The sequence below is a fragment of the Polypterus senegalus genome, chromosome 14 (assembly GCF_016835505.1).
Source record: "Polypterus senegalus isolate Bchr_013 chromosome 14, ASM1683550v1, whole genome shotgun sequence".
NCBI classification, from domain to species: domain Eukaryota; kingdom Metazoa; phylum Chordata; class Cladistia; order Polypteriformes; family Polypteridae; genus Polypterus; species Polypterus senegalus.
This window is the reverse complement of record NC_053167.1, coordinates 133,204,155-133,258,046: the sequence shown is the minus strand read 5'-3', so window position 1 is coordinate 133,258,046 and position 53,892 is coordinate 133,204,155. Positions and strand designations below refer to the sequence as shown.

Sequence of the window (53,892 nt, the reverse complement as noted above, 5' to 3'; positions counted from 1 at the left end):
CCTTAGAACAACAAAGACAACATGTGACAATCCACAGAACAACATTATTCGAAGATCAGCGGCAGCAAGTCTTGCACGAAGTACACACACAACCTTTCTGAAGAGCAGCGTCAAACTGCCAGACAACAAGAAACATTACGACGGAAAAACTTCAGGGATTCCATAACACTGAAAACTCTAAACAAGATATTCCCTTTATATCACGGCGTATGCAATTCCTCGTTTGTTTAACATATTGTATGACTATCACAAAGTCACAATGGCAAATGGTATTTAATAATGTCGGAGTTTATTTGCCAAGCCATGTTTTTACCCCTGGCCAGTTGTACACTACATTTTCCAGAGTTATATCGAAACCTGGGTTAAATGTACATACTTGCGAGGTGCATACAGAAGAATATTTTCGCTGACAATAATGTTTATATAACAATTGCATTTTCCGACAATTATTATAGACGTCGGTATACTACATTACCTGATGGCCACACTTCACACATACTGAGTTACATGTGCCCTGCATTTCCCTTCTTATCCAATATGTGCTGTGAACCTGTTCATGTGACACTTTGTATTGTAAATATTTCTGCTGTTGTGACTATAATAACATCCCATACTAATCATGTGACTATTCTAATAGTGGGTCCTCTCACAAGTCACTGCTTATTAAAATAATCTCTTTTTTTACTGTAATGTGTGATGTTCTTCTCTCCCTCATCATCATTTCATTAACGCTTGCACAAGCACCATTTGCTATTTTCTTCTGAAGCTACATGGTTTTGGGGTCCTTATTGTCGCATGTTCAGAGGGACCAGTAAAATGTTTACTTGCCTGTGCTAACTAACTCTGCTACTCTCCAGGTGCCATGATCTGTGAGTATTATTTCTTAACTTTGAAGAGTATGTCTTCCTTACCTGAACAATCTCAGAACAGTAGAAATGAAACCCCATTTTAGATGGCATGGTGAAGGCTGCTGCCCAATAACCTGAGCCCCAACTTAACACGTGATAAGTATTCTGCTGAAGAATTATTTTATTACAGAGTCAAATAGAAAAAAAAACAGGAAATGAAGTCTTGTGCCTCCTGTCAGTGATGCTCCTGCTCGAGGTCACTTTCATCTGGCAGAGCTTCATCCATTTTCCCATAGTAGAGATTGTCACCCACAAAGCTGCCCTTCACGAAGCTGATACTCTCTGTGTGACAACTGCATGTGCCTGCACATGGGGTTGAGTCGATCATGGTGATGCCTTTACAGTCCAGGCTGGAGACACGTAGAGAGTCTGTCTACTGGAGTGATGCCAGGGGGGCACTTATACCGCTACAGAAAACAGAGAGTTGTGTGAGTGGCTTGGATAACCTGTCCCTAACTCTAAGGGTGAGTGGGTGGAGCACACACATTTCTAAACCCCGAGCCGGGCCTTGACATCATTTTCCCTACCTTTATTTATTCATGTCGCCCTGTTCCTGTGAACCTCTTGCTCCAACTTTCTGGATGCAATGGCGGAGCCAGACAGCCTCCTCACACTCTGATTTTTCACATTCCTATTTCAGAAAGCAAGGAAGTCCAGCATGGAGAATTGCCAGTGTGGATTACAATAAGTGGGATGGAGGCCAGCATTCCAGGCAGAAGTGTCAAAAGACAGACAGAGACACACAGACAGGGAGCTTGTACCCAAGACAAGTGCTGATGCCCAGGATTGCTATAATGGTGGGTTGGGAGTCTGAGGCATTGATGCTGCTTGTCTCAGCTGAGCCAGCTCTGAAATGGCCCCAAATATAGACAGGCACTGTTCACAGTGTTAGTCTTCTGCCATACCCTGAATTAGCAAGTTGGGGGATCAGTAGGTGGAAGAATGGTTTCAGTTGAGTATTAATCAGCTGTGAGAATACAACACCAGGTGTTAAAGAGAATGAGGTGGGCAGCCGGGCTTTATGTAGCCCAAGCAGCATGGAGCACCATACAGAATAAGAAGAGGTAAATGAATTCTGAAACAGCCACAGCTGCCCGTACAGGGTGAAGCAAACATGAAAATTGTGTTTCAATTATAAGTGAGTCAATGAAAGATATAGAAAAACTTTACTTGCAATCCCAGTTGTCTCCATTGTTCCATTATGGAGGCTGTACAGCCAGCTGCTGATACTGATAAAGGAAGGATGTGCACCAGAGTTTGTATAATAAAACATCTCTTCATAATCTAACACAGTGCTGCAAAAGAGACTTGAAGTTAACATCTGAGAAGTGAAACTGAGACATCAAAAGACAGCAGATATTCCACTGTGGCATATGAGTGTGTCTTGATCAGTACATCCCAACTGTAGATTTCTACACCTTTGTATGCTACAGTTAAATGTATTATTATTGTGATTATTATTATTTTTTCACTCAGAACCACCTGAGGAACGTCACGAGTACAAGTGAAAAGAAGTGGACTAAAACACCTAAACAGTCAGTCAGTCAGTCATTTTCCAACCCGCTATTTCCTAACACAGGGTCACGGGGGTCTGCTGGAGCCAATCCCAGCCAACACAGGGCGCAAGGCAGGAACAAATCCTGGGCAGGGCGCCAGCCCACCACAGAAAACCAGAACAAGCCAGCTCTACACAGGCAGTCAGGAACAAGAGACCGGACAGCACAACACAAGGAATGCTGCTGTGAACTGTGTCCTGGGCTATGTCAGTCAATGTCAAAATGTCAATGTCAATTTATTTATATAGCACATTTAAAACAACATAGTAATGCTGTGGCCAAAGTGCTTTACAATAATAGAATAAAAGAAAAACACACAATTAACACGAATAACATAAATAGAAATAAAATAAATGAAACATAAATAAAATAAATAATAAACAGAAGTAATGTTACATAATCACAATGAGGAAACTATCAGTATTACTGAAGGTCACGGAATGCAAATGAACAGAAATGAGTCTTTTATCTCATTTTGAACAGTTCAGTTGTAGACGACTTCTTTATGTGATGAGGTTACAGAGTCCTACAGGTGAGGAGCAGCAGCTGTAAAAGCCCTGTATGTCCCCCTTAGTTTTACACTTGGTACGAGGGACAACAAGAGACAACTGACCAGAAGATCTAAGCACTCTGGGTGGCTGATGTAAAACACACAATTCGGAAAAATAGGCAGGAGCAAGCCCATGTAAAGATTGCAAAACTAGCAACAAGATTTTAAAATTGAAAACTGACAGGCAGCCAGTGTAAAGAAGCTAATATTGGAGAAATTAGCTCCAATAGTCAGGTAGGCGATGTCACAATACGTGACTTCAGGCTAGCTGACTGCAGATGCCAATCTTGTTGCCAAACCATATCAATTTAAACAGCTGAAAATTGTTTAGCAATTTGGTGACTGTATGCTGACCCTCTAGCACTGATGAGCTCACCCAGTTATCTGATAGCCAATAACACTTTGCCTGATGTACCTTACGCTGTATGAAGGGTTAACAGGTACGGCAAGTTCAGACACAATTTTTTTTTGTTCTATCCTGGCACTGAAAACATGAGACATTAGACAGATGGGCTTCTTTCCTCGTGTGTGATGTCCTTAATGTTTATCACCACATTCTATGCATTGTACTTCCAGAGGTTGGTTTATTGGTTGTCATCTCATGTGCAAACAGAGACGAAAAAAGGCAAAATGAAACCTGTTTGAGGGGTGCATCACGGACTAAAAAGTGGAAGTGAGTCACTGGGGAATGTTAAACTACATGACTGGAGGTCACAGGAGCACATCACCGACTGCCTCCAGCTCATAAAGATTATATAAATGAGTAGCCATCTTTTACACATTCTTTGTGAGTCGGTATGCTCATAATCTCAAACGAAAAGATAAAAATGGTGAAACCGAGACAATTAGTTGAAGCAGAATCCACAACAACCTTTAAGAAGTATCTGGAGGAGACACTGGGACCACTTAGCTCTCAACTAAATAAATGGGCGTCAAACGGACTGAATGGTATCCTCTCCTTTGTCACATTTCGTATGTTTCTAAATGAAGCAGGTATATTGATTAGTCACAGAAATAAAGTGTAGACATCAGCACAGACCAGTAAGAACTTCACTGATTTTAAAGACCCTGTCACACACGTGTGCATGGGCGGCAGCTAAAGGGCTTGAATGAGAGCAATTCCGAATCAGGCTGGGAGATGGCAGAGTGCACTGACTGTTTTCCTCGCCTTTCTGGTCATGCAGACTTCTGGCTTTTAATCCATCAATGTAGGAAACATCACGGTGCTTTGATTAGGTGGTGATGGCGCAGATCGCCACCACAGAAAAACCGGGAAAAAAAACAAAAGAGAGAGTAGAGGTCAGTACGGATTTTAGAACCACCAGGAATAGTCATTATAATGAATTGAATATACAGAGTATCAGGATTAAATGAAGGTGAAGTTATCAGAAAGCCATGTTAAAGTAATGTGTTTTCAGCAGTTTTTTAAAGTGCTCCACCGTATCAGCCTGGCAAATTCCTATTGGCAGGTTATTCCAGATTTGAGGTGCATAACAGCAGAAAGCCGCCTCACCACTTATTTTAAGTTTAGCTTTTGGAATTCTAAGCAGACACTCATTTGAGGATCTAAGGTTAGGATCTGGAATATAAAATGTCAGACATTCCGATATATAAGATGGAGCAGATTATTTAAGGCTTTGTAAACCATAAGCAGTTTTTTAAAGTCAAGTCTGAATGACACAGGTAACCAGTGTAGTGACATCAAAACTGGAGAAATGTGTTCGGATTTTCTTTTCCTAGTTAGGATTCTTGCAGCTGCATTCTGCACTCGTTACAAGTGATTGATGTCTTTTTTGGGTAGTCCTGAGAGGAGTGCGTTACAGTAATCTAGTCGACTGAAAACAAATGCATGAAATAATTTCTCAGCATCTTTCAATGATATAAGAGGTCTAACTTTTGTTATGTTTCTTAAGTGAAAAAATGCTGGTCTAGTGGTCTGATGAATATGCGATTTAAAATTCAGATTACAGTCAACAGTTACCCCTAAGTTCTTTACCACCATCTTGACTTTTAATCCTAATGCATCAAGTTTATTTCTACTAATCTCATTGTCTCCATTATTGCCAGTCACTAAAATTTCTGTTTTCTCTTTATTTATCTTGATAAAATTACTATTCATCCAATTAAAAACACAAGTAAGACATTGTGTTAGTGAATTAACAGCATTTGGGTCATCAGGTGCTATTGATAAATACAGCTGTTTGTCATCAGCATAGCTGTGGTAGCTCACGTTGTAACCTGAGATAATCTGACCTAATGGAAGTGTGCAGATTGAGAAGAGCAGCGCACCCAGGATAGAGCCTTGTGGAGCACCATATAGGATATTAGGGATCTTTGAGTTGGAACTACCACAACTAACAAAGAATTTTCTCCCTGCCAGGTAGGATTCAAACCAATTTAAGACCCTGCCAGAGAGGCCCACCCAAGTCAATTTCTAAGAATATTGTGATCAATGATATCAAATGCAGCACACATATCTAAGTGGATGAGAACAGATAAATGGCCTCTGTCTGCATTTACCCGCAAGTCATTTACTTCTTTAACGAGTGCAGTTTCTGTGCTGTGATTTGTTCTAAAACTTGACTGAAATTGATCAAGAATAGCATGTTTATTGAGGTGGTCATTTAGCTGCATAATGACTGCCTTCTCTAAAATTTTACTTAAAAAAGGCAGGATGGGTCTAAAATTTTCAAGAGCCGAGGGGTCAAGATTATGTTTCTTGAGTAGGAGTTTAACTACAGCAGTCTTAAGACAGTCTGGGAAGAACCCAGTATCTAATGACGAGTTTACAATGTCAAGAATATTATCAATTACCACGCCTGATACTTCTTTGAAAAAACTTGCTGGTATTCGGTCAAGGACGCAGGCGCAGGGTCTCAGTTGAGAAATTATTTTATGTAAATCAGGTAAATCTCTCCTGGTGAAAGAATTTAATTTGTTTATAACGGAGTACTGGGGCTCACAAAGATCTGCAGTGTTGGGGAGATATACTATATTATTTCTAATATCATTATTTTTTTGATTGAAGAATACATCAATAACCTCACAGGTTTCACTGGAGGTATTTTGGAGGAATTCCTTTGAGTTACCTGGGTTTAGCAAACGATCAATCGTAGAGAAGAAGATTCTGGGATTACTAGCATTGTTATTTATAATCTTAGAGAAATAGCAGTGGCTCTCAAGACTGACTGTGTTATTGTATTCTGTTATTTTAACCTTCAATATTTCATAGTGGATAGCTAGTTTAATTTTCCTCCATTTACACTCAGCTCTACGGCATGTTCTCTTTAAATCAGACACTTTTTGGGTCTTCCATGATATAACAATGCTAGAAGATTTTTAACTGTCTTTTTAGGTGCAACTATGTCAACATCTGCTCTTACCTTAGTATTAAATTTTTCCACCTTACTATTTACATTATCCTCGCTATAATAGTTAGCACTATAAACAGACTAATTGCTTAGAACAAGGGTGTCGAACTCCGGTCTTCGAGGGCTGCGGTGCCTGCAGGTTTTCATTCTAACCATCTTCTTAATTAGTGACCAGTTTTTGCTGCAACTTAACTTCTTTTGCCTTAGTTTTAATTAACGTGACTCAGGCCCCTTAATTGTTTCTTTTTCCTTAATTAGCAGCCAAACAATAATAAGACACAAAACAAACTAACATATGACCACCTCACCTCACACAATATCTGAAAATAAAGAAAGGTAACGGTCTCAGTAAGGCTGATCTCTCAGGTCACCAAATCATTTTGACGGTGTTCTTAGAAAAAACAGAAACTCAACAGCTTTGGAAATGTCTGCTGTGGCAGGATGAGAGCAGCAACAAACCATGGAATTAAATAACGGTTTAATTAACAGCAAGAATTGGCTTCACGTTAAGAAATTGGTTGGAGTGAAATTGGTTGGCGTTTGATGCCCCAATTTAGCTTGTCATCTGTTGGCTCGTTTCATGTCTTATTTCTGTTTAGCTATCATTTAATGAAGAAAAGAATCAATTCAGAGGACTGAATCCTTAAAAACAGGGCCATTAAAATGAAAGGAAAAGGAGTTGATTAGCAGTGAAAACTGCTCGCTGATTAGGAACAGGGTTAGAATAAAAACCTGCAGCCACTGCGGCCCTCCAGGCCTGGAGTTCGACACCCCTGGCTTAGAATGTTTGTAAGTTTTAAGGCTGCTGATGAATCAAAGAAGCATTTTTAACAATATGCTTCTCATGAATGTTTTCTATCATTATTTCTATATTAAATAATAAAAGAAAATGGCCTGATAGACCAATATCAATGACCTGCTTTACATCAACTTTTAGTCCTTTAGTAATCACTAAGTCTAACGTATGACCTGCTTTATGTGCAGGCTGATTAACGAGCTGTCTCAGATCAAAAGAGTCCATGAGGTTCATGATTTTTTTTACTTTGTGGTCACACTGATTGATATGAAAGTTAAAGTCACAAACTATTAAGAGTATGTCATAGTTTGTAATTAAAATTGACATTAAGTCTCATAATTCCTCAAAGAAAGATGCGTTATATTTGGGAGGTCTATACACAGATAATAATAGAAAGTGAGAATCTCCATGAATAATAATGGCGAGTTACTCAAAGGACTTGAATTTACCAAAACTGACATCTTTACACTTTAACCAGCACGAGTAGATGTTTGCCAAGCCACCTCCTTTTTTTCCTTGGCGATCCGCACGAGTAAAACTGTAATTCGGAGGTGCAGTTTCCATTAAAACAACCGCGCCGTCTGAGCTACGCCACGTTTCACTTAGTGCAATAAAATCAAATTTTCTATCACTAATAAGATCGTAGATAAAAAACATCTTATTAGTTAAAGATCTAACATTTAATAGTGCCATATTTAATGTTTCGGAGGGGCAGAGCTGAATTCTATGTGAGTTATTGATATTTGGAACAGAAACTAAGTTATTTTTGTTAGCGCTGCTCTGTGTGTATTTTTTATTTAATTCATAATCTGTTTTTATAGTTTTGATATGTTGTTCATCTATAGTAATTGTAATTAAATTATTAGTGTTTATGCTGCACTGCCTAGATTTTTTACGTGCATTAAGATTGGTTACTAGAGTATTACTGTTGTGCACTTTTACGGAAGACTTTGTTAAGTAATTATTATGTCCTAGCAAAGCATTAGCATTACGGAAGGGGTTTAGAGTTGAAATAGACAGTCAAGAGAGTCAGATTACATTAGCGATGTTTTCGGAGAGGACCTGTGCACCGAATCTATTCAGATGCAGGCCCTCCCGCTTGAAGAAACACGGCCTTTCCCAGAAGAGGTCCAAGTTGTCGATGAACCCGATGTCTTGATTCTCGCAGAAGCCTTTTATAGTGATCTTGAATATAGTGGCTTTCACTTGTGGACATTACGGGCCGCTGTTGCCCCGTTAAACCCAACAGACAGTTACACAGACACAGGGTAAAAAGCACAAAGAAGATCTTTACTTATTTTTTTTTCTTCAAAGTGCCCTTTAAGCACTACAGCCACCATACACAAATAAACCAATAATTATTAAATACAATATTCTCCTCCACACCTCCCAGCAAGCTCTATCACACTCCTCCCGACTCCGGCTCATTTGCTGGGTTCACAGCAGTCCTGCTTCTGTTCTTCCTCCCACGTAACTTGCCAGCACTTCCGTGTCAACTGGAGAATTTAGGTTTTAATCAGCCCGGAAGTACTTTGGGGCTTCTGTTGTCATAGTCCATTAGTACTTCCAGGCTAAGTGAGAATTTGTTCTCCTAACAACTTCCCACAGTGTCCCCTTGAGGCACCCACGGTACCCAGCAGGGTTGTGCTGCCAAACTCCAAGTCCCATAGTGCCCTGCGGGTATCCAGAGTACAGCTGCAGTCCAGGGAAGCTGCCATCTATCGTCTTGGGTGAGGCACTGTCTTTGATAAGCTGCCTTCTGCCATCCTTCCAGTAATGGGGCGTCCTGGCCAGGATAAACTGATGGCCGTCCTTACACACGTCTCTCTATAAAATGGTGCCCTTCACATCTACCTATCTGTCTAATATACATATTGCATTTCACATATATATATATATTTGCCAGAAAAACAGAAGAGTGCACTAGATATTTACGTTGGGAATGTCTCTTTCTTGTTTTACCATTTGAACAATTGCAATTCTTCCAATTTTCTTTTTATTTCAGCTGGTCCTGTTGAGTTTGATCCTTTAATTGTATCCAAATACTGGGGATTAGGGTCAAGCAGGGCAGACATGGGTGCAAACGACACTGAGCTGTAACTTTAGTATAAAATTCACTTGTATGCTAATTGGTAAGAAAAGGCTTAAATAACCAGAATCTGAAAAAGAGCAACAAGGTAAGAATGAAGTAAAAGAAAGTAAACATATAAACCTGCAAACACAACACGGTTTCACCTTTGCGAATGTCTTTTATATGTAGATATCAAGTCAGGCACTGGTTGGGGTGCATGCACTGATACAGTGTGTTGCCACATCCACCACATGATGAAACAACTTGGGATCCCAGTTGGCAATGCCCCAGGCATACACATGGTCCAGTTCCACAGATGGTTGTGTCCAAGTGGTCATTAAAAGCCTGGATCTTTTTTTTTTTTCCGGACAGAATCAGAATCAATTGGGAAAAATGCAAAGGTTCTACCTCCACTCTGCACAATAGTCACAGTACCAGTGTACAGGCCGGCCATGATATCCAGCAACTTCGGGGTGTCATACACGTGCGCTTAGGAGGCAATCAACAAGCCCTGAGGTGAGTGAAATATCACAAGGCAAGGGGTTGAAAACGCCTCTCTCTCTTTTTCGTCAGACCAAAATAAGAAAAATAACGTACCTTCCATACTTCTGGGTTCCCAAGATGGCCACCAAACGTCACTTCCTCATCCGGCACCCTCTGATGACATCACTTCCGGCTCCATCTCAATGACGTCTCATGAAGATGACGTCACTTTCACCATTACATCACTTCCAGTTCCTTCTGATGATGTCACATCTGTCTGCCAGTTACGACGTCATCTCCTGCCACATCATTTCCGCCCGCCTTTATGTTACAGTATAAAAACGCCATCTTTCTAATTCACATTTGTCAACTGCTGTTAAAAAGTATTTGATCCAAGATTTTTGCCTTTTTGCATTCTTTTGTCAATTAGACATTACACGGGGACGGTCCCCAACTCTTTTCCGTTGTGTAAGCTTTGTTATTTTATCACGGGGGAAATTCCACGAAGACACAGGATATCCCACAGGGTGACTCGATCAACTGAGTCGAACGCCTTATGAAAATCAATAAGGGTTGCAAAAAAACTCTACATTACAGAAAGCATAAATGACAAATATGAAGGAAAAATAATCAATCTCATAAGTATTCACCTCCTTTAATATGACACGTCACTGGGGCAGCAAAGTGGCTTTAGAAGTTCCATCACTAATTCAATGGAGATCACCTGTCTGGGGTTTCAATTGATTATATGTGGATGGCCAGCAAGTGGTGAGTCAGTATGGAAGTCTAACCTTCTCCATGAAGACACAAGAACACACCAAGCAACTCCATGAAAAGAACAATTCAAGTGATGGAGATAAGGAAATATCCAAGCCACTGAATATTTAGTTAAATCAGTCATGAAGAAATAGAAACTGTATGGCCAGAGCAGAACACCCATAAAAACTGAAGCAGACAAATTGGGTAGGCCATCAAGAGGCCTCTGTGAACTTTGAACAAGTCACAAGCTACAATGACAGACATTGGAGAGACTGGGCAGACAACAACTTTGCCCAGCTACTTCACCAGTCACAACGTTATGAGAGGGCGGCAAAATAGAAAATCACACAGGACCTCTCGCAAAAGGCACATGTGAGACTTAAGTCAGCTGGAAGAAGGTTCAAAATTGAGGTTTTTGGCTATCAGACAGGAACACTACACATTAGCAGCCTTGAGATGTGAGGATGCTTCACTGCAATAGGCCCTTGCAAAGGCTTGTGAGGCCTCAAATGAAGAGAGCAAAATTGTGGCAAATCCTGGAGGAAAACCTGATGGAGTCTGCAAAAAAATCTGCATTTTGGGAGAAGACAACGAGCCCAAGCAGAAAGACAAAGCTACACCGGAATGGCTTCAAAAGGACAATGGGAATGTCGTGCAGTGGTCGAGTGTGAGTCCAGTTCCTGTATTTGTCAAACATCACAGAGCAGGAAAAAGGTGCTAAGGAGCTTAAAAATCTTAAAGAAAATAATCAAGATAGAGAAAGGAACAAAACTGAGTACAGTTGCTAGATTATCAAAGATTTCTTAATATGAATGTAGGAAAGAGCTGTGGAAACAACTGAAAGACTGATAAAGTGCACAGCGTACTTTCTCCTGTCATTCTATGGTCAAGTAAAGAAGAAAAATAAAAGATCGGGGGTAGCCCAAGGCAAACCCTGTATATTGCAGTATGCAAACAGCGTACAATAAAACGTGTGGTAAAGTACAATGATGAGACTTCATTCAATCTCAGCTGGTCTGTCAAAAATGGAGTCATTTCCTCTTATGTGGAACTCTGGGAGGAATATGCGGGTCCAGGTATTCTCAATCTGGAAGTGAGATCAGAGTCTGAGAGGTGTCAGTCTTACATTCTGCAGAGGGGAAAGGAGAAGAGAAAGCGTTATTAGACAGTGCCCTCTTGCGTCTCAGCGGTAAATTACACTTACCTAAACCTTTAGGTTGCTCACCAAGCACACGTGTGACACACCTTAAGTGCAAATCAATCTAGCAGATGTTTTAAATGACACTGTTTCTTCACACTTTATAACAACCATGATAATAAGTGCAAGAAACTATTTCAACATAAATTTCAATAAAGGGAAGAACAGTCATTCATTTTCCAAACTTGCTTAAGCGAGGCAGGGTTTGTGTGGCATCTGGAGCGTATCCCAGCAGTCATCTGGGTGTTCCCTTGTCTTTATATTACCACATAGTTACCCATAGATGTGATTTTGACCAGTATATTTCTCACAATCTTGTCCATTGTCATCTGGCCATACCTCAAATGGATTGGATTTTGAGTTTTCGTGATTGTGCAGCTAATCAAACTGAATTTTCTCCTTCAAGCTGCTTCATTACTGTTGATTACTTACGCATACAGGGGGCAAGGTTTTGCAGTTGACTGTTGATGAATTATAGCTGTAAATGTCTGAAAGGAAGAGTCAGATCTCAAGAGGACAGAATTAAATGTGTCCTTCTGTTGAGTGAAGCATTGTGGGTAGCAGAAAAAACAAGAAAAACAAACTTGTTCCTGGTGTAAGGGTTTACCTTTTTAGGAATTCAAATTGTTACAGAATTTCTTACAAATAGAATGTGTCAAACAAAGCAATGTAAGTTCTGTTTATCTGTTATGGTTTGTGGCAAATTGATTCTACATATATGCGTACTATAGAGGCTGTGAGTAATTTACTTTTGAAAGTTAAGTAAGTGAAGAACAAGAAAGTAAGGTTGCTATATTTGTGTTAACTTTGTCTTTACAGTTAATGTAAGGCACTATAAACTAAGAAATTTAAATGTATTATTGTCATTAATAATATTTAAAAGTACATTAAAGGGTCGGCTCAGGTTGGACGGTTTGGAGACAAAGTCAAAGGGTTAGATTGAGTTGGTCTGGACATGTTCAAAGGAGAGATGCTGGGTATACTGAGAGAAGGGTGCTGAGGATAGAGCTGCGAGGTAAGAGGAGAAGAGGAAGGCCTAAGAGAAGGTTTATGGATGTGGTCAGAGAGGACATGCAGGTGATGGGTGTAACAGAGCAAGGTGGGAGCAGCCAAAAGAAGGAAGTATTTTTCTTTAACTCTCAATAATGCTACTCAGTAGTTCCTTCAGTAACAATAGTAGCATCTAGTGATAAACTTCAATACTGCAAGTAATATTCTTTGCATATGAATTTTCAACATGTTACATATTATTCTTAGTGAGTAACTATATTAATGTTAGTTTAACTTTTTTGTTATAGACCACAAGTATGTACACATATAAACTCATTAAAGTCTTGAACTGTATTTTACTCTTCAAGTGTTTTAATCGACAAATCGATCTGTTACTTTAGTTTTCTCTCTTACAGTGCACTCGGATCCTGCACATAGCTGAGAGTGCTATATAAAAGCAAACTGAGCTGAATGAACAAGTAAAAAATAATTCATTCATTCATTCATTCATTGTTTCATTGTTTCATTTATTAATAAATTTATTCTCCACCGCTTACCTGAAGCAGTGAGGCCCATATGTCCCTTTTTCAAGCCTCACTTGCCAACTCATACTGTGGGATCCCTAGGCTTTCCCAGGGAGATATAAGCTTTTGAGTGAGCCCTGGGTCTTCCTCGGGGTCTCCTCACAGCTGGTTGTGCTTGTATAACCTCCACAGTGAGGCATCCAGCTGAACCACCTCAATTTGCTCCTCTCAATGCTGAGGGTCAGCGACTGTATTCCAAGTCTCTCCCAGGATGTCTGTGTCTCTTATCTTATCTCTAAGGGAGAGCTCATCCACCCTGCAGGGAAAGATCATTTTGTCCGCTTGTACCCGCAATCTCATTCTTCCAGTTATTAACCAATGCGCATGACTCTAGACGAGGGTAGGGATGTACAGTAGATTAGCGTAGCAATTACATAACTGCGGCCCCATCCATCTGTTAATCTTACCATCCCTTTTTCTCTCACTCGTATTTAATTTCCTCCACTTGATGGACCTCCTTGAAGTGCTCCTTCCACCACCAGCCAACATTAGGTTAAGAGAGCAGGAAAGTTGTCTTCCTTAGAGAGACCAGCAGGGGGAGCCTTAAGCCTATTTTGCTTAATTTGAGAAGGGAGGTTCTTCTCTGAGCTGCTTTCACAAAATCCTCTTTTTGAGAAGGAAAAAATAGACTAGTCAACCATGAAAAGTCAAGACATATTTCAGGAAGCATGTTGTTATCAGGGGAATTGTCATCGCTTGAAAAGAAGGTTCAGGTGAATGGCTAAATAAAGAGAAATAGCAAAGCGTGAAGGACGAGTTGTCACTCATTATTAGACGAACACATATTTCATTAAAAATACTCGGTGACTGAACCTTCTTTAACACTGGAAACACGCTGGACTAATAATTCAGAGGTCTGTCATAGATGCTGGAAAATGATTATATCTTTCATCCAAAATTTCACAGGAAATCTGATTTGTCTGCAAGATCAAATTAACATGCCGACAAAAGTAGAGCTTACTCAGTTTGAGTTAGGTTTCCTTGAAAGATACTTTTAAAAGAAACAACTTCTTTTCAAATGTCATCTGTGTAAAGCTGTATTATGCTTCAGATATTAAAATTATCCATAAGAAATTTGTCATTAGATGATGACAGTCTGCTTTACTAAGATAGCAAATAACCATCGAATAAAAGTTTGATTATTACTCACAACAAAATGCATTTTTAACAATGAAAATAATCTCTAAATTTCCAGTGACTTACTTTCTATCAAGCCCTGCTTCCATTTTCAGCTTTTCCATTAGACAGATCAATTGATCAAACCCTATTTGGTTCAGATGGGTATTATTTTAAGTTGAGATAACAAAGTGTAATGAAGGGAAAAAGTCAAACAATTCAATTCCACTGTACATCAGTTTCCTACCCACCATTAGTGCAACTTGAGAGTTGTGGAGAATGTAAAGACAGAGACTGAATCCAGCAGCTTCAAGCGTAAGGTGAGAACAGAAACTTTGCTTGAATTGCAAGCCCACTTACACCGACATGCTGGGCCCATTTTAAGTAGCAAATTGACAGACCAAAAGAACACCTGAAATGTAGCACCAAAAAAATCATAAGACATGAAAGCCATGTGTAAGCTTTACACAGAGAGTATTTGGAGCAAAATTTGAATCTAGTCTCCTAGAAATGTATCACAGTACATTGGAACCTCGGTTCACGACCATAATTCGTTTCAAAACTCTGGTCGTAAACCGATTTGGTCGAGAATTGAAGTAATTTCCCCCATAGGATTGTATGCAAATACAATTAATCTGTTCCAGACTGTACGAACTGTATGTAAAGATCTTTAAGCACAAATATAGTTAATTATACCATAGAATGCACAGCGTAATAGTAAACTAAATGTAAAGACATTAAATAACACTGAGAAAACTAATACTGCAAGAGCTTGCGCTATAGCGCTACGCACCGCTCGCTAAAAACACTTTTTTAATGAGTTTTAAGCACAGGAAAAAATGAACATTTGAAAAATCTGTAATTTAATAAACCACCAAGAAAAGTAACATTGCAACAATGAACGCTACGAACCGATCGCTGTAAACAGAATTGGAGGTTAAAATCCAATAGATAAAAGTCTTCATTAAATACAACAAGGGTAAAACAATGCTCGGATCTGTCTCTTTAAAAACAAGCCTGATGCATTCTTTAACTGCCTTCCCAGCCTTATGCGTCCAGCCGTCTCTCTCTCTCTTGTGTGTGTGTGTGTCTCTCTCTCTCGCGGGCATGTGTGTGTGTCTGTCTCTCTCTCTCGTTCGGGTCTCTGTGTGTCTGTCTCTCTCGCGCATCTCTGTGTATATGTCCCTCTGGCATGTCTGTGTGTGTGTCTCTCTCTTGAGCGTCTCTGTGTGTGTGTGTGTGTGTATCTCTCTCTCTTTCTCACTGCACAGGGAATGCACAGGAAGAGACTGAACACGAGCAGAAATCATCAGCACGCACAAACGAAAGGGAAACTGGCTTGTTCGTATACCGAGTCTGTGGTCGTGAACAGATGCAAAAGTTTGGCGAACTTTTTAATCGTAAACCGATTTGTACGTGTCCCGAGACGTTCGTGAACTGAGGTTCCACTGTACCGGTTTTCATTACCTCAGTTTGTCATGGGAGTGTTGTGTGAATTGGACTAAAGTAGCAGGTGTTTATTTGTGATACTGAACATTTTACTGCTCGTTTGAAATACACTAAAAGGGAGAAAAAGAAAACAATTTGAATATAACTTTGTTCCAGGTATCTTCATGTTCTTTTTTCGGCTGCTCCTGTTAGGGGATGCCACAGCGGATCATCTTCTTCCATATTGTCCTGTCTTCTGCATCTTGCTCTGTTAACCTTTTGTTCCAGTTATAAACGAGAAATCTTGACTGTACGGTAGGCTATGATGTACACCTCCGGACCTGTAGCTCCCTATGGTAGGTCCTGGAGAATGGATTATCTCTCTAACAGAGCAGAGTTTGAGACTGTAGAATGTTTTCCCTGATGTGGATGTAAGCATCAGTGGAGCAGCACAAGGAACACACCGGTTTTCTTTTCTCTTTTCCCTGTACTGTTCAGATTATAAATATAACACCAAGTCATGTTTCTTGGTACAAAGTACTTGACATCAGCAAAACCAGGGAACTGTTTATTGATGTTGGTTGCACAAAAGAGACTCTCCAATAGTGATGGGTCGTTTTTGAACGAATCTTTAATGTGACTCGGGAAGAACGAGTCGTCTCGTGGGAGTGATTCGTTCAGTAGCGCATGCGCATTTGCGCAACTTCCTGTAGTTTCTGTATTGGAATAAGCTTAACCAGCTCAGTCTGAGTCGGAAACAGAATTGATTAGTTCATCTCTCGAGTCTTCAGGTTCGAGTCATTCGTTCATCACGTGACAGCCCCCCCCATAAGCTTAACTTATGCAATGGACTGAAACCCAGTCCAAATGTTGTTTCTACCTTTTGGCCAGACTGTTGGGGATAACTTCAAGCTGCCCTACCACCCTGACATGAATAAGAGGGTTAAGAAGATGGATCAATGGACAGATAACCAATTTTCTTCACTGTGCTTGCCAAGTAACAAGTATGTGCAGAGGACAGATGAGAAGTATATTGGGAGAAGGATGTTAAGGATAGAGCTGCCAGGAAAAAGGAAAAGAGGAACACCCAACATTTATGGATGTGGTGATAGAGAACATGCAGATGGTGGGTGTAACAGAGCAAGTTTCAGAGGACAAAAGTATATGAAAAAAATCAGCTGTGGCAACCCTTAACAAAAGCAGACAAAACAACAAGTCCAACCCAGACTATTATACTGCTTAGGTTCCTCAGGCTAGACTAGAAGAACCTTCTGATCAACACCTCACCAGTAGCCCAAAAAGAAGAAAAGTTTTACACATCAAAAAAGGAATAGGCACCCACATGCAAGGTGAAATCTCAGTAAAATTAAAATGCTGTTGGACCCCAAAAAATAAAATCAAACATTAAATGGAAAGGCTCCAGTCTGAACAGATAGGTGGCTCTGAAAAGAGCCGTTGGTGTTGACAAACGGATCGCCTTAGCTTACTTGCTCTTAGCTGGTTTCTCGGTCTTCTTGGGCAGAAGCACGGCCTGGATATTAGGCAGCACACCGCCCTGAGCGATTGTCACGCCACCCAGCAACTTATTAAGCTCCTCATCATTACGCACAGCCAACTGCAAGTGACGAGGAATGATTCTGGTTTTCTTGTTGTCGCGAGCAGCATTGCCAGCTAACTCGAGAATTTCAGCGGTCAGGTACTCGAGCACAGCAGCCAAGTAGACAGGAGCACCAGCGCCCACACGTTCAGCATAATTGCCTTTTCTGAGAAGCCTATGAACACGACCGACGGGAAACTGCAACCCAGCTCGAGAAGAGCGAGTCTTAGCCTTGGCGCGTACTTTACCTCCAGTCTTTCCTCTTCCAGACATTTTGTTCAATATACACAACAGTATTCTACAATATAATGAGAATGGATACTTGCGCTGCGCTCTTATAAAGGTTTCCTTGGGGCGCTGCGAGCTGAACGAACTGACTGCTGATTTGCTTGTGCTCCTACGTCACTCGGCTTGTGGCGACTCGAGGGCGTGGCCTTCGAACTCCTTTGAACAACGCTTCAAGTTTAAAAATACCGCTCCGAGCAAAATGAACAATGTGCCTTTTAATTATTTTGATTGTTCCTGTATTTGACATGTATATTTCATTGAACTGATGCATTTCAATTTTTGTATACTACACCTGTCTCTCTATTCTTTATTTCATTTCACCGATTGTTCTTACTGAGTTTCTGCAGCTTCTTTCCTTCAGCCCTGCGAATTTTAACTCTTGCGATCATGTGCAAGTTACTTTGCTGAATCTCCTTTGATGAGCTGATCACAGATATTGTTAACCTGCTCACGTAATAACTGTTCGAACGGAAACAGAAATAGTCGGTAGTGAATTAAAGAAAACCCTTGACACATACTTTTGAAGTCATAAAGCCAATGCAAAAAAACGCGCGCGCGGATTTTGTCCCCTTCATTAATTCAACGGTCGTTTGTAGCCACGCCCACCGCTGCCACGGTTTCTGTATGCTTTAAAAAGAGGAACCCGGGAAAGTGCAGTACTGTATTCAGTTGCTACAGAGTGCAGATATGCCTGAACCCAAAGCAGCACCAGCCCCCAAGAAGGGCTCTAAGAAAGCCGTTTCTAAGAGCCAAGCGAAAGGAGGAAAGAAACGCAGAAAGTCCAGGAAAGAAAGCTATTCCATTTACGTTTACAAAGTATTGAAGCAAGTACACCCCGATACGGGTATTTCTTCTAAGGCGATGGGAATCATGAACTCGTTTGTGAACGACATTTTTGAGCGCATCGCCGGGGAAGCTTCTCGTCTAGCGCATTACAATAAGCGGTCCACGATTTCTTCTCGGGAGATCCAAACTGCTGTGAGGCTTCTGCTGCCAGGAGAACTTGCTAAACATGCCGTGTCCGAGGGTACTAAGGCAGTTACCAAGTACACCAGCTCTAAGTAAACCGAACTACTTGCTTGAACCCAAAGGCTCTTTTCAGAGCCACCCATCTACTCAAAAAGAGCACCATTAACGCAAAAACCGGTGTTTGCTGGGTTTATGCAGTGTACCTTTCCCGTACGCTTAGTATGTTTAGGCCACATGCACTAGTTTCATTTGGTTTTTGGTGGATCGGAACTAGTGTCCATCATGGGCGTCTATTTAGGTCAGGGGTGTCCAGTCTGCGAGCCGTGCTCCATTTGTAATTGGCCCGCAGCAAATTTTAAAAATATTAAATATGGCCCACACGAAACTTGTTCTTAACTGTATTGTACTTCCTAGTCAGTCATCTTCCAACCTGCTATATCCTAGCACAGGGTCACGGGTTTAACACAAAGCGGAGCTACTGTCTTGATCAAGACAGCATCTTCACAAATAAGTGCAAGCAATTTGTTACGGGTGACCAAAGAAGCGCAGAAAATTTTAGACACCGTAGGAAAATGTAATATTTCTTCCTGGATGTCAAGGGCAAGTGAGCTGGCTGGGTTACTGGGCAGTGAGGGCCAGTGTTAAATCAGAATCAACATACATGTCACATACTATGCTTTACCTACTGCTTCTACACTCTCAGGTACAGTCAGCCAGCATTCACTGTGTAACCCACAGACATAGAATTACTAGACACTGCATGACTAGCAGCATCGTACATCAACGTCGCCGCCATATTGCGTGTGGCACTGCTGTGGAGCGAAGTAATTGATAAAGATGCCTCATGCATGTGCTGCTTGGGATTGTACAAACCGCTGTATGCTCCAAACCAGATCCTGGGGAATTACATTTCATAGGTAAGGTAAAATCCCGTTTTATAATCTTAACTTTAGTTAAACCAGGCTAAGGTAGCAAAGCTATGCATTTATGTGCTCAAGTGAGCCTCCAAACAACGTTTTGGCTCAACGTATTTAGTCACTAACTATGTAGTTTGTTGCTAGCTGTTAACATGTCTCAAACTTTGAAGGTTTCCCAAAGAAATCCACCTCAGGAAGCAGTGGGAGGTAGACCTTAGAAAGGATTTTGAGAAAGCTGTCCTGTGATGTATGCCATGCTAGTTTGGTAACAGATGCTGTACCGGCATCATATGGTCAAATCTACCACTCGCTCACATTAAAAAACAGAGGAGGTTTGATGATTCCTTCTGAGGGTCCAGTCAAGGTGGTCAAAGTAGTTGAGCGTGTTATTCCGACAGTTGACATTAGGGCAAGCTGTCAGTGTATCTTTGATCAGTCAGTTTGTTTGGGCTGAGATTGGTTCAGATGATGTGTTTTCTCAAGGAGCACATTGAGGAAACATAGTTTGAAATTGACAACCATCATTTTATGCTCATGTCTTTAGTTGTGTCTGTCTTCCACAAACTAAGGCTGCACCATAATGCCGGACTGAATACTCTCAAATTACAGAGTGACAATACACGGAAAAAGATATGTAAGACAGTTCTATTTCAAGGATTTTAGATCCTATCGTGTATAATATTTAATTAACTACATTGTGTGTGTGTGAGAGAGAGAGAGGTTGAGAGAGGAATGACTGAAATGTTTTCAGAAATTATTAAGCCAATTTGTATACAATAAAATTGTTTATTTTTGTCATTGAGTATATCATTTCACTGTTAAAAGAAAGACCAGACGGCCAGTTGCAGTATTACTATTTTGACTTTCAGACATTGGTCAAGTTTTGTCTCAATAATTAATAATAATAATGATACATTTTATTTAATAGGCACCTTTCTTGGCACTCAAGGTCACCTTACAATAAAATTAAACAATATTAGTAAAATTAAGACAAGAGAATGATAAATCAAAAAGCAATAATTAGATAACAAACAAAGATAACTGGCAGTAACAGTGCAAAATTGACAATTGGTATGCCAGTTTGAAAAGATAAGTTTTGAGGGTAGTGTTAAAATGTGTTATTGAATCGAGCTGACGGATATGAGAGAGAAGAGAATTCCTGAGGTGACGAGCACAAGGAGAGACGCTCGAGCTCCCAGAGCACTGAATCTGACGTGTGGTACAGAAAGTAGAGCTGCAGATGAGGATCTGAGTTAGCGAGAGGAGTGCAAGTCTGGAGGAGATCAGTGAAGTTGTGGAGAGCTTTAAATGTTCAGAGCGGTATTGTGTATTGTATTCAGTAGTGAACAGGGAGCCAGTGAAGTTGAGAGAGAATTGGTATAATATGTTTAGTGGATTTAGAACAGCAGGTTATTATCCTGGCAGCAGAATTTTGAAGAAGTTGTAAGCGATGGATACTTTTTTGTGGGATGCCAGATAGAATAGCATTACAGTAATCTATACGTGAGGTGACTCGGACATTAACCGATACTTCAGTACTGTGTTGTGTAAGAACAGGACGAAGTCTAGAAATGTTTCGGAGATGGAAGAAGGCAGTCCGAGAAATGTTACTTATATGGGAGGAATTATTTAATAATAATAATTATTATTATTTAATAATTGCCATTATTAGTGTATAAATGGATATAAATAATTGCATTTAAATGATTCGCCAGAATCTGTTGTATGTAAACAATACTGTTTTAAATGTTATTGTTTTTTAATCAGAAAACCCGGTTTCCACATCTACCTGTATTAGTTTAAATGGCACTTTTGCCACTCGCAATATGGTGGACACGCTGACATATCGTGTCGACTGGGCAACACAGTGAATGAGGCGTTTATCTAGATATATCTATGGTGTATCCTGCGTTAACGTGTGACATGTGACCACAACCAGCCAATCACACAGAGGCTGGTGTGTAAGGCTGATTGTCTGTTACCCAGAGCCTTATAGTAAAGAGGATCTGCAGTTACCAAGCTACATTCCCAAGAGTAGATGGATGGTAAAAAAGCAAAGGTGGTGCCGAAAAGGCGAGAATATAAAAACGGAAGGCACTTGAAAATGATGTGGCCAAATGCACCAAACTGAGTGGCTTTTTAATTAAAAACCCTCGGTTTGAAAGCAAAAGTCTAAGTGGAGACTGTGAAAAAAGTAAGTAAGCTATGAATTTGCAAAGCATTTGTTCATATCACATAGACTACGTTATATGCCATAACGCCATATAATTCATTTACATGATTCAAACACTTAAACAGTAATTTGCAGGCAGTGCTGTATTTTGTTTAGAGCACTGCTTGTTGTGACACTGATGCAACCTAAATGAGACACATTTGTGGTCCTCTAGCCCCTCAGCAGCAGCCTCCATCCCAATTTGCTGCTGGTGATACTGAAGAGCCAGAACCAAGCAGCAGCCATAAAGCCTTCATTTCAAAGGGAGCAGGTAGGATTACTCTATGAGTGAACATTGTGATAAAGTTTATTATGCATTATATGCTGTAATATTTGCCTATATAAAAAGTGCCCAGAGATTATGAATGATTTGGCATCACAAATAAATAACCTTTGACCTGATCAGAAAACTTTCTAATTAAGGTCGATTTAGGCTAAAAATGTTTGCAGTTTTTATGTGCCATCAGAAGCTGAGCCAGGAGGGTGTAGGCCTAGTGTGTCCACATAAAGTGCTGCTGTCACTGTGAAGGGTTTAGGTGAGCTCATTATAGGATGGATTAGTTCAGTTTCACTATAACCACCTTTTATGCCTCATATTACTGCAGACTGATTATACTTTTTCTACATGTTAAGTTTGTAAATACACAAAATCCACTACTGAAAGTGAATAGAAGAAAAATAAGATTGTATTTTTCAGTGAGAAAAATCTTCATTGTTTTGTTAAAAGCATGTTCCATGTCAATCTTGCTAAAGCCTTACAGAATGTTGTTTTTTATTGTAATGCAGGTGCAGATGAGTCTCATAGGGATAGGAATACTGAGGGAAGTGTGAATAAAAGAAAAAAGTCTACTCAGGGGCAGATTAAATAGGCCACAGCAACTTAGCAGCAGAAATTTGAAGATGAGACTGTTGATCATAATAACTTTGATTAATTTGCTCATCCTCAGTTGCAGGACATAAATGCATTTTTTTCATTTCATCCACAACAATCTCCAAGTTGTCCTATACCAGCGGTTCTCAGACTTTCGTATTTCGCGCCCGCCCCTCCTTTCTACCTGGAATAATTCTGCGCCCCCTGCATAATATAAGATAGATGAGAATAACCCCTGATACAACTAAGGTCTGATACTCGTGTGGTGTCGCCATATCCTATCATTTTTACTTCCATAAGATTTGCATGTGTTCGGCTAACTTCAATGAAATATTTGCAATTTATTTTTTTAAACTGTTAAAATGCCTTGTGTGGTTTTTGGTAGTAATTCTAATCCCAAAAACAAAGAATAAATGATTTATTCTTATTTAATTATTTTTTTATGTAAATAAACAATTAAATATGTTTTAATTTTTAAAAATCTGGTAAACGAGGACACCGATGAAGTCAATCTGCGCATCTATTTTCGTCTGACAAATATTATACTGCTGTTAGTTGTATCATGAAAATAACCCAATACGCAGTATATTATTTAACTCAATTTGGCAATATTGGCTACGCATTAGATCTATTCCTTCGAAATGTTTTATTTCAATTTGAGTTATAATGCAATCGCTGTAATTATATTCTTGCAAATTTAAATTTAAAATAAAAATGTAAAAAATTAATTTTGATGTCTTGTTCATTTATTCGATGCCCCCCCTTGTACAGCTTCAGTGCCCCCCCCAGGGGGGCGCGCCTCACAGTTTGAGAACCTCTGTCCTATACCAAACATTTACAACAGAAAAGATGGAACCAACTGGAAATGGTTGACTTTCTGTGAAAAAAATCAGTCTCTCTACTTACTGTATGTCTGGCATTTGCTCAATTTTCTAGTGATAGCCCATTCATAAAGCGAGGCATGAAAACATGGAAACATGTTCACCAAAGAATAGAGGAGCATGAAAAAAGTAAGTTGCACAAAGATAGTCCAGATGTCTACTTTCTGAAAGCACAAATGGCAGATGTCAGAAGCCTATTGATCAGCAATCAAATGTCATCACATGTTGAACAAGTTAAAAAGAAACGTCAGGTGGAATATGTAGTTGATATTGTAAAAGTTATTGGCAAATGTGGCCTTAGCTTTAGAGGTGATAAAGAAGACATTGCTGTTAACCATGGAAATGTTCTCGAATTGATTTTGCTATTAAGCAAATATGACATTTGCCTTCAGCAGCATGTAAATGCTTGCATAGAAAGTAGCAAAAAGCAGCATGAAGCTGGCGCGATAGGCAGAGGCTCTTTAGTTACCCTGCTGTCTAAGGACATGTTTAGCAAAGTTATGGATGTAATCAATCAACTCATAAACATAACAATAGCAGAGAAAGTTAGACAGGCTGGCATGTTTTCTGTTCAGATAGACACAACGCAGGATATCAACTCTAAAGACCAGTGCTCTATCATATTTAGATATCTAACGGATGTCATCCATGAAAGACTGATTGCCATAGTGGACTGTGAGTCATTTACAGGGCAGCATTTTGCAGAGATCCTGAAAAAAGTGCTAGAGAAGCTCAATATTGACATCAGCACATGTGTGGACAACTCAACAGATGATGCAGCTAATATGCAGGGTCAGTAGTATCAGGGGTTTTTCTGCACTTCTCTCTGAGCAGTCTCCACCTCAGATTCATGTATGGTGTTATGCACATCTTTGAAATCTTGTTCTTGCAGACACAACAGGTAGTGTTGTGGAAAGTGCCTCCCCTTCTCACTGCTTAATGAAATAACAGTTTTCTTTAGAGAGTCATACAAGCATATGCAGAAGTGGGAACAGATGAGTCAGGACACACACCACAGAAGACTTTGCCCAATAGGGCACACAAGGTGGTGGGCTAGGGATCAGGCACTAAGCAAATTATTTGGGTGTTTTGGGAATCCTCAGGGAGCCTTGTTGCTTTTGACTTTACACACCATTGTAGAGGACAGTACACAAAAGCCAGCTGTGAGGGCCAAGGCAAAGGGATTAATAGACGGCTGGTTGAAGGGACAGAGGACAGTCTCAGGAAGTGTGCTAAGGACTTTAAAGAAGTTAAGTGTGCAGCTAATAAGTTTGTGCAGTGGGCTAACAGAAAGCTGCAGGAGGAAGAAGAGTGTGAGCTGGTGGTGCAAACTGCCCTTTATGAGCGAAGGGTCAGAAAAAAGAATAAAATGCCAGGGGAGCTTGCAGAAGATGAGCCATTAGCATCAGCTATCACTTACTTCACTGTTAATGTACACAATGTCATTTTAGACACAGTAACTGACAATATCTACAAAAGGTTTTCTGCTAATGCAAAACTTTGTTCAGATTTTGCACATCTGGATCCTAGAAACTTTGTTCATGTGAGAGAAAATGGGCTTCCGAGTTCAGCTCTGGAAGAAATAAGCAATTGTCTGCTTAATGTTTTACTTGTGTTTCTGAATGGATGAGTAGTAATTTTCTCAAGCTAAATAAAGAGAAAACTGAAATTTTAGTGATTGGCATTAATGGATATAATGATGTTATTAGAAATAAACTTGATGCATTAGGATTAAAAGTCAAGACGGAGGTAAGGAATTTAGAGGTAACTATTGACTCTGACCTGAATTTTAAATCACATATTAAACAGATCACTAGGACAGCATTTTTTCACTTAAGAAATATGGCAAAAGCTAGACCTCTTATAGCATTGCAAGATGCTGAGAAATTAGTTCAAGCTTTTGTTTTTAGTCGACTAGATTATTGTAACACACTCCTCTCAGGACCACCCAAAAAAGACATCAATCGATTGCAACGAGTGCAGAATGCAGCTGCCAGAATCCTAACTAGGAAAAGAAAATCCAAGAACATCTCTCCAGTTTTGATGTCACTACTTTGGTTACCTGTGTCATTCAGAATTGACTTTAAAATCCTGCTCATGGTTTACAAAACATTCCAATTTGTAACCTTAGATCTTCAAATGAGTGTCTCCTTAGAATTCCAAGAGCTAAACTTAAAAGAAGTGGTGAAGCAGCCTTCTGCTGTTATGCACATTAAATATGGAATAGCCTGCCAATAGGAATTTGCCAGACTAATACAGTGGAGCACTTTAAAAAATGCTAAAAACTCATTACTTTAACATGGCCTTCTCATAACTTCATTTTAGTTTAATCCCGATGCTCTGTATATACAATTAATTATCATTACTATTCCTAGTGGCTCCAAAATCCATACTAACCCCTACTCTCTTTTGCTCTTTTTCCGGTTTTCTGTGATACTAATCTGCACCACCACCTGATCAAAGCACCGTGATGTTTCTACTTTAATGGATTAAAGTCCAGAAGTCCACGTGACCGTCATCAAGTCCTTCAAAGAGAACCCAGAATACAATGAGGACTGATTGAAGTCATTGATGTTAGGTAGAATGCCGAGAGGGGGCTGGGTGGTCTCATGGCCTGGAACCCCTGCAAATTTTATTTTTTCTCCAGCCACCTGGAGTTTTTTTTTTGTTTGTTTGTATTTTCTGTCCTCCCTGGCCATCAGACCTTACTTTTATTCTATGTCAATTAGTATTCTCTTATTTTAATTCTTACTTTGTCTTTTTTTCTCTTTCTTCGTCATGTAAAGCACTTTGAGCTCCATTATTTGTATGAAAATGTGCTCTAGAAATAAGTGTTGTTGTTGTTAAGTTTGACAGTAGAGCTACAGTTGACACATTATGTGGTGAACTGTGCAGCCTTGCATTCCAGTGGGAGAAGTTAAAGATGTCCCCCATGCAGTGTTACATTGTCAGGACAGCCAGTGAAATGTCACAAGGAAGTCAGGAGGATCTTTCCACAGTACTGCAAGATGCTGAATTAGAGAGCAAAACTTGTTCCTCCTGCAAAAACTGTGCCATTTTTTGTGCCATTAACTGATGCATACCATGTGATTGGACTGGCCTACAAGTTGTTATTAACACTGTCCATCACACAAGTAGTCTGTAAGAGAAGCGTCTCAACAGTAAAAAAACAGGCGCAGAAGCACTGTAGCCCAAAAGAACCTGGAAGCATACATGCTCATATGCACTGAGAAAGAAATCCTCATGTCTTTGGACAACGATGTGATTAGAAACAAGGTTACAGAAACCAGTTCGCTACTCAAGCATACATTAATCCTTTAAAGTTAGCCTTGTGTTCATGAAAATACAGAGGAAAAACATTTTACAAGAAAGTTACATTGTATAAGAAACAAGCAAAGAACAGTGCAAATATTTTTCTTTTATTTGATCTATTTGAGGTTAAGGGTTGAATATTTAGAAATTGAAAGCTCAGAAGGAAGAAATTTATGTGGTCATAAACGACATTGTTTTTGACAATGTGTCATTGCATCATTGTGTGACTCATTTGCTTACTTGTGAAAATAAATCAGAATTTATAAAGCATTATTTCCTTTAATCAGTAAATGATATTTAAGAAAAACATTTCTGGAGAGGATACTATAGTGTATATACACTCACCTAAAGGATTATTAGGAACACCAAACTAATAGGGTGTTTGACCCCCTTTCGCCTTCAGAACTGCCTTAATTCTACGTGGCATTGATTCAACAAGGTGCTGAAAGCATTCTTTAGAAATGTTGGCCCATATTGATAGGATAGCATCTTGCAGTTGATGTAGATTTGTGGGATGCACATCCAGGGCACGAAGCTCCCGTTCCACCACATCCCAAAGATGCTCTATTGGGTTGAGATCTGGTGACTGTGGGGGCCATTTTAGTACAGTGAACTCATTGTCACGTTCAAGAAACCAATTTGAAATGATTCGAGCTTTGTGACATGGTGCATTATCCTGCTGGACGTAGCCATCAGAGGATGGGTACATGGTGGTCATGAAGGGATGGACATGGTCAGAAACAATGCTCAGGTAGCCCGTGGCATTTAAACGATTCCCAATTGGCACTAAGGGGCCTAAAGTGTGCCAAGAAAACATCCCCCACACCATTACACCACCACCACCAGCCTGCACAGTGGTAACAAGGCATGATGGATCCATGTTCTCATTCTGTTTACACCAAATTCTGACTCTACCATTTGAATGTCTTAACAGAAATCGAGACTCATCAGACCAGGCAACATTTTTTCAGTCTTCAACTGTCCAATTTTGGTGAGCTTGTGCAAATTGTAGCCTCTTTTTCCTATTTGTAGTGGAGATGAGTGGTACCCGGTGGGGTCTTCTGCTGTTGTAGCCCATCCGCCTCAAGGTTGTGCGTGTTGTGGCTTCACAAATGCTTTGCTGCATACCTCGGTTGTAACGAGTGGTTATTTCAGTCAAAGTTGCTCTTCTATCAGCTTGAATCAGTCGGCCCATTCTCCTCTGACCTCTAGCATCAACAAGGCATTTTCGCCCACAGGACTGCTGCATACTGGATGTTTTTCCCTTTTCACACCATTCTTTGTAAACTCTAGAAATGGTTGTGCGTGAAAAATCCCAGTAACTGAGCAGATTGTGAAATACTCAGGCCGGCCCGTCTGGCACCAACAACCATGCGACGCTCAAAATTGCTTAAATCACCTTTCTTTGCCATTCTGACATTCAGTTTGGAGTTCAGGAGATTGTCTTGACCAGGACCACAGCCCTAAATGCACTGAAGCTACTGCCATGTGATTAGTTGATTAGATAATTGCATTAATGAGAAATTGAACAGGTGTTCCTAATAATCCTTTAGGTGACTGTATACAGGAACAACCTCAGAGAAGGGAACAGTCCTAGGAACAGCTAAGATACTGCCAAGAACCCTCAAGCTGCAAGACCTCTGGTAGAGGACCTGTGTTTGAAGTGAATATGCAACCACCCATGTGAAAGAGACGGTCAGCTGAGTTTTAAAAATAACGTGGGTGTATACTGTATATAGTGGGCTGGTCTGAGGTATGAAATTCCCTGGCTGAAAAGGAGTCCTACTCTGACCCAGAGTGAGTCTATTTGATTTGCAATGCAACTATTGCAGTGATGAAAGAGTATGTGTGTCGGCACTACGAAACCTACACTCGTGCCGAGCAAGAACAGACATTTAAGCAAATGGCTGATAGCACATTAGCCAGTTACGAGGTAGCGCAACTCACTGCCAGTCACGGGAAACCTTTCTCAGATGGTGACTTCATTGCAGTGCATCACTTAAGTCGCAGGAATAATATGCCCGGAGAAAATGCAGGAATTCAACAACGTTCGCTTGTCCAGAAACGCAGCTGGGCGGCGAATTGAAGATTTGTCAGCTAACTTAAAATCATCAAGTGTCAGATAAAGCTTGGGCTGTTGATTTTTACTCGATTGCATGTGATGAGAGCACTTTGAAATACAATATGAAAACCCATTAATGGAGAGCTGTGATGCTGTTTTTTTCATTAACCATATTCAATTATGAGGCATAATTTACCTATATTTGATTGATTTTGCTAGCGTAATACACAAGAGGTAAGGCAATATATATCTCACCTCTAGTGGGTGGCCCAGCCCTTCGTATATTTCTCTGCATGTAGCCCCCTAGTGAAAAAAGTTTGGACACCCCTGGTTTAGGTTATTTTCGTATCCCAGCTGGCCCTTTGTTTATAGCGGGCGAGTACAAAAAAAAGCAGGAGTCTCTGTAGCAAAAATATAGGAATGGACAGAATTGGTATGGGGAAATTTTCATTAGATCTGTGGCACTGCACGATATCGAAATGGACAAGATTGCTAAAAGCTACAGCTCCGGTCGCACTTGAAAACCTAAAGAAAAATAAGCTTGTCAGAAGCGGATGGCTACTGGCAATTTAATGCAGCTTAACAGAGGGTTACCGCAGACCAATCACTGGGTCGCAGGGCTGCTCAAGAACAGTCGTTTTTTTTTTCGGACAACAGAGCGCTTCTCGGTCTTTCCTATCGTTTAGAAAGCCAGATCAAAGCGCAGCAGAAGCATTCGTTCTAATCAGTTTGTCAAATAAGTACATCCTATATTGTAGATAATAAAAGCTCTCCAAACAGAAAACGTGGGTGGCTCTGAAAAGAGCCTTTGGATAATTCACTTCAAAATATCTTGATTTGACGATTAACCTCCGAAGCCATACAGAGTACGACCCTGTCTCTTCAAAGCGTATACCACGTCCATGGCGGTCACGGTCTTCCGCTTAGCATGTTCAGTGTAAGTGACAGCGTCTCGGATAACATTCTCCAAAAACACTTTGAGCACTCCACGAGTCTCTTCGTATATTAAGCCAGAAATTCGCTTTACTCCACCTCGACGAGCCAGACGACGAATAGCTGGTTTTGTAATACCTTGAATGTTATCCCGCAACACTTTACGGTGACGCTTTGCGCCACCCTTACCAAGTCCCTTTCCGCCTTTACCACGGCCAGACATTATCAGACTTACTTCAGCACTTCGAGTGACTGTTAAGCGCAGGACTAAATTTCTCGCATGATATCAATGGAACGACGACCTGCTCGAACACAGCAAAGGAAATGTCTGAGCGGGCTTTCAGGAAGTCGTGTTTTGAATTCTTTCTCCAATTTCCCAGCGACAGTCCCACGAACAAAGAAGCTAATCCGCCACGTGGAATCGAATAGGATTTAGAGTTATGGAAACTAATAAATGAGTGAGACTCTTACGCTTTCTTAAAAAAAAAGTGAGACTCGTAAGACTTTCTTTTTTTTTGGGGGGGGGTTTGTTACTTGGTGTGAATTTTAACTCGCAACCATTCAGCAGTTTAAGAGAACAGTGCGTTTGGGTGGATTTAAATTGTGGGCAATGATTTCTATTTGTCCTTTATGTTTTTGATGAGTAAATGTCAAAAACACCCGAAAGCATTTTTGGGCAGGTAGATCATTCTGGGGACTGTTGTTTGCTACAATTATTCTCAAAGGACTATCTTGAGTATTTAGCATCACTGAATTAGCTTCCAATACGGTTAACTGTGATGGGTGATTCAGAATGTTATATTCCTTTTTTTAACACGAATGGCTGTGCCACCTCCTTTCCCTTTAACTCTGTAAGATTTGTAGACAAAGTGACATCTCATTCTGGATACAGAAATGACTAGTAACTGAGTCTCACTGATTAGCATTACTGTATAACAATTTAATGTAATGTTTTTTTTTGTTCTGTACACTATTAGCATTCCATATTGCTAAACTTAAATTATGTGGTGCGTTTTAACAATTTTGGAGTGATAAGAGAAAATATTCACAACAGCAGGAATTCAGGACAGGAATGTCTATTGTGAAGAAATTTTAGAAATCTTCTGGTTTTGATGCTGGAAAAAGGGTTTATTAAAGATAAGAGAGCAGGAAAGCTATCTTCCTTAGAGAGACCATCAGGGGGAGCTTCAGGCCAATTCTGATTAATCTGAGAAGGGAGGTTCTTCTCTGAGAGCACACCGAGTATAATCTGCTCCTCACTCTGCCTGCCTGTTTTCTTTACCTATGAATGATGCATTCAATTAGAGGTACTAGGTGACGAGTTAGCGAGCTCTGCTAGTCTTTGAGTTTTGAGCAGAAAGACTGATGTCCTCTATCACAGCAGCTGTGTACCTGACTTCCAGGGAGACTATACTGAGGACTGAAGGGCTGGATAGTATTGAGGTGGGATGTGGCCGCTTCGTAAGAGTTGCACATACAGGTGCTGGTCATAAAATTAGAATATCATGACAAAGTTGATTTATTTCAGTAATTCCATTCAAAAAGTTAAACTTGTATATTAGATTCATTCATTACACACAGACTGATGTATTTCAAATGTTTATTTCTTTTAATTTTGATGATTATAACTGACAACTAATGAAAGTCCCAAATTCAGTATCTCGGAAAATTAGAATATTGTGAAAAGGTTCAATATTGAAGACACCTGGTGCTACACTCTAATCAGCTAATTAACTCAAAACACCTGCAAAAGCCTTTAAATGGTCTCTCGGTCTAGTTCTGTAGGCTACACAATCATGGGGGAGACTACTGATTTGACAGTTGTCCAAAAGACAACCACTGACCCCTTGCACAAGGAGGGCAAGACACAAAAGGTCATTGCTAAAGAGGCTGGCTGTTCACAGAGCTCTGTGTCCAAGCACATTAATAGAGAGGCGAAGGGAAGGACAAGATGTGGTAGAAAAAAGTGTACAAGCAATAGGGATAACCACACCCTGGAGAGGATTGTGAAAGCAAAACCAATTCAAAACTGTGGGGGAGATTCACAAAGAGTGGCCTGCAGCTGGAGTCAGTGCTTTAAAAACCACCACACACAAACGTATGCAAGGAATGGCTTTCAGCGGTCACATTCCTTGTGTCAAGCCACTCTTGAACAAGAGACAGCGTCAGAAGCGTCTCGCCTGGGCTAAAGAAAGAAAGGACTGGACTGCTGCTGAGTGGTCCAAAGTTATGTTCTCTGCTGAAAGTAAATTTTGCATTTCCTTTGGAAATCAAAGTCCCAGAGTCTGGAGGAAGAGAGGAGAGGCACAGAATCCACGTTGCCTGAGGTCCAGTGTAAAGTTTCCACAGTCAGTGATGGTTTTACCAGGAAGTTTTAGAGCACTTCATGCTTCCTGCTGCTGACGAACTTTATGGAGATGCAGTTTTCATTTTCCAACAGGACCTGGCACCTGCACACAGTGCCAAAGCTACCAGTACCTGGTTTAAGGACCATGGTATCCCTGTTCTTGATGGGCCAGCAAACTCGCCTGACCTTAACTCCATAGAAAATCTATGGGGTATTGTGAAGAAGAAGATGCAATACGCCAGACCCAACAATTCAGAAGAGCTGAAGCTATCAGAGCAACATGGGCTCTCATAACACCTGAGCAGTGCCACAGACTGATCGACTCCATGCCACGCCACATTGCTGCAGTAATCCAAGCCAAAGGAGCCCCAACTAAATATTGAGTGCTGTACATGCTCATACTTTTCATGTTCATACCTTTCAGTTGGCAAACATTTCTAAAAATCCTTTTTTTGCATTGGTCTTAATTGATACTCAAATTTTCCGAGATACTGAATTTGGGACTTTTATTAATTGTCAGTTATCATCAAAATTAAAAGAAATAAACATTTGAAATACATCAGTCTGTGTGTAATGAATGAATCTAATATACAAGTTTCACTTTTTGAGTGGAATTACTGAAATAAATAAACTTTCTCATGATATTCTAGTTTTATGACCAGCACCTGTACATCCCCTGTAATTTGTAGGATGGGCCTGTTGCCATTCCCTGGTTTATTGTGGCACAGCACACATATCTGGGTGTATTAAAACACATATTATTGGCATGGGAAAATACCCAGCATTGTTGGCACTGACTTATCTTAAGATTGTTAAGTAAATGTTCTACTTTAACATGTAGGAAAATTAAGTCAGTAATTTGAAAAATGTGCTTTCCTTTATCATTTCCAACTACATGTACAAACAGCAGGGGTCAAAAAAGACGGTGAGGGCCTGCCTTCATTCTGTACACTTTTTGATGGGAAAGTCTCTTTCATTAGAAGCTGTTCTGATGTGTTCTTCTTTTATAGATTTGGACATGCCAATTATAACTACTGTACTTTCAATGTTTTTTTCCAATTCCAATATCCAAGAATGGAATTCCATGTTAGAATCTTGTAGAAAGTGAAACAGCACTCTCTTGTCATCAGTGGATTTCGATTGGAGACAAATTCCATCTTTAGTTGTGATGGCTTTGAAGAGTGCAATATTTTGTCTTTTCAGTTCTTTGTCAAATTGTTGCCGGTTTTCTGAAGAACAGAAGAAAATAATGGGTGGAATGGCACACAATTAGGCCTTGCATGGGTAAAAATGAGAGCTGGTCTCGGTACAACAGGCTGGTGTAAGAAATGTGGGTGAGATAAAGTCCAAACGACTGTAGACACGATCAGATGTCTGGTCACAGGAGGTGCCGCTATTAACTCCACGGTGGTACAACTTTATTTGTAAACTCCCCTTTCCAATATCGAGGTAAACATCAATTTCAAGCACAATCTGAACTCTGAAAGTACTTTAATTCCTGTTGCTGTGGTCTGTAAACAAAATTAAATACATACACTAAGTTACAACGTTACGTTCAAGTACACATTTTAAACACTCTGAATGTGTAAGTTTAACAAACATTTGAACCTCTTTATATCAAATGATCTATGATAAACTTACTTTTCCGCAAGGACGCACAGCATTAATGGCTCAAGTGATAAGAGAAAATGACAAACTATTCTCACAACGTGCAGCAAGTAAACAAAGGAACGAAAGTGCGAAGCCTGAACTTTCAACCGGAAATATGTAGGAAAAGTTCTACAAGTGATTTTTAATATTCTGCCATTAGAGGTCGCAATTCAACCTGACGTGGGACTTTGTGGAGTGCTGGGTACCCAGCCCGTGGTATTGTACCACCAGGGCTCCAGACTGCAACTAAAATTATCATTTCTACATAGTTTGCCAGTTCCGAATGAAATCATTGAAACTTTAAACTAATTGTATTGTACCAGATGCAAAATGCAGATAAAACAATTTTTTTATTGTTAAGGGAAGTGCATTAACATACGTGTTGATACAGGCTCCCCCGTGCATATCCCTGAGCATCTTAAATGCTGGTTTAAATAATGAGCTGTGCACAAGGGGAGTCGGGCGAAAATATCAGACTTGAAGATGCATGCAGGAAAATATTTCTAAGTACACGGCGCTGCTGATGGAGGACCATGTATTCAATATGGTGAATTTCAAAGAGAGGCTGGTTATGATTGTGCCAGAACAATGAATGAAATGCTGAATATGACTCAACCAGTCATCAAATCAAGCTGTTCCTTGTGTTCACGTATCTTTGCACAACTTTTTTCTTGATTTAACTCGTACTCCATGCAAGAAAGAACACTGTAATGGAAAATGCTCTAGTCTGAATGGGTAGGTGGCTCTGAAAAGAGCCGTTGGGGTTGACAAATTTACTGTATACCCCCACTTTACTTGCTTTTAGCTGGTTTCTCGGTCTTCTTGGGCAGAAGCACGGCCTGAATGTTTGGCAGCACACCACCCTGAGCGATGGTCACACCACCCAACAGCTTATTGAGCTCTTCGTCGTTACGCACAGCCAACTGCAAGTGCCGAGGAATGATTCTGGTTTTCTTGTTGTCACGGGCAGCATTACCGGCTAATTCGAGAATTTCAGCAGTCAGGTACTCGAGCACAGCAGCCAAGTAGACGGGAGCACCAGCGCCTACACGCTCGGCATAGTTGCCCTTCCTTAAAAGCCTGTGAACACGACCGACAGGAAACTGCAACCCAGCTCGTGAAGAGCGAGTCTTAGCCTTGGCACGTGCCTTACCGCCAGTCTTTCCCCTTCCAGACATTGTACTACGAACACAACAATTTTCTGCAATAAAATGCTCGAGGCTGCCTGTGTTGCGTGTTTATAAAGACTTCCTTCGCAGGACTGACTGAACGCTAATTTGCATGTACTTTACGTCACTCGGCTTTTGGGAACTTCTGGGCGTGGCCTTGGAACCTGTTTGAACAGTGCTTCAAGTTGAAAAATACAGCTCCGAACAAAAATGACAATGTGCCTTTTTATTTTTTGTTCGTTTCTGTGTTTCGCTAGTATATATACACATTTATTTTTACACAGTACGTCTCCCGGTATTTCACTGAACTGATGTATTTTTGTATATTACACCTCTGTACCTTTATGCATTATTTTACCGAGTAGTCTGACATTTGAACTCTGTTTTGGCAAACGCATTTCCTCATCAGAGGCCTTTGATGTTAAAGGTGCAATAAAGAGAAAATAATTATTTCAGTACAAAGGGCGATATTCACAGAATCGCCTCCGCTTACAGATCTTCTGCAGTCTTGCGAATATTTTCTCTTGCGATGATTACTTTAACGCTCCTTTAATGAGCTGATCACAAATATTGTATCCGGCACGCGCAACTCTTCTATATAAGTTAGGAATACTGGGTAGTGAAAAAATAAGACCCTTGAAATGTACTTTTGAAAACAGAAAGCCTAATGCAAAAGCGCGCGCGAATTTTGCCCCCATTGATTAATTCAACGGTTGTTGGCGTCGCCACGCCCAACTCTGCAGCGTTTGTCGTGTACATGATTGCCTTTAAAAACGTGAATCCGCGAAGTTGCTGCATTCAGTTTTCTGTACCTACAGACTACAACAATGCCTGAGCCGAAAGCCGCCCCTGCACCCAAGAAGGGCTCTAAGAAAGCCGTTTCCAAGAGCCAGGCGAAAGGAGGAAAAAAACGCAGAAAGGCCAGGAAAGAAAGCTATTCCATCTACGTGTACAAAGTGCTGAAACAAGTTCACCCCGACACTGGAATTTCTTCTAAGGCGATGGGGATCATGAATTCGTTTGTGAACGATATCTTCGAGCGCATCGCCGGTGAGGCTTCTCGTCTTGCGCATTACAATAAGCGATCGACCATTTCGTCCCGGGAGATTCAAACTGCTGTGAGACTCCTGCTCCCAGGAGAGCTTGCCAAGCACGCCGTGTCCGAAGGTACCAAGGCAGTTACCAAGTACACCAGCACCAAGTAAATAGAACTACTTGCTCGAAACCAACGGCTCTTTTCAGAGCCACTCCCCTACTCTCAATAAAGAGCTTAATCGACCTGGGAAGCAGTACTTCTAGTTTTTCGGCTATGGAACAATATTCTTCATGGGCACAAATGCGTTTCGGCTATTTTCTTATCCCAGATGAACTTTAATACTAATGGGGGCAACGGAGCAGGAATGGGTGCACAAAAGTAAACAAAAAACCTCGGCACGTCGCAAGAGCGCTTCGTCCTGATGAAGTGTAAACGTCACTTTTAAACTTAACTCCACAGCCTAATTAAGCCTGGGGAAAACGCTGAGTATCCAGTCAGCTGTAATACTGCTTTAAGCCAAAAAGTTGCTGCAGACTCCTCAATTTCGCGAAGCTGTACGAGAACGTACGCTGTAAAAAAGAAAAAAAAGGTCAATTATAAAATGCTTTGTCAAGTTTAGACCAGCTATATTCGATCGTGCAGTACAGAACACAACTTAAGGAAAGCTCTCCAAGTAGAGGACGTGAGTGGCCCTGAAAAGGGCCTTTGAACTTGTTTTAGAAAAATTAATTTAACCTCCAAAGGCATACAGAGTACGACCCTGCCTCTTTAAGGCATATACAACATCCATAGCAGTCACGGTTTTTCGCTTGGCATGCTCGGTAACATGCTAAGTAACAGCATCACGGATAACATTCTCCAAAAACACCTTGAGCACTCCCCGCGTTTCCTTATAGATCAAGCCAGAAATACGTTTTACTCCACCTCGACGCGCCAAGTGGCGGATAGCAGGCTTTTGTAATGTCTTGAATGTTATCCCTCAGAACTTAACGATGGCGCTTTGCGCCACCTTTGCCAAGTCCCTTTCCTCCTTTACAGCGTCCAGACATTTTCTTTCTTTTTCACTTTTCTTTTTTTAACTACAGACTGGAATCTTTCTTCTCTCATGGAGTACCGAGGCAATGCTTCTCACACTCCTTCATCTCTGTGTTTTTTTATCTGTGAGATTCATGTTAACTTGTCTCATAGCAATCCGTTTTGGTTAGGGGTTGTGCGAGTTCCTGTTGCTGAATTTTAGGATGGTTTAGGTGTTTAGTCATTCAGTATTGCTTTTGGTCTTTTGTGTTTCTTGTATTGACATTTATCATATTGGAGAATCCCTTGAAGAGTTTTGTTTGGGTGAGTTTCTAGTTGGGTAAATAGTTTGATAGAATTCTTCTGAATGGACGGTTGAATCGACAGGGATTTGGTGTCTTGATGAATCAAGTCTTTGGTTACATACCATGGTGCGTTGAGTGCCATTCTTAGAGCTTTGTTTTGGAGGCAATGAATCTGACGGATGAGTACATTGTAAGCGTATCCCCATACTGGTGCTGCGTACAGTAACTGAGCTCTGATGATGCTTCTGTACAGAAGAATTTTGTTTGTAGTGTTCAGGTTACTTTTTCTATTCATCAGTGGGTACAGTTGGCCGAGTGATCTTCTAGCTTTTGATATACTTTCAGTGATGTGGTTTCTCCAAGTTAGGCGGTTGTCTAATATAACTCCCAGGTATTTTGCTGTATTTTGCCATGAAATGGGACGGCCAAACATTGTTATTGTACCAGGTGGTGGTTTGTGCCTTCTGCTAAAAAGGATTGCAGTGCTTTTTTCCTGGTTAATGCTGATTCTCCATGATTGAAACCATTGCTCCAGGGTTGCAACTGCCTCTTGTAGTCTTTTTGTGACAACCCAAGTTTGGGTGGATTTGTAAAGTACTGCAGTATCATCTGCATATTGAGCCAGTGTTGTGCTACTTGTCTTTGGCATATCACTTACAAAGATGTTGAAGAGGATTGGTGAAAGTAGTGAGCCTTGAGGGACACCGGCAGTTATTTTCTCGAGTGATGATCTGATGCCATTTAACTTTATCTGGAATTTTCTTCCTTTAAGAAAAGAGGCTGTGAGGTGAATTAGGTAATTTGGAATACCCGCCTTAATCATTTTGTAGAGAAGGCCTTTGTGCCACACTTTATCAAATGCTTTGGATACATCAAGGAAGATCGCCCCGGTGGATCTATTAGTGTTGAAGCCTTCAGTGATGTATTCCACTACTCTCAGGAGTTGATGAGTGGTGCTGTGTCCAGTTCTGAAGCCATGTTGTTCTTCATTGATTATTTGTAGCTGTTCTTTATATTTTTGAAGTCTTTTCAGTATTGCTTTCTCAATGGTTTTAGCAAGAGTACTAAGTAAACTGATTGGTCTCTAGTTCTGTGGGAAAGATCTGTTTGTTCCTGGCTTAGGTTGTTGTACCGTGTTAGCCATTATGAATGTAGAGAAAAGCCAAGCAAAATGACACCTTTTATTGGCTGACTAAAAAGATTACAATATGCAAGCTTTCGAGGCAACTCAGGCCACATCTTGCCTGAAGAAGGGGCCTGATTGGCCTCGAAAGCTTGCATATTGTAATCTTTTTAGTTAGCCAATAAAAGGTGTCATTCTTTCTCTACATTCTAACTTACAAAACTATGACATCAGCAGTTTTCCAGCATTCAGGGAAATGTCCTAGTCTCATTACCGCGTTGGTAATGGTTATTGCGACGATTGTTTTGTGAGGTAGTGCTCTGAGAGCTGCATTTGGAATGCCATCTGACCCTGGAGCCTTCTTAGTATTAAGATGATCAGTGATTTTTCTGATTTCTGCTGGAGTAGCAAAATCAATGACTTCTGGTGGGTTTGTTGATAAAAACTGGTTAGTTTCTTTATGTACTCTTTAAATGTGTTGGATATTTGCATTTTCAAAGTTTGATGAGCACTGGAGTTCCAAGCTGTTGGCAATAACTTCTGCTTTGTCTTGGGTGGTATATACAAATCCGTTTGGACCATGGAGGTAGGGTATAGGAGATTGTTTGTTGTGGAGCGCACGGGCGATTTTCCATTTGGTACCTGCTTGATGTTCCATTTCAGATAAGTTTGTGACCATTTTTGATTCCTGATATCATTTAGTGCTTCTCTGATTTCATTTGAGAGTGTATTCATTTTTTGGTGGTCTTCTGGGTTACAATGTTTTTTGCCACTTTCTTTGAATTCTTTTCTTTTCTTTGATTTTCTCAAGTAGCCAGTTGGGAATGGAGGACAGATTATTTTTGTTTGTATTATGGGCTTTGTATGAAGCATTTACCATTGCTTGCTTGATGCAATGAGTAAGGGCTTTTGCTGCATGTTCTAGCTGTTTTGGAGTGTTGATTGTTGGTAAGGGGCCCAAGGATGATTCAAGTTTTCTTGTGAAAGCAGGCCAGGATATTCTTTCTTTTGTTATGTCATTGTGGTTTTTGGTGAAACTGTTTGATCCATGTAACTCCAGAAGTACAGGGTTGTGGTCAGAGCTCAGTTCTGCAATGGAGCTGATGAGTGGAGAGTGTGTTACATTTTGGAGGATCGCAATATCTATTACATCAGGTCTGTAACCATTGGGGTGGAACAGCGTTGGTTCTTCTGGTCCTATCACTATTAGGTGGTTTCTGTCAGTAAAATTGATGAGAGACCTCCCTCATTTATTAGTAGTTTTGCTGTTCCAGGCTGGATGTTTTTCATTTAAGTCACCTGCTAAGATCGTTGGAGTATTTGATTGGAAAAGTAAATCCAGTTCTTGGACAGGTAGGTCGTTCTTGGGACTGTTGTACGCTGCAATTATTCTCAAAGGGCCATCTTTAGTATTTAGCATCACCGAGTTTGCTTCCAATGTGTTTAATTGTGGTGTGGGTGATTCAGAATGATCTATTCCTTTTTTGACAAGAAAGGCTGTGCCTCCTCCTTTTCCTTTAATTCTGTCGCATCTGTATACAAAGTGACTTCTTGTTCTGAATTCTGAACTTGGACGTAAATGGGTTTCACTTATTAGCATTACATCAATTAAATGCCAATCCAAAAATTCTTGAAGTTCTTCTTTTTTGTTTTGTACTCCATTGGCGTTCCAGATGGTTAATCTTAAATTATTTGGTGTGTGTAGTAATTTAGGGGCCATCAGAGAAAATCTTTACAACAGAAGGAATTGAGGACAGGATTATATTTAGAATACCTGTTCCAGTTCTTGCTGCACATAATTTATCAATGAGGGACTTTGCAAAATTTAGTTATCTTCTGGCTTTGAGACTGGAAAAAAGGTTTGTTAGGTTTAAGAGAGCAGTAACGTCATCTTCCTCAGAGGGACCGGCAGGGGTAGCCCCAGGCCTGTTTATCTGAGAAGCGAAGTTCCTTTCTAAGAGCGTAGTGGATGCAATTCGCTCGGCCTTCTGCCCGTCTGTTTTGTTTACTTTATTGTGACGCGATCCGTTTGAAGTAGGAGGTGATGGATTTGCGGGCTCTATTAGGCAGGTGTCTTTTCTTACAGCGTCAGCGTAGCTGATTCCTACGGAGACTGCTCTGGAAGGTAGTGATGTGGGTTGTGGCTGCTTCTTAAGAGGATTGTACACACATCCCCTGTAGTTTGCTGGGTGATCCTGACGGCAGTTTGCGCAGGTTGCCTTTTCTTCTCTTGGTTTGTTGCAGTCACGTGACCAGTGGCTGTCGGCACAATGCACACATCTGGGTCTATTATAACACATATTGGCAGCATGGCCAAATCTTTGGCAACGGTGGCATTGACCAATCTTGGGTTTATTAATTAAATTTTCCACTTTAATACGTAAGAAAATTAAATCAGTAATTTGAAATATGCGCTTACCTTGTTCGTTTCTTGTTAAGTGTACGAGCATCAGCGGGTAGGGATGATGCTGAGGGCCTGCCTTCATTCTGCACACTTTAATAACAGGGAAGCCTCTTTCTTTAAAAGCCGTTTCTATGTCATCTTCACTTACAGATGTGGGTATACCACGTATGACTACTTTCAGTGGTTTTTCCGATTCCAACATCCAGGAGTTGAATTCAACGTTACCGTCTTTTAGGAAGTGAGAGAGCGCTTTGTAGTCATCAGTGGATTGTGGTTGAAGACGAATGCCGTCTTTAGTAGTAACTGCTTTAGAGACTGTAATGTTTCATCTTTTTAGTTCGTTGTTGAATTGCAACCAGTTTTCCGAGAAATGGAGAATAATCGGTGGGACTTTGTTCAGGCGGCGCTCAGTGCGGTCTTGTTCTGGCCTTTGCGAATTGTCGGCATGTGAGAGTGGGTTTGAATCTTCATACGAAGCTTCCATTTCCAATGTTAAATTGGTCAGTGCGCTGAAACGATTTCTGAGCGGAATATCTTGCTGAGGGGAATTTAGTAATGTCAGTTTTAGCTTCTTCCTATCGAGAGAGTGTTTGGAAGGAGAGATCTTGTGTTTTCCTTTCAAGGATGTTACAGGCAAGAAGGGACTTTCGGTCTCACTGCTGTTACCGTCTAAGTTGGCATTATCGTCCATTTCTGATTCACCTTCAGAGCTGAGATCAGACAGGGTTTCGGGTCGACCGGAGTACACCTTTGGAAGGTGTGCCCTAGAAGTCATTGTTTGGTACGTGTTAAGACGTTGAGACATTTTGTCTTCTCCGGGTGAAGAGTCAACGGCGTATGTGTCGTGAATCTTGGCGACACATTCGCAGATTTCTTCCTCGAAGTCTCCCATTCACCTGGGAACTGAGACTTTTGAAAAGGTAATAAGCACCAGGGTCGAAAGCAACCTTGAAAATTCAGCAGAATCTTCAGCTTTCAAGCGTCAATTTTCGAATCGAATGACTTAGAATCAATTTGAATCCTGAATCGCTTACTCAGTCCAATTGTCTTGTTCTAGTCTTGAATAGTCTACAGAATGAGAATAACTACAGAAACAGCATCCTCCCTTTATATTAGACAGAAGACGACCTGTTAGAACACAACACAGGAAATATGTGTGCGGGGGTTAGGAAATAGGGCTTTGAATTTGCTTTTCGGCATCTGAACATAAGGCCCATGAGCAAAGCAGTTAATACACCACGTAGGACCTAATATCAATGGATGAGCTGAAAGGTATTAAATGAATGATACTGTCGTGTTAGCCATTATGAATGTAGAGAAAAGCCAAGCAAAATGACACCTATTATTGGCTAACTAAAAAGATTGCAATATGCAAGCTTTCGAGGCAACTCAGGCCCCTTCTTCAGGCAAGATGTAATCAAAGCACATACAAAAAAATCTCTTCCTACATAGCTTTAAAGTAGCAATGAAGGATACCGTCCGCTTCAGCAAATACCTCAACTGACAGCTATCTGATATATTGAGAGAAGAACTCAAACAGCCAGATAATTTTTGAAAAAGGCAGGAGAAGAATCATTAAACAAGCTTTCCAAACAACCCCCAGCATGGCTAACAACACCATCAATATTAGTGATATGGGTCATTAAAGGAGGGGAAACAACTGAAGAGCAGGCCAATGTACTGTTCTGTGTTAGAGGCTAGGAGATGAAAGACACTTCAGATGATAGTATATTTTGTCCATAATAAAAGAAATTCAGATTGCTAATTTTTCCATTAATTTTAAAAATCTGTTAATCCTGGTTAGGGTCATGGGGAAAGATACTAGCCTGGATACAATGGTCACAATGGACCAACCCTGGAAGGAGGTGTGAGTTCATTCTGTTTGTAGCCGTTCATGAACTTAACACACACTTTTTGATGGGGTACAGCCGTGCAATGGGTGAAAGGTTTTTTTTTACAGTGGCACCTGGAGAAAAACATTTAACTCCATTCAGAGTTGTTACTGAACCCACCAACAAACCAGAAGCTGTAAGTCAGCAAGAATTAGCCACTCTGCTCCCTAACAACAAGAAACAATGTTTTATTCCCCCTGGGGCAGCACAATGGTGGCACTGTTGACTTGTAATAAAGAGACTGAGACTCGGGATTGACTCACAGGTGCTCCCTGCTTGGAGGTTTATATATTCTCTCCATGTGTAGGTTTCCCTTGGGTGTGCCAGTTACAGTGCATCCGGAAAGTATTCACAGCGCATCACTTTTTCCACATTTTGTTATGTTACAGCCTTATTCCAAAATGGATTAAATTCATTTTTTTCCTCAGAATGCTACACACAACACCCCATAATGACAACATGAAAAAAGTTTACTTGAGGTTTTTGCAAATTTATTAAAAATAAAAAATCTGAGAAATCACATGTACATAAGTATTCACAGCATTTGCTCAATACTTTGTTGATGCATATGATGCCACAAGCTTGGCACACCTATCCTTGGGCAGTTTCGCCCATTCCTCTTTGCAACACCTCGCAAGCTCCATCAGGTTGGATGGGAAGCGTCGGTGCACAGCCATTGTAAGATCTCTGCAGAGATGTTCAATCGGATTCAAGTCTAGGCTCTGGCTGTGCCACTCATGGACATTCACAGAGTTGTCCTGAAGCCACTCCTTTGATATCTTGGCTGTGTGCTTAGGGTCGTTGTCCTGCTGAAAGATGAACCGTCGCCCCAGTCTGAGGTCAAGAGCGCTCTGGAACAGGTTTTCATCCAGGATGTCTCTGTACATTGCTGCAGTCATCTTTCCCTTTATCCTGATTAGTCTCCCAGTTCCTGCCACTGAAAAACATCCCCACAGCATGATGCTGCCACCACCATGCTTCACTGTAGGGATGGTATTGGCCTGGTGATAAGCGGTGCCTGGTTTCCTCCAAATGGGACGCCTGGCATTCACACCAAAGAGTTCAATCTTTGTCTCAACAGACCAGAGAATTTTGTTTCTCATGGTCCGAGAGTCCTTCAGGTGCCTTTTGGCAAACTCCAGGCCGGCTGCCATGTGCCTTTTACTAAGTAGTGGCTTCCGTCTGGCCACTCTACCATAGAGGCCTGATTGGTGAATTGCTGCAGAGATGGTTGTCCTTATGGAAGGTTCTCTTCTCTCCACAGAGGACCTCTGGAGCTCTGACAGAGTGACCATCAGGTTCTTGGTCACCTCCCTGACTAAGGCCCTTCTCCCCCGATTGCTCAGTTTAGATGGTCGGCCAGCTCTAGGAAGAGTCCTGGTGGTTTCAAACTTCTTCCACTTACGGATGATGAAGGCCACTGTGCTCATTGGGACCTTCAAAGCAACAGAAATTTTTCTGTAACCTTCCCCAGATTTGTGCCTCGAGACAATCCTGTCTCGGAGGTCCACAGACAATTCCTTTGACTTCATGCTTGGTTTGTGCTCTGACATGAACTGTCAACTGTGGGACCTAATATAGACAGGTGTGTGCCTTTCCAAATCATGTCCAATCAACTGAATTTACCACAAGTGGACTCCAATTTAGCTGCAGAAACATCTCAAGGATGATCAGGGGAAACGGGATGCACCTGAGCTCAATTTTGAGCTTCATGGAAAAGGCTGTGAATACTTAAGTACATGTGCTTTCTCAGTTTTTTTATTTTTAATAGAGTTGCAAAAACCTCAAGTAAACTTTTTTCATTATGGGGTGTTGTGTGTAACATTCTGAGGAAAAATATGAATTTAATCCATTTTGAAATAAGGCTGTAACATAAGAAAATGTGGGAAACTGTAGCTCCCATAGTTTAAAGAGATGCAGGTTATATAAATTGAGCTAGAGTTGGTGTTTGTTTAGGTGTTTGTCTTGTGATGGAGTGGTGCCCTGTCCAGGTGTTGTTTCTACTTGTTGACTGGTGGGATAGGTCCCGGAATGCCTAGGAAAAGTGGTTCATAAAGATGGATGGATGTACTTCCCTTGATCAAAACTTTTGTTGGAAATTGTTTCTAGCACTTATTGTCATGCTTGTTATGAGGTGTGTAGGAATGAGAACAAAAATCATCTAGTTAATAAATTTACACTTCAGGTCATTCTTTTCTTTACAGTTAAAGGCACACCTTATACCTTGTGTATTTCTAAATCTTTTCAAAGCCTCGTTAGAAAAATCGCCTAAGATTTCAAGACCAATCCCCGTTTCCTGAGCTGAGCTGTCATGGCTTTACAGGAAGCCAGTGAGGCTTACTTGGATAGCCTTTTTGAAAACACCAATTTGTGTGCCATCCATGTCAAGAGGGTGATCATAATACCCAAGGAAATACAACTGGCTCACCACATTTGTGGAGAATGTGCTTAAGGACGCTGTCTACCTAACAAAAGGCTCTTTTCAAAGTCACCAAGAGTTGAAATTCTCTATATGTAACCGAGGATAGAACTCTCCTTCCACCCAATATCTGTATAGGTCTTCTAGAAAATGTAAAATTGTACACCTGCATATGTCTTCCCAAAATACCCCTTAATAGTGCGCAAGTTGTGTGAATGGGTAAGGATGTCGTGGTGACTGTCCACTTCCTTGGTGAAAGTATATACTGTATACAGTATATATTTATAGGACTAGTGTGATCTAGTGGCACAGTGACTAAACTTTACAGCACATGAAGGACTAAACATATTTATAAAACACAAGAATATTATCAAATTTGGCTATATTGTTGTGAGTTTCATAAAGGTTTATATATGGGTTTAGTGTTTAATAAAATCATTCTGGCTTATGAAATGTGCAGTTTTTAATGAAAAAGAATTAAAAGTAACACATAACTAGCAGATTGTTTATAAGGCATAACATTTTATAATAAGTAAATAAGTAGTATCATTGGTTACTTTTTGTAAGTAATGAGTAATGTAACCGATTTACTTTTAAGAGGAGCTAAATTAGAAAGAGCAGAAAAGGATCTTTTTCTATAGGTGGTTGTGTTTCTTTATTGTGGGTAGTAACATCCTTTACATATTTTATACATCTGTAAAGGCTGTCACAACAGTAGTGATGTTGCTTTACAAGAAGAAGACAGAGGTTCATTCCCTGTTTGTTCCAGTGGAGTTTCCTCCCATGTCTATGTGGGTTTTCTCTCACAGTCCAGAGATCTACAGGTTCAGTGTGTTAGCATTGTTAACTTTTTCTTTGACATTTCATTTTACTAACAGTTATGTTAAAATCATTTCCACATTGAAACATGAAAAGGTCTCCACTTCTCTGTTAACTGTTAACTAGCCATTTATCCCCAATGACTATCCCTCACAGCAGGAAACAAACATAAATACAGAGATTGTTTTTTTTTTACTGAAGTCTATCCTGGGCACTCTAAAGCTATGCAAAAGGTTTTTATCCCCAATAGTTATACATGACAGTTCATTTCTATTTGTTCCTTTACGCAACAATAAAACAACTTGTCATACAGACTCTGTAAGCTTTACTGTTTAATGCACATGTCGGACATTGATAATATTCTTCATCAGATACAAAGGAGGTGCACAGCAATTCAGCAAGCAGTTTATCAAGGAACTTCTGGCCCAAGAGTGGATGACACGATCAACTGTGTAATTACGAATGTTCAGAGAATTCTAAATTTTATTAAGGACACTGCAGAAGCCTTAACTAAAAGTCTCATCCAGCTGAAGAATTATACAGATTATTTATTCAGGTATTATTTTTTTAAACACGCATTTCCCCATGAACTTTCTTTAGATTGTATTCAATGTCATAAAAAAATTGCCTATTGTGTAGCATTTTGTTCAAATAGACATGGTAATATTTTAATTACAGTAAATAGGATGTTATAAGGGATGTCTTCCTACAGCTATTTTAAAACCTCCTGGATTGTTTTCAGAGTGACTTAGATCTCTAATCTCTCTAATAAGGCTCCTGAACTGTCAAATGTTCCCACTTTAACCATTCCTATTGGGTTTGTGTTGAGAGGACCTCCGAACTAACAATAGGAGCACTGATTGTGAAGAACAGGACTAGATATTGCACTTAAGTATATTTTCATCAGCTTAAAGTTACACAATGACATGTAAATAATTGCTGTTTCCGGTATCGGAGCCAGAAAGAAAAACTATAAAATAACCAGACATAGCAGAGTGTTCTTGTATTTGCAGGCCTCACTTTCTCCTCTGTTAACAGACTGTTGATTTGCATTTCCATTCTAGTCTTAATTTTGTTTCAAATGCCAACACAATTACCTGAAAATATGTTATGGGTATTCAAATGGTTTTACAAAGTCACTCTAAACTGATATAGGTGTTTTTAATTTGTCCTTGTCAGCTCTTAAATTACTTGAAATTGTGTGGTGATTTTTTCAAACAATTGCCTTCCACTGCTGACAGTATCTGTGATTCCCTTTCAGGGACTACAAATTTCTGAATAACACAACAAAGAAACAGGGTGGCACACAGTTAGGGGACCCGGGTTCGCTTCCTGGGTCCTCCCTGCGTGGAGTTTGCATGTTCTCCCCGTCACTGCATGGGTTTCCTCCCACAATCCAAAAACATGCAGGTTAGGTGTATTTGAGATTCTAAATTGTCCCTAGTGTGTGCTTGGTGTGGGGGTGTGTGTATGCATGCCCTGCACCCTGCCTAGGGTTTGTTTCCTGCCTTGCGCCCTGTGTTGGCTGGGATTGGCTCCAGCAGACCCCCTGTGACCCTGTAGTTAGGATATAGTGGGTTGGATAATGGATGGATGGACAACAAAGAAACAGTAATTGTAGCCCTCAGCTTTTAATGCTTAATTAAACTTAATGCAAAATAATATTACAGTACATTGATTTTTGTTTTTTAAATATGAGCATTTGATGAAAAAAATCACTCATTGTTGGCGACAATGTTTATAAGTAAAAGAGGAAAAAATAAATGTAAAACGCATTTTTGTAATTAGATTTATAACTAAGTCATAAATAAGGAAATCATAGTCATGTTCTGTGTTTTCATGAAGAAACAGAGTCTTGATTGCATTCTGATGGAAATGTCTGGTAATTAATTTAAAAGGGCACGCGTAGAGGACGGGGATATATAAGAATATAGTTTCAGGCTTTTTTGTCATTTTCTTCATCAACAACAAAGTGGGCACAAAAATTAAGCATAATTTAAATCAACCCGAACACACTGCTTACCCAAACGGTTGTACGGGAGCCAGTTACCATTCACACCAAGCAGTAGACACAGAAAAAATATAAAGCTCAATAGAGAGTAGTCGTATGACTAATTCTGCAGCATCCAGAATCTATATTCACATTAGGATTCACATGGTGAATTAGCTTCTTTGTTCCTGGGACTTCTGCTTGGAAGATGAAGAGAGAATTCAAATTCCTGAAAGCCCGCGCTGCCATTTCCTCCCCTGTGTTCGAGCAGGTCGTCGTTTTATTTATGTTAGGCAGGGAGCACGCGTCAGTTTTATTCACATTTGCTAATACGTTAGAGAGATAGAAGATGTCTGGTCGTGGTAAAGGTGGAAAGGGACTTGGCAAGGGTGGCGCAAAGCGTCATCGTAAGGTTTTGAGAGATAACATTCAAGGCATTACAAAGCCTGCTATCCGCCGCTTGGGGTAAAGCGTATCTCTGGCTTGATATACGAAGAGACACGTGGCGTTCTCAAGGTGTTTTTGGAGAACGTTATTCGGGATGCTGTTACTTATACTGAACACGCCAAGAGAAAGACTGTTACCGCAATGGATGTAGTATACGCTCTGAAGAGGCAGGGTCGTACTCTGTATGGCTTCGGAGGTTAAGCTTCACTCGAAATAAAGTAAATAACCTAAAGGCTCTTTTCAGAGCCGCCCACGATTTTATTATAGAGCCTATCCTTAAATTGTGTACTACACGATTGAACTTTATTTTGATCAGAACGGTAGTGAGGTGCTTTAAACTGGTTTTCAACCTAGTTTCAAAAGAATCTGGAGCAACGTTCCTTTGAGAGAAACTAATCCGCTTTGCGAAATACATATGGCCCATCTCTTGTCTCGGCCATTTTTCAGAGGATCTAATTCCCAAACTGAAATCGCAACCGTAAAGTTGAAGCTAAAGAGCGACGCATTTGCAAGCGCTTTATTCCCGTGGCGATAAGCAATCTGAGTGATAGTTGTCACGATCCTAAGTTCTCAGTATGAAATTCCATTTGGCCACTGTGCAATTGTCTTGTGTACCACTGAAAATTTAGTTTTGTCGTACTCCATTTAAAGCAAAGTCCGTCTGAAGAAGAAAACCGAATCGGACTTGTGACCACATAGGACAGTGGTTCAGAGTTGCTAAATGGTAACGAAAAGTGGGCGCGGAGAGAGAATGCCATACGGGAAAGACACGCATTTCAAGTCAACTCAAATTTATTGTCCTCTCTGCTATACACTGTACAGGTACATAGAGAGACGAGATGACGTGGCTCCAGGTTTTCAGTGTAGACAAACAGAACAGCATAACAGAGGATATAGAATAAATAGGCATATGAAATAGACAATAAATAAGTGACACATTTTAAACTAGAGAATGTGCAATATGCATTTAAACTAAAGTTTTTAAATAAAGTTAGAACTAGAAAAAGACGAAGAGGTAGAAATCAAGTCAGAATGCCGTATTCTTTTTTATATATATATATATTTGTCATTAGATAATTTTTTATATATATATTTTATAGCAACAGAGCTCTTTATTGAGTAGATGAGTGGCTCTGAAAAGAGCCGTTGGCTTCGATTAGTAATTCTGCAGTTTACTTGGAGCTAGTGTATTTGGTAACTGCCTTGGTGCCTTCTGACACGGCATGCTTGGCAAGTTCTCCTGGTAGCAGGAGCCTCACAGCAGTTTGGATTTCCCGGGAAGAAATAGTCGATCGCTTATTGTAGTGTGCTAGACGAGAAGCCTCACCGGCGATGCGCTCGAAGATATCGTTCACAAACGAATTCATAATTCCCATCGCTTTAGATGAAATGCCAGTATCAGGGTGAACTTGCTTCAGTACCTTGTACACGTAAATAGAATAACTTTCTTTCCTAGACTTTCTGCGTTTTTTTCCTCCTTTCGCCTGGCTCTTAGAAACGGCTTTCTTTGAGCCCTTCTTAGGAGCGGGGGCAGCTTTTGGCTCAGGCATAACTGTAATCTATAGCAACAGAAAAGCGAATGCAGTATTTTCGCAGATTCCTCTTTTTAAAGACACATGCTAATGATAGGCGTGGCTACCAACAACCGTTGAGTTAATGAGTGGGATCACATTTGCGCGCGCAATTTTGCTATTGTGCCTTCTCAGTAACCCGAAGGCGAGTGTAGTCTTTTGGAACAACAAGACCGTAAATGCAGAATAAGGCACAATGAATACCGTCCTTCGTGCTCAAATAGTTATTTTTACCTTTATAGCCCCTTCAACAACAAAGTCTTCTAAAAAGCCCTAGAGTCGCCGCAGGCAAAGTGACGTGGGAGCACATGCAAATCAGCGTTCTACTCGTCTAGCTCGTCGCGCCAAAAGGAAGGCTTTATAAGAGCGCAGCATAGGCATTCTAGAGTGCTGTAGGTTGCTGTGCATATAGGTATCTAAACATGTCTGGAAGAGGAAAGACTGGCGGGAAGGCACGTGCCAAGGCTAAGACTCGCTCTTCTCGAGCTGGATTGCAGTTCCCCGTTGGTCGTGTTCACAGACTTCTAAGGAAAGGCAATTATGCTGAGCGTGTAGGTGCTGGTGCTCCCGTCTATTTGGCTGCTGTGCTCGAGTACCTGACCGCTGAAATTCTCGAGTTAGCTGGGAATGCTGCCCGTGACAACAAGAAAACGAGAATCATTCCTCGTCACCTGCAGCTGGCTGTGCGTAATGATGAGGAGCTCAATAAGCTGTTGGGTGGCGTAACCATCGCTCAGGGTGGTGTGCTGCCGAACATCCAGGCCGTGCTTCTCCCTAAGAAGACCGAGAAACCCGTTAAGAGCAAGTAATCTACGGCAATACGTTTATCAACACCAACGGCTCTTTTCAGAGCCACCCATCTATTCTGATTGCAGCTTTCTTCCATTGAGTATTGCATCTTGATTCTACAGTTCTATGTTATGACTTTATGTCCTAATCGCTAGTACTTTGTTCCTTGTATTTTGTTTGATCTTTATAAGTTGGTTTTTGAAATTCCTGTAAGAATTTGATATGAAGTTTTCCCCTTGTCTAGTTTCATATCTGAGCAGTATAGTGTGTTTGGGACTAGTGGTCACACTTATGTTGGCCTGCTGAGGTGGCAATTATGCCAGCAACCACCCTTAATTTCTAATTCAAATGGCTTGAATTAAAGGATTCTGCACAGGAGTTAGGTAAAGAAGAACAAATAACCTGCTCCTTCTACTGCATTCTTTCCATTTGCAGCTCTTCCAAGCAGAACAGAAGTATACAGACTTGGCTTTTTAAGCCTAGAACATCACTTATTTTTTTAATTGTCTTCAAAAGTAGTTCATTCGATATGCAGGGGTTATACTTAAAGCATTTCAAATGTGGTGGGTACATAGATACTCCCCTAACAGACATACAAAAATAATAGAAAAAAGATGAAAACTTGTGATACGGCTAAAGTACAGGCACAGTGAGACAGTATAATGGTGTATATTGCAATTAGGAGGAAGCCCCAGTGGTGTTTCTGATCACAGTTCTGCTGAGTAATTTGTTGGCTAAAAGCACTTAAATGATAGTGTGTTCTAGAAAGGATGTGTAGTATTGTTCAAAATGACCATTCGTTTTGTCTTGAAGAGTGCATTTTGTAACTGAGTCGGCCTCTATTCAAGTGATGTTACCAGCACAGCACACCACAGGGTAGAAAATCACAGTAACCATCCATCTGTCCATTTTCTTAAGGATCACAGGGCTACTTGAGCCTGTCCCAGTAGTCTTCGGTCACAAGGCAGAAACAACACTTCGACTGGATGCTAGTTCACTGTGGGGCACACAGATATGGACACACTCAACAGTTACAGAAAATGTAATAGATGTCACTAATCACGTTAAAGGAACAAAATCCAATTCACGAAACACTCCCATACCAAACTGAAGGGCTGTGAGGCAGTACACTGATTCACTTCTGGGACTGGGTACAGATTTGCTCTGAACACGGTCTTTGCAGAGCTACCACATATCCTTTATTGTCTTAATCATTTTTTGGTCCTACTTTTCAGCTGTTCTTTAGGATCGGTCAACCTACTACTCAATATGGGCCCAGTAGGTCAGTGTGAGTGTGGCTTGCAATTGAGTAGCTTCTAGAGAGGTTTATATTCCTGCCTTATGGTAGGAGCTGTCAGATATGGCTTCTGACTTTACTTTCTCTCCAATTCTCAAGTTGCACTAAAGGTGGTCAGGAAACTGATGTATAAATTATAATTGCTTTCTAATGGAACTGGATTGTGTGACCGTCTTCATTCCCTTCTTTCCTTTTTATTATCATAAACATATTCACAGATGGACCAAGCAGGGTTCAATCAATTTATCTATCTATTTGAAAAACTAGTCATTGGAAATTCTGAGATGTATTTCATTGATAAAAATGCATTTTGTCGTGTGCAATAATCAAATCTCTAGTTTATTGTTCTGTGATATATTAGTAAAGCAGACTGGATTAATCTAATGACAAATTTCACAGGACAATTTCAGTATTTGAAGTATGATACAATTTTACGTTCAGGATTTTTGAAGGGGAGTTATTACATTTACAAGTGTCTTCCAAGGAAACCCAACAGAAGTGAGGTCATATCTACTCTGTCACTGTGTTAATTTGATTTTGCAGACAGCTCGGATTTTCTTTGGAATTTTTGGATAAAATATATAAAGTAAATTCAACATCAGTGACTGACTTCTCTGCTATTATTCCAGCGCGCTTCCAGTGTGAAAGAAACTATATTCACCGAGTATTTATAACAAAATTCGCGTTCGTCTTGTAACGAGTGACAGCTCGTCCTTTACGCTTTGTCATTTCTCTTTATCTGGCCATTCAGCTAAACTTTCTTTTTAAGCCATGGCACATGTCCTGATAAAACATGTTCCTTCAATATGTCTCGGGTTCGTAGGGTTATTTTTTCGATTGTTTTCCTTCTAAAAAATGTGATTTTGCGATGACAGAAAGCACACTTGTCAGGTCTCTTGGTACGTGCAGCGCGCTGCTTGAGTCTGCACGGTTCTCACCAGTCTAATATGAGCGGCGGAGACGCGCCTCACTGCTGACTCCTACAGAGAAATCCAAGCGTGTTAGTTGGAAATGGCAGAAACTGCTCCAGTCGCTCCGGCTAAATCGCCAAAGAAGAAAACGAGCACGAAGCCTAAAAAGACCGGCCCTAGCGTATCTGATTTGATCGTGAAGGCTGTGTCGGCTTCAAAAGACCGCCATGGACTTTCTTTGGCAGCACTCAAGAAGGCTTTGTCTGCTGGTGGCTACGATGTGGAAAAGAACAACGCCCGCATTAAGTTGTCTATAAAAAGCCTTGTCAGTAAAGGCTCTCTCGTGCAGACGAAAGGTACCGGCGCCTCCGGATCCTTCAAAATCAACAAGAAACAGGCAGAAACCAAGGAGAAAGCTACAAAGAAAAAGGCGGTTCCAAAAAAGAAGCCAGCGGCGAAAAAGCCCGTTGCCGCCAAGAAAGTGAAGAAGCCGGCAGCTAAGAAACCCGCAGCAGCCAAGAAGACGGCTAAGAAGCCTGCCGCAGCCAAGAAAGCCGCCAAGAGTCCCAAGAAAGCGAAGCCAGCTGCCAAACCCAAAAAGACAGCCAAGAGCCCGAAAAAGCCTAAGGTATCCAAGCCGAAGGCGGCTAAACCCAAAACTGTTAAGAAGGCGGCACCGAAAAAGAAGTGATCTGCTTACAGTTCCTATTTGTATACGTAAACGGCTCTTTTAAGAGCCCCCATATCCTCGACAAGGGCAAATCTATATAACATGTTTCAAGGTTCCAGGATGTTCGAGAGACCGCAATAATTAAAACACTGCTCACATTTTAAGGTGCACTTTCCAGCATGCACGA

General features: G+C 40.6%; 8 protein-coding genes across 8 annotated transcripts; 4 read left to right on the top strand and 4 right to left on the bottom strand.

Annotated features, from left to right (window-relative positions):
* Window positions 1-10,394: 10,394 nt before the first annotated feature.
* LOC120514654 (histone H2A-like) lies at window positions 10,395-17,783 on the bottom strand. The gene is made up of 2 exons (XM_039735147.1): window positions 17,298-17,783; window positions 10,395-11,623 (listed from the first exon to the last, which is right to left on the bottom strand). Exons 1-2 carry the CDS (start codon window positions 17,678-17,680, stop codon window positions 11,617-11,619), a joined length of 390 nt encoding a protein of 129 aa, XP_039591081.1. The 5' UTR covers window positions 17,681-17,783; the 3' UTR covers window positions 10,395-11,616.
* A 592-nt stretch (window positions 17,784-18,375) lies between these two features.
* On the top strand, window positions 18,376-18,782 carry LOC120514670 (histone H2B 5-like). The gene has a single exon (XM_039735169.1). The coding sequence runs from the start codon at window positions 18,383-18,385 to the stop codon at window positions 18,758-18,760; it is 378 nt and encodes a 125-aa protein (XP_039591103.1). The 5' UTR covers window positions 18,376-18,382; the 3' UTR covers window positions 18,761-18,782.
* A 10,923-nt stretch (window positions 18,783-29,705) lies between these two features.
* Window positions 29,706-30,120, bottom strand: LOC120514677 (histone H4). The gene has a single exon (XM_039735177.1). It carries the CDS (start codon window positions 30,073-30,075, stop codon window positions 29,764-29,766), a length of 312 nt encoding a protein of 103 aa, XP_039591111.1. The 5' UTR covers window positions 30,076-30,120; the 3' UTR covers window positions 29,706-29,763.
* Window positions 30,121-34,571: 4,451 nt separating this feature from the next.
* LOC120514661 (histone H2A-like) lies at window positions 34,572-35,072 on the bottom strand. The gene has a single exon (XM_039735155.1). The coding sequence runs from the start codon at window positions 35,025-35,027 to the stop codon at window positions 34,641-34,643; it is 387 nt and encodes a 128-aa protein (XP_039591089.1). The 5' UTR covers window positions 35,028-35,072; the 3' UTR covers window positions 34,572-34,640.
* A 719-nt stretch (window positions 35,073-35,791) lies between these two features.
* Window positions 35,792-36,265, top strand: LOC120514669 (histone H2B 5-like). Its single transcript, XM_039735168.1, has one exon. The coding sequence runs from the start codon at window positions 35,846-35,848 to the stop codon at window positions 36,221-36,223; it is 378 nt and encodes a 125-aa protein (XP_039591102.1). The 5' UTR covers window positions 35,792-35,845; the 3' UTR covers window positions 36,224-36,265.
* Window positions 36,266-49,593: 13,328 nt separating this feature from the next.
* LOC120514664 (histone H2B 5-like) lies at window positions 49,594-50,103 on the bottom strand. Its single transcript, XM_039735159.1, has one exon. It carries the CDS (start codon window positions 50,015-50,017, stop codon window positions 49,640-49,642), a length of 378 nt encoding a protein of 125 aa, XP_039591093.1. The 5' UTR covers window positions 50,018-50,103; the 3' UTR covers window positions 49,594-49,639.
* Window positions 50,104-50,384: 281 nt separating this feature from the next.
* LOC120514659 (histone H2A-like) lies at window positions 50,385-50,895 on the top strand. Its single transcript, XM_039735153.1, has one exon. The coding sequence runs from the start codon at window positions 50,461-50,463 to the stop codon at window positions 50,845-50,847; it is 387 nt and encodes a 128-aa protein (XP_039591087.1). The 5' UTR covers window positions 50,385-50,460; the 3' UTR covers window positions 50,848-50,895.
* Window positions 50,896-53,115: 2,220 nt separating this feature from the next.
* On the top strand, window positions 53,116-53,778 carry LOC120514638 (histone H1-like). Its single transcript, XM_039735132.1, has one exon. It carries the CDS (start codon window positions 53,136-53,138, stop codon window positions 53,724-53,726), a length of 591 nt encoding a protein of 196 aa, XP_039591066.1. The 5' UTR covers window positions 53,116-53,135; the 3' UTR covers window positions 53,727-53,778.
* The last annotated feature ends 114 nt before the right edge of the window (window positions 53,779-53,892 follow it).

What these genes read in the sequence shown, in the direction of transcription:
- LOC120514654 (XM_039735147.1), bottom strand. Translation starts at nt 17,680, where the DNA reads ATGTCTGGAAGAGGAAAGACTGGAGGTAAAGTACGCGCCAAGGCTAAG.
- LOC120514670 (XM_039735169.1), top strand. Translation starts at nt 18,383, where the DNA reads ATGCCTGAACCCAAAGCAGCACCAGCCCCCAAGAAGGGCTCTAAGAAA.
- LOC120514677 (XM_039735177.1), bottom strand. Translation starts at nt 30,075, where the DNA reads ATGTCTGGCCGTGGTAAAGGCGGAAAGGGACTTGGTAAGGGTGGCGCA.
- LOC120514661 (XM_039735155.1), bottom strand. Translation starts at nt 35,027, where the DNA reads ATGTCTGGAAGGGGAAAGACTGGCGGTAAGGCACGTGCCAAGGCTAAG.
- LOC120514669 (XM_039735168.1), top strand. Translation starts at nt 35,846, where the DNA reads ATGCCTGAGCCGAAAGCCGCCCCTGCACCCAAGAAGGGCTCTAAGAAA.
- LOC120514664 (XM_039735159.1), bottom strand. Translation starts at nt 50,017, where the DNA reads ATGCCTGAGCCAAAAGCTGCCCCCGCTCCTAAGAAGGGCTCAAAGAAA.
- LOC120514659 (XM_039735153.1), top strand. Translation starts at nt 50,461, where the DNA reads ATGTCTGGAAGAGGAAAGACTGGCGGGAAGGCACGTGCCAAGGCTAAG.
- LOC120514638 (XM_039735132.1), top strand. Translation starts at nt 53,136, where the DNA reads ATGGCAGAAACTGCTCCAGTCGCTCCGGCTAAATCGCCAAAGAAGAAA.